This window comes from Meriones unguiculatus, chromosome 2 (genome assembly GCF_030254825.1).
Source record: "Meriones unguiculatus strain TT.TT164.6M chromosome 2, Bangor_MerUng_6.1, whole genome shotgun sequence".
Classification (NCBI taxonomy): domain Eukaryota; kingdom Metazoa; phylum Chordata; class Mammalia; order Rodentia; family Muridae; genus Meriones; species Meriones unguiculatus.
The window spans coordinates 6,699,088-6,771,176 of NC_083350.1; the positions used below are offsets into that span (position 1 = coordinate 6,699,088).

The 72,089-nt window shown below is 46.5% G+C and overlaps 1 long non-coding RNA gene across 1 annotated transcript; it reads right to left on the minus strand.

Moving 5' to 3' along the window:
* Window positions 1–14,402: 14,402 nt before the first annotated feature.
* Window positions 14,403–32,820, minus strand: LOC132652262 (uncharacterized). The gene is made up of 3 exons (XR_009589732.1): window positions 32,712–32,820; window positions 28,641–29,301; window positions 14,403–14,993 (listed from the first exon to the last, which is right to left on the minus strand). It is a non-coding gene; the product is annotated as an uncharacterized LOC132652262 (long non-coding RNA).
* Window positions 32,821–72,089: the final 39,269 nt, after the last annotated feature.

Here is a 72,089-nt window from a genome sequence, read left to right on the forward strand (position 1 = left end):
GCACACTCAAGAACAGAAGGTATTACTTCCCTCAGTAACACACTAAATGGTGGTCTGTGGCATCTGTATCTCGAAGGAAGAACATTTAGGGATGAGTGGGCAATGCCTGATGCTATTTGTTCCAATTTAATGTTGTCTCGCAGAGAAAAACATAAAGTATGTTATTTGTTGCCTTCCCAAAATAAAGCTAAAAAATAATTCACGATTCTCATTAACAAGTTCAAACACATCTTATTGCGTGAACTTATCTTACTATGCTATATCATCGAAGGAATAGGAAAATATTGCCAATTTACTGCAATAAGGTAATTACTATAATAAGATAAATGTTAACTTTTTTAATGAAAACCACTGCACTTGAGTAATTACCCTTCCGAGGACCGCTCCACATATGATTTCTTTGCAATTATTAAGATTAATTCACTTTTTTTAAGTTGGAAGAGACCAAAATACCAAGCCAAATGATCATTTTATAAGCACATTTTCAAATGTCCTAGAACTTCAAAAGTGAGAGAGACAGAAATGGATTGAAGTGTTGTTTCCAAATCCAGCCTAAGAAGGCCCAGGCTGTCAAGCTCCTGGGTCCAGTTGAATACAAATAAAAGCAACAAAGACTCCATCAAAATAGACGGGATTAAAGATAGGCGTCCACTGACCATCAGCTACCCCACAGCCCAAAGTGAAAATGGGAACCTTCCTTTTTCACAGACTCAGTAGCTTTCTATAAATAGCATGTAGATGTGTGACATCACTGTACCTTCAGCATTCCTGGGGCTCCCGAACGCCTCCAGAAAGCTATTTCCAGGGTGCACAGCTGCCATTAGAAGGCAGTTGCCTAAGGAAACCGAGCATGAGTCGGAGAGCCTCTGTTCTGCTTCCCATGTTTTACGTTCACTTTTGGTTTTACTTTGGGGTTTTCTGTGCCTGATATCCCACCTCTGAGCACCCTGAGCACCCACCTAGCCCAGGCCTCTGCCCCTTCCTGGCTCCCAGGTATCACCCCTATCTCTAACCAGCAGAGGAGCCCGGGAGAAAACTCTCGGTGCTGATCCTTTAGCTCTGGCAAGAATTTTGGGAAGCACCACGGTGCCCTGTGAGAGCTAGCTCCCTTTGGACTTGTTGTGGGTCTAAGGGACTCTAGAAAACGCAGCACCTAAGGGGAACACTCTATGAAGAGGCTCATGGTCCTTAGACTCATCTTCATTATTTAGAGAGACTCAGCAAGGCAGAAGAGAACAGGATTTGTGGGCCTCCTCTGTCTCTGTCTCTTTGCCTCACATTTCTTACAGCTGTACGTTTCGAAGTGTCCTTGTGTTTCAAAAGGGGAGGAAGAGGAAGCATCCCTCACCTGTGGGGTGTGTTACAGTTGTCATTTTCTGCCTTGCATGAAGCAGTGTGCTCATTCCTCAGCCTCATCCAGACAGAAACTGGGCTTGAGAGAGCACTGCTTAGATCTGCAAGCTCGCCCAACGTTTGGAGAGTGACACACCTTGTCATCTACAAAGTACACACCCAGGAACACAATTAAGTTCCCCCAAATTACCCAAGGATGTGTGTTCTAACTAAGTTTAAGATTTTGTGGTAGGCCATAGTTACAGCTATTATGGGACACAGCGGGGTGTGGCCCATAGGCTGGGCACTTCAGGCATAGGAAGATTCTGGGAGTCTCCTGGAGTTGGCACTCAGGGCACTCAGGGTCAGGCCTGGAGCACAGTGAAGGGAAATAGGTGAAGTGGGATGGGAGATACTGAATCCAGACGGCTTCGCTGCTCATTGGAGTAAGAGAGTGGACCTTGCTGTGCCTCAATTTCCCCAGGAGTCAAATGAAAAAAATTATGATCACTTTCAAGAGTTCTATGAATAGTGCTTGATGTATGATTATTATTATTATTATATTTTTATTTAAAGCCCAAATGCAGCATTGCTAGCACATGTGGCAGTCAATAGTCTAAAAATATCCTCAAGCACGGAGTACTACTGAAAAGGCTGGCAGCGTGGGTGATCTGGAGATGAGCCCCAGCCTTGCTCCCTGAGTGCTTCTTGCCAGCTGGTTGCAGAGCACAGGGGCAAGACGGAACCGACACACAGTGCCAGCTTAAAGTGGAGGGTGTCTGCAGCCATATCAGCCTGAGCATACCCGGCTGCTTCTGAAGACGCAGGAGACCAAAAGAGATGCCAGTGGTCCCCAGGAGCAGTGAGAAGCTGTGAGAATTAAGGAGAGAGGACACTGGGTGACAGCTGAGCCTCACCCACTATCCTGCTGCTTCCACCTCCAGAAAGCATCTTCCTCAAAGCCCCACAGACCAGCCTAGGAAAGCCACGGTGTAGCCTTGCCTGCCCATCCTGCCAGGGCCCCAGCCCAGATTCCATGAGTTCCAAGTCAAGTGTCCAAGGACATGGGAGGAGGGTTCACCCATCACCATGCTGGCTTGGATGACTTATCACTCATCAGCTATGACACACAGGTTGAAGTCCTGTGTCAAAGCATATGATACCCTCGACATTCTGACCACGAAACTCAAGATTAACTCTAGGAAATCACCTTGGTGACCTTAAAAGACTTCTTTCTTTTTCATTTTTTTCTATGAATCCCATTTGCTAAATCTAATTATTTCAGCATTGATTCTAGAAATAATAAGTGGTAATTTTTTCCATCAACCGGTCAGAAACCAATTTCATTCATCACCGGGAGACAAGGAAGAGTCTCCTCTCTCCCTCAACTCTATTTTGCTCATTTTCTGAGGAGTTGAGCGGCATTACATGCAAAGTGCCTATATTGGGAAATAATTCTGCGCGTGATGTCAGAGTCTGTTAGCGCTCGCAGGCTCAGGCAGGTCACACGGGTCAATTATTGGTCATTTCTGAGAACTCCCTGCTTCTGTGCTGCTGGAAGTGCCACCAGAGATTTACTGTTGTCATGGCGAGCCAGCGACCTGGTGTGGAGGGCTCTGCCTCTTAGAAGGGACATTAGAGTCAAGCTGTGGGCACTGGCGGGGGTCGAGGGTGCTGAGCTGGCTCGTCTGAATGATCCTAATGTCCTGGATAAATCCCAGTCATACTAACAGCCTTCATCATGCCTTCCTTAAAGCAATTAGGGATGCTCCCGTTTCCTTCTCTTCTAAGTAACCTCCTCATGGTTTAGGCAGCTGATCCCTGCTGCCCAGTGACCCGCAGCTGTCTAGAACTGCATGAACTTCCCTGCATGGGGATACACAGCACATGTTTCATTCTCTGAAGATCAAGACAAACATCATCACAACAACACAAACGTTTGCGTTCATGAAATTCAAAACAGCAATGATAATGGAGTAAAATGTTGTTGACCAACTAATAAAAAAAAGTAATTCTTTTTTAAAATTGTATTTATTCATTGATAATTTCATGCATGCATATAATGTATTTTAATTATAGTCATCCTCATTGCCCTCTGCTGGCCCTCTGCTCTCTCCCTGGCTCTGAACCTCCTTCTTTGTTCCAGCAAACCCCCACCTTCCTGTTTTTGTTTTGAACCACTGAGTTTAATTCCATGAACACAGGAGTAGGGTTGTTTACCGAAACATGAGCAACTCACAAAATATTTTTAAAAGCAGGACAGTATTAATATTCATATATATATTATATATATATATTTTTTTTCAGAACTGGCGCTTCCCATTGTTGAATCAGTCACACGTTCATCTGCAAAGCCATTCTTAGCTTGCAGGCTGTCCAGCAGGGTCAGGCTGTGTCTCAGGTTGAAGGATCCCCCTGGCTGTAGGGAGCCTTGGCTCTGCCTGTACCCAGGTGAGGACCAGGCTTCCTCCATGTCCTTGGATCGAGGGTGACATGACTCAAGCATGGTGTTCGGTGCGGTTGGGAGGCAAAGTTGGATCCTGAGGGAGACGTGGTGATTAGGCTAGAGAACGTCAGGAAAGCAGGTGCAGGACGCCGCAGCAGGGATCCACGTGTGTATCTGGGGATTGAGAGGAAGGTCCATCCCTGCTGTGGAGGCTCCATCCTAACTCCAAACGAGAAGACACAGAGAAGCCCAGTTTGTTCAATCTGCTTCTAAACCGGGAATCCGTATTAGTCATCCCCCATCACATGACAAAACACAGGACACTATGTAAAGGGAGGAAGTTTTTTAATGGTTTGCTTGGGTTCACATTTTCAGAATAGTCAGTTTATAGACCTTGGCTCTGCATATTTGGGGCCCATGGGGAGGCAGCTTATCATGGTGACAGGAAGAGGATGCTGCTGACCTCACATTAGACAGGAAGGAGAGAGGAAGAAAGCCTAGGAGCCCTGGAGTATTCTATATCCTCCAGAGCCACCTCCTTCCAGCCAGACCCCACTTTCCTCACTTTCACCACCTGATTCATAATCTCTCTATGGATTAAATCCCTCTATGGATTAAAGCACTCACTGTGTCAGAGCCCTGGTGACGTACCCACCCCTGGAAATGCTACCAGCATATACACAGACGTGTGCTTTACTACTCTTGTAGGAACTTCTCAACTTAATCAAGGGTCTGCAGTCAAGAACCTTCAGGCTATGCTCCTACTCTTTCCCTGATCATCAAAAAGTCCATGTCCTCTGGGATTTCAACACTAGGGCTGCAACCACCCTCTTCCAACTTGCTCCCTGAGCTCTCACACTGAACAGACTACTGTTGGCTTCCTGGTTCTGAGGTCTTCAACACCGCTACGTCTTCAGCTTGTGTGTAGCCTGTCCTAAGCCTTCCCAGCATCCATGTAAATTCCCTGATGGCCTTGTCTACCACCATCTACCTGTTTATTCACCATCCATCCAAATATCCGTCCTACCATTTATCCATCACCTATCAATCTACCATCTATCTACATAATTTACATCAATCAATTGATCTATCTGTCGGTCTATCACCATCATTATCTATCTATCACCATCTGTTTTTCAACCTATCTGGTAAATCAACCTAATCTAACTATCTATCATATATTGTTTACCTACTCTAGCAATTTCACACCTATTGTTCTGTCTCTTCACCTCCCTGTCTTGTTTATCTATCATCTATTTCACCCTTCTAATTTATCTCTCTCTCCTCCCTCTCTCTATCAACTAATCATATATTGCCTATTTAACCTATCAACCCATCTGTTTACCTCTAGTTCTGTGTGCCTCATCTATCTACGGGCATTAGTTACTTTTCTACTATTGTGATAATATATCATGACTAAGCTCACCTACAAAAGGGGAGGTGTATGTGAGCACGCAGTTCCAGAGCAATGACTCCATTCCCATTCTCACAGGGAAACATGGCAGCAGGCAGGCATAAGGGATACAGCACCAAACTGAGAGTTCGCTCACACCTTAAAGGACAATCGGGAAGCATAGAGGGAAACTCAAAATAGCTCTTAAACTCTCAGAGTATGTCACCTCTAGTGACGTACTTTCTCTAATAAAACCCCACTTCCTAACATTCCTTAAAAAACACCATTACCTGGAGACCAAGTATTCAAATGCCAAAGCCTACAGGGGGCATTTTCATGCAAACCACCTCTCTATCATCTGTCGATCTATCTATCTGTCGATCTATCTATCTATCTATCTATCTATCTATCTATCTATCTATCTCTCATCTATCTAGTATTTATCATCTATTTAGTATCCATCTATTATCTATCATCTATCTATCTTCTATCTATCATCCATCTATCTATTGCCTATCTATCTACCTATCATCTATCAATCTATCATCCATTTATCTGTCTGTCTACCTATTTTTCTACCTACCTATCTCTATTGTCTATTATCCATCTGTCTACCTATTATCTCTATATAATCCATCTATCACCTGCCTCATTGATTCTGTATTTCTGGAGAACTCTGACAAATATATACCCCTTCTGTACCTGGGTTCTCATGGCTGTGTGCTGCTTCCTTCCGGGAAGCCTTTTAGTTGTAGGGCACAGTGAGAGGGAAAGCAAGCTGCGTTCCACCAGGAGTGGGTGGCAACCATGCTCTGTCCTGCTGATAAGGACAACTGGCCCTTCATGCAGAACACTGCCTGGGCAATGGAGCCTAATCCTGGCTTCCTTTTACTTCAGGACCCACTGTCCCCTTTGTCCTCTTTCTCATTCTTCAATAGCTGGATCTGCCAGCTTTACCCTGAGTCTTTACACTTTGGTAACCTTTTATTTATTGAAGAAAAAGACTTTGGTAGATTAACAACAAACAATGTTCAAGGGTTATTTTTCAGGGTTTCACAGATGGCTAAAGATTAAATGAAACGGCTGATCTTACAGAGAACCTTGGTTCAGTTCCCAGCACCCACATGAGGGCTCAAAACCATCTATAATTTCAGGTCCATTGGATCTTATGCCTTCTGGTCACCATGGGCACCAAACACTCATGTACTATACATACATACATACATACATGCAAGTGAATACTCATATAATTAAAAGAAATACATCTCTGAAAAATTATTTTTCACTGGAATAGATCACTGGAAATTTGTATTTTATGAACTGATATTTATGTCTACTTGAAAGTAATAAGCATTTTCTAGCTGTATGTAGATAGAGTCTGGATCGTGTTTTGATTAACTCACTGTACCATGCTAACCCAATGATTCACACATGAGGCTGGATCAGGACAAAACTCATATTGGCCATACACAGAAGGGCAGCTTGGTCCATGGAAATCACCAGCCCATCCTTTTTTATAAGAATTTTAATATTTTATGTGTATGAATATTTTACCTGCATGTATCTGTATGTACCACATAGAAACGGTGACCATGGAGACCAGAAGAGGCATCAGACCCTCTGGAGCTGCAGTTACAGGTGGTGGTTAGTTGTCATGTGGGTGGGAGGAGCTAAGCCTGAGTCTTCCGCAAGAGCAGCAAGTGCTGCTCAGTGCTGTGCAGTTCCACCAATGCAGTTTCAAGGAAAGTGTCCAGGAAAGTTTTGTTTCTGTCAGGTCCAAAGGAAACTCCACTTCCCCAAGTTCCTAAAGGCAAAGGGCCGAATGGCCACCTGTAGGGCCTCCAGGCTTCCTCTGAACCACATGTACCTGTTATACATTTCAAAGTCCATGCTCACATCTTGGGTCCTCTCACCCCCTCTCCTACCCTAAGCTGCCTCCAGCTCCTGGGCTTTCCTCACCACAGATACGCGTTTTCCTTATATCCCTGCTATTTCAGCCATGCTCTCTCTCTCTCCCTCCCTCTATCTCTCTCTTTCTTTCTCTCATGTTGTCTCCTCTCTCTGTCTTCCTCTCCAGCAACCTTACTGTGCCATGCTCTCTCTCCCTGCCTCTCTGTCTCTGTCTCTCTCGTGGCCAGGTCTGGTCTGATGGCTATATAGTCAGTCTGCTTCCTTCTCCTTTTGCTCTGGACCCTTCCAGATGACCCTGGCTTCTCTCTCTTTTATACCCGCAGTAGAAACCTGTTCCTTAACCTCACCATTGAAGGGTGGTATCATCAGTTTATACTGCTTGGTTTCCAGCAATCCAGTCGTGTGCATTTTCCCTGTGTCATTTGGGCTCTGTTCTGTGATGGTGGGAGTCTGAACACAGTACACATTCACAGGTTGCGACTCTCTCCTGAGCCAAGACGCTTAAAATCAAGTGTTTGCACAGGGAAGCAGAGAAGAAATACAAACTTCGCTGTGTGACAAGAAAGCATGGTGTCACCCCCTTCTCATATAAAATTGGATTAATTTGAAATCTATGATAAACTGCTCACATGTAGAATTACCCTGTGCGTGTGATAGGTTATACCACGCAGTCACTTAATGTAAGAGATTTTCCATCAGTTTGCTGGGTTTTGGAACATTATCACACTGCAGTGTGGTAACTAGATGGACTCTAATCTCAGAGATGGATGGAAGCACTAGATGAGAAAGCCAGATTTTCGCACCGTCTCAGCACAGACTGGCGACAACCTATGCTGTCTCACCTGTGTTGGTGACAACAGAGATCTTACAGCCGCACTGTGTGTGCGGGAAGCCAGAGGCCTTGGAATTGGGTTCCAGAGGTCCTCCTGCTTTGCAGCACCTAGCAGCACACCTGGAGCTGTTCCAGCCCTCCCTGTGCCTGCAGGCAGTTGGCTACAGGTAGCTGGCTCCCGGGGCTTGCCTGGAGAAGACTGTTGGAAGTGGATGCAAATGAGATCTGTTTTCTCTGGAGTAGAAAGGAACCTTCAGGAAGCAGGCAGGAGGGCAGAGCTCTTGTAAGGGTGGTTCTCGGCCAGCCAGAGGGATGAGCATCCTCAGTGCGGCTTTCAGTCACTTACGGAAACTTTGATTTCTATTTTCTATTGTGTACCAACATGAAAAGCAGCCAGAACAACCGCTGTATGTGCTGGCTTGTAGCAGGTTTCAAACTCCCTAAGTAAAGGATCAGTTTGATAAGAGATATTAGACTGCTTGATATTTTTTAAGTTTAATTGTACAGAATAATCTGTGTGTGTGTGTGTGTGTGTGTGTGTGTGTGTGTGTGTGTGTGGCTCCATGTCTTTACAAATAAACGTCCAGTGATGCAAATGAGCACAATCAAACCAAGACCCTGGCAAGCAGAGTGGGGTTACATATATCTGCAATATCAGCGCTCAGGAGGCAGGAGAATTGCGGTGATATTGACACCATCTCGGGTTACATAGTAAGTTTGAGGCCAGTCTGGGCTGACCAGCAAGACTGTCTTCAAAGCAAGAATAATGTCAAACAAACAAACAAAGATGTTAGGGAACATTTCTGTGCCTTGGCCCCACCTGGTTCGTGGCGGCTCCCCCTGAGCCTGTCTCAGCGGCCACCGAGTGCTTCTCAGTCTTTTTAGCCCGTGTGTAGGACTTTGAGTGTGTGTGTCTGGCCTTCTCAGTCTGGCTTCTCTCAGTTCCTGTGTGCTTTACTTGCCATCTCTCCCTGCTCTTCCCTGTGTTCTTACTTCATTTTATCTCCAGGTAGCTTTCCTTTGTCTGACAGTGTCAGTTTGTTCTCTGTGCACTTGTTTAAAGACATCCGGATGTTTCTAGTTTAGTGTGATGATGAATACAGCAGCTATAAACATTTGAGTGCGCTTGTTTTGTGAGAACATAAATTTTCAATTCTCTTGGGTAAACACTCAGAGGAAGCTGTCATATCCTATGGTAAATGTATGTTTAATATTTGGAAAAAACACAGCTTATTGTCCCATTGATGAGGACTGAGGATATATCACCTTTTGTGTAAATGGGTAGAATAGGACTGGTTTTCTCTTCATGGAAATAGCACAGGAAACGCTAGCTCAGAACAGAACGATTAATTTGTCCCAAACTCTGAATTTTTCAGAATACAGAACCCGAGGCTGTGAGATTGGGTACATAGAAAATACATGGAAAGAGCAGTTGGTGGGGCCGGCGGGGGTGGGCCGGCGGGGGTCCCCGGCTTTACCGCCCTGGGCCTCCTCCCTGCGCAGTCTCCCATGCACTGGAGAACTGGGAGGAAAATCTATTTAAGGAAAGCCTGCCCTATATTTTAAGGAATAAGTATGGTGTAGGAAGGGTAGTATCCAGATAAATTATTTACATTAATCAAATTCATTGAGAAATGACTCAATTCTCCATTTCCTTTGGCCCAATTACATATATATCGAGACTTCTGTAGCCTAGTCCATCACTCCTTCCAGGGAACAGCTAAAGCGCACTAACATAATCATCATTAAATTCCTGCTAATAGAGGAAGACGCACGTGACTAACCAAGCTCTGTGTATGAGCCCCTACGCGGAGCAATCACCTCTTCTGAATACACGCCCTTGACTTTGTTCTGGGTCCATTTACTTGATCCAAGTTCCCCTCTTAGCCAAAGACAGTCAGCACCCAGAAATCTCCAACATGGGCCTGGGGCTGGAATGTTCTTGCTGACAGCAACATGATTTGTAGTTCCAGGATGTGTTCAGTGTTGATTTCTCAGCGAGAGGAGGAAATGGGGTGGGCACCCAACAGAAGATAGTCAGCAAAGAAAAGTGAGGTCTTCTAAGAGAATAGGAATCTTAATCCAATAATCCATGTCCAATTACCCACGTTACCCAAATCCGGGTGAGCATCCCCACCACAGATACCCAGTGCTCCCACGGAAAGCCATGGGGGTAATTGCTTTATAGCTGGGGCAGGGTAAGAATGTATCGTATTTTCTCTTGCCAAGGCTCGGGGAGAATATTTGTATGGTAGTGAGCGTTTGCTGCAATTGTACTTATTTGGTCTGCTGCCATCAGGAAGCCTTTCAGCCTGCCTGTGGCTAGGATTCTCTTCCCTAGCCCTGTCCACTGTCTGTGTGGTCTTGCTGCTGTTCCCTGGCTGCTGTGGCCTCTTGTTCCTTCCATGGTGCAAATGCCGAAGACTATGGGTATTTTTCTCTGTTACCCAGCACCACCCCTCACAGCAAAGAGAGCCCAGCCCTCTCTCCGTACTTGGCCTGCTATGGTCACTCTGTTGACCTCATATGCTTTCTTGTGTTCCAGAATATTCCACTCCAGTAGTCAGAAGTGAGGGTCAGACTCTTTGCTTGCCCCCTGGCCCAGGTGAGACAGGCTGGGCCGCCATGACAGCCTCTTTGCGCAGTACATGGTGAGAGCAAAGCAGCAAGCTTGGCAGTGGTGACTGACAGCTGGTCTGTCAGGCTTACTTCCTGGGCCAACCAGGATATTTTGTTTCAGGAGGCTTTGAAAAGGGTGAAAAGAGCGTGCTCTGGGGGACATTATGGAACATTTCGCTCTTGAACTGAAATACCTGTTTATTTCTCCTCGTTTGCGTTTGTGGTCTGTGAAACAAGAATCTCCCCCACACCTCCTTGTTCTCCATGGGTCCTGGGAACTCCTCATCCACATGAACGGGGCAGGGGGCGGGGAAGCCTGCCCTGTGAGCACAGCACAGTGGGTGACTGCCAGGCCAGCAGAGTGATGTCTGCCCTGTCCCTTGGGGGAGGGGTGCTGTGGATGAAGTCAGAAGGTGCCCTTTCTCCTGACCTTTGCAGCTTCAAGTTCCCTCCTGCAGGACTGGCACACAGCGGAGATGAACAAGCGCCAGGCACTCTGCCAACAGATATCCCCCGCCCCCGCTTAGTCACTGAAAGCTTTGGAAGTCGCTGGTGCGCATGGCAGGCAACTTTGTCAGCTTTTGTTTGTTGTGCAGCTTGTGCCAGCTGGTGTGCTGCCGCCACCGCGCCCCCTGTCCTTCTGGGCTCTGGAGTCTTCGCTCTCGTGTTCACACAAACAAAACACATCGCCCCCAAGGAGTACCCTCTCCCGTCCTGGTGGGTTCTCTTCTTAGGCTACACACAGAGATCTTTTGGGGGACAATTGGAGGGTATAGCTCCTCGCCATGGTGCTTGGGCCCTGGGCCTGCGCTCCTGGGGAAGAGATGACACTAGAGCTAGCATTCTCCAGGGCAGCACCATGCATTCAGGGAGAGCCTCCTTTCTCTGCCCCCAACTTCCTGACTTTGGCCTCTGTTTATTCCTGGTTTACAGGGACATTCAAAGGTCAATAGGAAGTCACAATGCCATGTGTGGTGGCAGTGATGGACAGAACCCAGTGCCAGAAAGGCAAGGAACTGTTCCCCCAGCTCCCAAGTTCAACATTCCATCACAAAGCCAGATCCTGCAGTCTGCAAGACTCAGACGGGGAGATGCATGCCAGGGTTCTTGGCGCTATCTTGACTTCTAGAACAATATGGGGCACCAATTCTCTTTGTAGTCACACACCAGTGCTCTTGCTGTTGAGAAGGGTCCCGGCAGCATGTCTCAGAATATACTATGGTTGTGCTTGTGTGTTCTTTGTGGTTGGGCTGAAAAGGAGTGGTTCCCAGCCCTGGCACATGTAACATTCTGATACCCATTGGCTCACATCTGATAATTCAAGCTTGATCACAACGAGCTACTTCCAAAGCGAAATAATGGAGCGGAACCCTCAGCCGGGGAACCTTCCCCTCCATCTGGCTCACAAGTTCCTTGGGATGTGTAATCCTACGGGGAGCACCATCTGCGGAGACTCCACACAGGTTCCGGATGCCCACTCCGTCCAGACTGCATTCTTCAGCAAGCGCGCTCAGACGGATGCCACAGTCTCCTCTGCACTCACTCATGCAAGGTGTGGCTGTGACCTTTGCGGGGCATCTTTTCAGGGCAGATTCCCCAAATTAGCAAATCCTCTGCCTCATCAAGGCCCTACTGCAAGCTTCATTATGTCTTATGTCATTTCTGGGTCTGAATAAGTTTTATAGGTAATCAGACACACTTATTTTCCCCACTGGAGCAGAGATCTCTGGAGCCAAGGCAGGTCTGTTCATTCAGGCCTCTGCAGTGATCTTCACCATACACAGACAATTGGCAAACCAGAGGAAACTTACAGAAATGGCATCCAGCACGAAGGAAAACTTTAGGATGGCAGAATTTGATATGGAGGCGATTTTTCAAGCATTTCTTAAGGGAGCTGCCTATTTGCGCTGAAAACTGGTCTGTAAGACTTGGCCCTAATAGCACCAACGGTCACTGCATGCCAGGAGCCAGCCACCTTCCGCCTGGAGGGCTTTATGCAGGCAGCGCCACCTGGCATCCCTCTACTGGCTCCTTGGTGACTAGACTGTGTGATTTCATGGTGTTGACAAGTTGTGTCCGTGAGCTCAGCTACAAGGGGGCCCAGCACAGCCAACATCTCCAAGTTTCTGCTACCGCTTTTCTTTCTTTACCCCCTTTGTTTCTAGACAGGGTTTCTCTGTGTAGCCTTGGCTGTCCTGGACTCACTTTGTAGACCAGGCCTGCCTCAAACTCACAGAGATCTGCCTCTCTCTGCCCCCTTTAGTGCTGGGGTTACAGGTGTGCACAGCCACACCCAGCTGAGGTTTCTGCTTCTAAAGAGGAGACGGTTTCCTTCAAGATCAAACCTTATGAACTGAGATTTGGATGTCAGACTGACACTGTTTCTGCTACACACATCATGTCGTTTGTGTTGTTATTTGCCTGTGTAAAGTGATGAGGAACATTTGTTTGATGGTGATTGGAATGTGTCTGTGAATGAAGACAGGACGCAGGACGCGCTGGGCAGCGTTGTTACCCAGTGTTGCCACAAAAACAGACCAGGAATATCAGAGGCAAAGTGGCAGCAATCTCACAAGTGACCCAAGCAAATGCCCTTGGAAAAGTTCTATACAAGTTAAGATATAATAGTAGTTGAGCAAACACATTGAAAGGAAGCGACAGTCTGCCTGTGGCTTATAAAGGAGCTACCAAACAGCTTGGCGATATCTGGGAAGCAGGAGTGAAGGGCCTTTGCGTGGGCGGCTGCCCACACAGCTCTCACTTCCCTGCCCACAGCTCTCATGTGAGATGCTCTGTAAGGTAAGACATGGACGCCAACTGTCCCCACTTCTTCTGGGCTTAAGCAACCCACAATCCCATCAGTCCATCAGTCCATCACTCGTGCATGCTCGACATTCTGCAGGAGCTCTTGTCCCCACCTTCCAGCAAAGGTCTGGCATCCCTGTGGTTGGTACCACACACTGGTTCGTGTGTGAGGAAGCCATGGAAGCCTAAAGCTGACCATGCCAACTCACTTTCCATTCGGATATTTTGGATACTTGAAGACAGGCTTTATTTTTAAGAAGGAGCAGGGAGGGAACAGGAAGTAATGGTGAAAAAAATAGCCAATAAAAGAAAACCATTGAAATGGCAGGTTCAAGGAGAGAATGCTATAGGCTTCAAAACTGTAAGAAGAAAGAGTACAGATGTTAGCATCTGTGGTGATTCAGTCCCCCGTTCAGCAGGAGTGAGTTTCCAGCTGCTTCCCTTAATGTCTCCTGGCTGTTCTGAAGGAGAGAAAATAGAGGAGTCATGGCAGTCAGTGGGAGAGGTCAGGGGGCCTAGGAGGGAAGTTGAGAAAGGACAGAGAACACCTACGGTCTACATCTACCTTGCAATAAAGGGCATGCTCCTCCTCTTTATGGGTAGTGTCATTTGATGTCTCTTGCCAACCTTCTTGACACTGGAATATTCTCCAAAACACAGACCAAGTAGCCTTCTACAAAGAGTCCTTCTGCATGGCATAGGAGTGCTGTCTGTGCCTAGGCACCTGCTCATGGGCCCTGGTTTCCTGCAAAGGAAACCCCACATGTCTGTTCTGTTGGATGAACAAGCTAAGCAGCAGTAATGGAGGTAGCAGGGCCAAAGTGATGCCCTTCTGCCAAGGACACACAGAGTACCATACAGATCAGCAAAAGAAAACTGAAGATGAAGAAAAACCAGTACTGCTGGGCCAAGCTCTGGTGCAGAGCTCTATGGAACACTGAAGCCCAAAAATATGAAATGGAAGAGTCCAGAAATCCTCATGTATTTCAAATAACTTTTATTACAGTAAATTATGTAAATTGCTTTATTTTGTTAAGCTATGGTCATTAACCTTTTGCTGTGCCTGACTGGTAAGTTAGACCGCGTGATAGCTGGGCTTGTGTGGTGGTACTCTTGCGGCAACCAAGTATTTGACACGAAGCAACTTCAGGGAAGAAGGCCTTTATCTGGCTCACAGTTGGAAAGGATACAGTGTGCTGTGGTGGGGAAGGCAGAGTGGCCTCCACACAAGTACTCCTACGTACATGCAATCATGCATGCATACCATACACACGGAAATGGGAAAAGAAGTAAAAATAGCAAATCGATACATATATGAGTATAGATGATATAGATATGCATTTGAGTGATATACATAGAGGTAGAGTTATAGATGCAGATGACGTATAATATATTCATATATGTTATATATGCACATACAGTACACATACATGTAGAGAGAGCCTAGAGCCTCAGTATCATCATAGGGGCTGCAGTTTGCTCTAGGGTCTTTGGCTGTACCTCGTGGATGCGGGAAAATGTTGTGTGCTTCTCATTTACTCCTATGAGGTATGAACACAGGAAGTCCTTCCCCAGATGAGGAAACCAGGAAGGACAAGTCTCACCAGGGTGCAGAGTCCTCCATGTTCCAGGGTAGCGACACACAAGCACGTGACCTGCGTACACACAATTTTGAGATGAGGTTTAAGGTAAGTTTAAATACTATCAGCACTTTGCAAAGCAATCTTAGAGATTACATCTGTGACACGGTTAAGTGAAGTCTGTGGAAATGCATCTTGGGAGTTCAAAGGAACAGGAAATGCAACCTGAGACTTCCCTGGGGGCTCCGGACCCAGAAGAACTTCCAGTGTGCCTTATCGTTTTGCCCCAGAAAAGGCATAAGACAAATTACTAGCCACATTGTTTCCTATTTAAGTCTGGAACTAAAAGAAAACTTTTCTAAGTTTTTCCTCAGTTGTAATTTCTACAACTGAATTAACAATAGAAAATGTCAATGTGTCTGTGTCCTGCTCTGGAAGAGAAATGTTTCCTCAGAAAAATCTCTTCTCCCCACCTCTGTCCTGAGCAACTTTTGTCACTGCGTGACTTAGAGCCACTGTGTCACTTCCACATCAGACAGAAAGGAGGCCAGAAGGAATTGTGCTCTGTCCCCCTCCTTTCACAGTGTCTGTTGAAGCAAAGAACTTCCCAAGCACCAAAACAAACGCTTGTACTGCCCTTGATGCTAGAATGGGGGCGCAGCACCCCTTCTCAGTGTGCAGCGAGGCTTGAGTGCAGTGCTGAGCATAACTGTGCTGATCCCTAGCCTTGGCACCTGGAAGGGTTCAGCGATAGGTGTGCATTAATTCACTCTATTTCCACTCAAATGCTCTCCATGCTTAACTGCCATTTCATAGTTCTTTCTACACATGGCATCATGCTATAGTTTCACTCAGAAACATTGTTGGTTTTACATGGAATAAGACTTAGAAGTCTCAGCCTAGGGCCAGCAAGATGGCCAGTTGGGGAAAGGTGCTGACACCAAACCTGAAGAACTGATCCAGGCCCCAGATCCCATGTGACAGAAGAAGAGCATGGACTCATACAGACTCTCACCTCAACATGTAGACTATGGCAGACATGAACATGTGCATGCGCCCACACACACACGCATACACACACACACACGCACGCACGCACTAAGTGACATGGAATTAAAAGTTAAAATAAATAAATGCAAATGAGAATCCACCCATCTAAAACTAGGACGTGGTTTCTTTGGCTTTCCTGTGTCCCACAGTCCAGCTAAGATGAGCAAACTGCTTTCCTCCAAACCCGACTTAGCTCCAGCCATCTGCCCCTTTGACCTTACTTTCTTACTACTCAACACGCTCAGCTTTGCGGTTTTCAAGCCCTAGCTTAAACGCAGCTCTGTATCATATTTATGTGATATACATCTTGTGTTTCCATTTCTCTGGGAGAGAAGAGCCATCTTCTTAAGTGTCCTGGGATGGGTGAGGCTGACAAATGCTTGAAGCATCATGGGATTTGACATCTCCCTTCAATATGAGCAAAGAATATTACATGCACTTATGAGCAACACTAAATGGACTAAAGTGTGTGTGTGTGTGTGTGTGTGTGTGTGTGTGTGTGTGTGTAGAGAGAGAAAGTGGGGGAGGGGAGGGAATAATATAGAAGATGCAAATTTGAGGAGTATGGGAGACATAGGAGGAGTTGGAGCAGGAGAGGCAGGGGAGAAAAGAGTGTAAATACAAGTGTATGAAATTCTCAAAAAATTAAATTAAAACAAGATTTCAAGGGTCACTTCCTAGATCAGCTCACGTTATTGATCTGCTTGGTTCTTGTCGAGGGCCTATTAGCATGAAGCTCTTGGGACCTACCCACACTGTGCTAGCCAGTCGTCTGTCAAGTTGACACAAATAACAGTTATCTGAGGAGAGCAGCCTCAGCTGGGAAATACCTCCATCACACTGGCTGATGGGCAAGCTTCTGGGGCTTTTTCTTGATTAATGGCTGACATGGGAGGGCCCAGGCCTCTGTGAGCGGTCCCATCCCTGGGTAGGTGGCCCTGGGGTGCACATGAATACAAACTGAGCAAGCTCCGAGGGACAGGCTAGGAAGCAGGGTTTCTCTGTGGCGGCTGTTTCGGCTCCTGACTCAAGCTTCTGCCCTGCCTTCCATCAGTGAGGGAGGACAACCTGAAATCAACCCTTCCCCCTCAAGTTGTTTTTGGTCGTGATATTTATCACAGCAATAAGACACACGCTTAATATGAGAAGAAATGCATTCTTTATCTATGTCTTTTGACTACAGATATGTTGAAACCACCGGGAAGTTCTTAGCATGAGCTGTTAAGGGAGCCAAGGTGCTGGTGTGAGCAGCCGCAGCCTCTGTGGCCACTGCAGCTGCCTCTGACCTGAATTTCATGTTCTCACAATATATACCTGACAGTCCACTCCAACAGAGCTCTGGTCCTTTCTAATTAGGTTTCCATCACTGAGATAAAGCACCACGACCCAAAGTGACTTGGCAGGAAAGGATTCACTTCGCCTTAAAACTCTCAAGACACACTCCGTTACTGAGTGAGGGCGGGGCTAGAACAGGAGCAGGAACTCAGAGGCAGGAACCAAAGGAGAGGCCCCGGGAGGAATTCTGTTTCCTGGCTTGTTCCCATGTCTTTCTCCATTCCCTCTTTTGTACAGCCCAGGGCCACCTGCCCAGGGGTGGCCCCTCCCACATCAATTATTAATTTCAAGGAATACCCACAGACCTGCTCATAGGCCAATCACATGGAAGCATTTTCTCAGCTGAGGGTCCCGCTTCCCAGATGACCTTAGCTTGTGTCAAGTTGACAAAAACTAATGAGTAGAGGCCCCTGTGCTAGAGTGGTTGAATACTGAGTATTCTCAGAGGTAGTAGAATATAGAACTAATAAAACATTTTACTTTATCTCACTACACTTCCTCTGGCCTCTGAATATTGATAATTTTTACTTCACTTAAACTTTACAAATCTTTAGAATCACTGCAGCTTCTCAGCATGACAGAACATTTACAATTTGTATGAAAGATTCAGCATTTAAATTCACAGAAGCGTTTTTACATGAAGATGCTGAACAAAAGTGATGAATTTAGATTTGGCATGTTGGCAACCTTGCAAAGTTCCCCGCCCCTTCTTCCTTTCCCCTCTTCCCACGATGCTTCATGTGTCTTCCTCCTAGTCCCATAAATTATTCAAAAGGATAGAGTCCAGAATTTATATAGAATGCATATATTGCTATGGATTTTTTTTTTTTTTTTGCCTTTGCAAAAGCTGCTTGAGGGCAAGGAGGTGTGCATTCAGAGAGACTAGGTGAGGCCCCTTGTCCTTCACAATTCTTTATCTTCTTCCCACTTGCCTGTGGTCCAGAGAGCATGCTCAGAGTCACTTGGAGACATTTTATGCCACCTGGTGGAATTTCTTCGAAAGAAAATGATCTGGGGTCTGAATTAGCAGGCAGCGGGGTCCACACCTGAGGCATTTTGTCGGTGCTTAATATTACCAGCCTAAGTGCAGGGTTTCCCACTGTGCCCAGCAATTTAACCGCACTAGGCCCATAATAAAGTTTTTTTTTTTTTTTAATGTGAAAATTAGTCTTTAGTGAAAGAGACCTATTTTGTTAGCTGCCGGGTAAATTCGGATAAAGCAGTGGCATCCACAGGTTGCTCATTCCCTCTCCTCTGGTTAATGCCTGCGGATCATAGCCCGGCCCTTCGGGAAGGCGGCGCGGGGGCATGTTAACACTCTTTCCCATTAGTTAAGAGACGAAAGCAGTTGTAATTAAGTCCTTTCCCGTCCCCTCACCCCCAGGAAGTACAGTCTGATAATGTCATATTTAGCAATTAGTGATGCAAGTGTTTGCTCAAGCAGAGATTTCAGCAAAAAGAAAAGCACATGGACTAAAATGGGCTAACTGATCTGCACCGCTGGTCCTTGCTGACGAACCCCAGCGAGAACCAGCTGTGCCAAAGCAAGGTGCCGCAGCTATGCGTCCCCGAAGGAGGCCACTGTGGGAGCCCTGGCCAGGTGTCCACACGGCTTGTCCAGTTTGTTAGCTGTGTTCCTCCCCAGGGAAACTATTAGCTGCCCGCTCCGCTTCCGTATGCAGGCAGCTCCACGCAGCACCCCGGCTCTTCTGAGTTCACAGTCTCCCACGTGTTATGAGAACTCCCACAAAGAAATGAGAGTTTTCCCTCAGGCACAGACTGGGCTGAGCAAAGGTCGGTGTTGATGTGCTATGGAAAAAAAGGGTCTGGGCAACAGGGCAACGTCACAATCCAGTCCTTGACTCCATCGTTGGGGGGACACTCTTTGGATTGCTGTGTGGAGGGTTGGCAATGCGGGGGTGTGTGTTATGCATCAGCTAAACAGTGAGTCTCTGAGGAGGGCAGTAAGTCCCATGCCCACTATAGTGCTTCTCAAGGTGGCTTCTTGCTGCTGCAGCTCAAGGTTGAGCTCTTCTGTTGCGGGGTGTGTGTGTGTGTGTGTGTGTGTGTGTGTGTGTGTGTGATTTCATGGATATGAACGCCTTGCCCACATGTGTGAATGCATCATGTGGATGCCTGGTGCCCACCAGTCAGAAGAGGCCGTCTGAGCCCCTGGGACTGGAGTCACACGTGGTTGTGAGCCACAGTGTGTGAGTCCACTCGACAGCTGGCTGTCTCCCTAGCCCCTAGCTGGTGGTGACTTTTCGATTCGTGCCTGTCAGCATCCTGTGCATGAAGAACCACCCAGTCCTGAATGTTCCGCGCCAGGCTGATCATAGCAACGCGAGAAGCTGCTCTCCGCAGCCCCAGGGAATGCTTCCACCCCTCGCTGTCTGTGGCTGTCCCCTTAAGCCGCATCATGCAGAGCTGCTTAGGTGTCCTCCTGCAATCTAATATCTACTTTCCGTAAATATCCATGGCAACCACATCACTTCGGTATTTGTGGATGGACTGCATTCCCTGGCTCAGCTTTGTGGATGTGAAAGAGTAGGGAAGGAGAGCCAAGGAGCTGAGGTCAGGATCAGCATGCTCCCTGCCTCTGCTGCTGCTGATCTACCTGAGGAGTCAGGTCTGATGGGGGAGGGAGCATGTGCAGACCCTGGCTTAAAAGAAAGTCCTCTGAGTGAGAAAGGCAGTGCTCTGAAGAGCAAAGAAGAGGAGAAGAGGAGGAAGGAATGAAGAAAGGGAGGGAAAGAAGGGAAAGGAGAGGGAGGGAAGGAGGTGGTCGGGAGAGAACAAAATCGCTGAACATCAGTGTTCCCACAGGGAAGAAAAGAATAAACTGACTGTACTGCCTGGTGGAAGGCTTGCAAGAGGCGGAGACAAGGTGTCCAGGAGAAGCGGCCCAAGGCCCAGCACAGCACAGAGGTTCAAAGTACATGCAGCAGGTGCCACTGTAGTTAAATAATTACAATATATTATAAACAGGAAGAGACACCCATAAGTCTTCCAAAACTGGAAATTATTTAAAAAATAAATTAAAAGGTTGCTGATAGGAACAAAAATGAAAGATAAAAGGAAGAGTAGAAGATATAAAGACATTGTAATGAAGCAAATGGTCCTTTGCTCTTCGCAAGATTATTTCAGAAAGGGCACAGGCAGACTGAGCTCATGATGTCAGGACTTTCCTGGGTCCCAGCCATCTTGCTTTGCCATTCTGTCACCATGGACAAAGAAAAGCTGCTCTTGTGCTCAGTTGGTTTCTCAAATAATAGGGCTTGCAATTTCCTGAAGCTTCCTGTGTCTGCACACAAAAGAGTGCCAGGAAGAGTGTAACTCTCTCTCTGGTTGCTTGTAAGAACACCTATCTATTTGAACCACTGAAGACGTTAATAGCTGTGTCAGAGCCACAGAATTCAAGCCTAAAAATGTGTCCTAGCTTATCCTACAGAAGGTTTGGTGGCTCCTTGGATAAATTAAAAATGAAATCAACTAAATCACAGTTTGCCCCTTCTTCCTGCCTGTGCAGAGCTGTTTCCTATTGGACTCGGTCTTTCTTGCTCATTCCTCTACAAAGTGTTGCTGGCCGATGTGAAGATTGTCAAGAGTGATCATGAGAAAATTAACTCCGAACCTAAAAGAGAGCTATAAGAAAAGAATGAGAGAATACATTCCAGAGAACCACATTTCAACAGTGTAAGGAATGGCTGAGAGTACTTAATGGGAATAAAATCTCAGATACTGATACTGATATTGACTCAGCAGCAGCATCTTAGATCAGCACTTCTCAACCTTCTGTTCATCACCGAGTTGAGGGGAGGGTGAATCACCCTTTCACAGGGGTCACCTAAGACTATAAGAAAGCACAGGTATTTATATTATATTCATAGCAGTAGCAAAATCACAGTTATGAAGTAGCAACAAAAATAATTTTATGGTTGGGGTCACCACAACATAAGGAACTGTATTAAAGGGTCGCAGCAGCAGGAAGGTTGAGAACATTTAGGAAAAGCATACTTGGGCAGGCAGTATGATTTGGTGGAAAAGGTCTCTGGCATCTAAGCCTGATGGTCTAAAATTTGATCCCTGAGGCCCCTGTAAAGGTGGAAGGTGATAATGCTTAATAAAAGTTGCCCTCTGACCTCCACATACACAAACTCATGTGTCTTCCAAATATTGAGGTTTGAAGAAAAACAGGTCGGTGGAGGTTTTCTCAGAAGTGGCCTTCAGTGGAGAGTGAAGACTCCCAATGACAGAACTGTAGATGAGCAAATCAAAGAAGTCCTTTTAATTAAAGGAGAACACCATTTTCATGGTCACACAGTGCAACAGAACTGAAAGACATCACACAACGAAGACTAGCTGTCGGAGAGCAGCAGAGGGAGGACGTTATGGCTTCTGTGCGGAAATATCCGACTGTGGCATCCTAGTGTGAACTCACAGGGACTGGCAGCACACACAGGGCCTGCACAGGTCCAAGCCGGATGGGTCCCAGTGCTGAGTGGACCTAAACAGGCAGCTATCTCCAATGCACAGCTACTCACAAAAGAAAAATTAGTTTCCCCATTGGAGTCTTGCTGGGCAAATAAATCACACTTAAGGCAGGTCCCATGCCCTGCAGTAGAAAGCTGGCACAAAATGAACTCAATGGCAGTTTTGAAGGATTTTTTTTTTGTTTTGGTTTCATAATGCTTTGTTTGTTTTTATAACCTTGTCTGCATTATGGTGTCCAATTTTGTACTTTTATGGGGTTTGTTTGTGTGTGTTTCTCCTACTTTTCATTGTTTGGGATTTTATTTATTAATGTATTGCCATTTTCTGAAAAGAAAGAGAAAGAAGGTGTGGAGTTGGAAAGGTGGGGAGGGCCCGGGGGGAGACGGAGACCGGGTGTGAGCTGGGGTCAGAGGCGGCATCAGGGACCATTCACACTGCCTGGAGTCCTTGAAGAGTTCTCTTTTCTGGACCACGTGCTCGGCAGTCCCTTCCACCCACTAGCTGTATCCCATCTCAGCCACTACCGATAGAGAGACGGTGGGAGGCCACAGGTGCGATGGAAGGTGGGGTGAGGCAGAGTTGAGAGAAGGGCACATGCAGCCTAAGGGCTGCCTAAGCGCACGACATATTGATCTTTCAGGGATTGATAATGTTTTAACACTCTTGTCTTGGTAACTTTCCTTTATGGCTTTACTAAGAAACTAGACTAGCGCAAAAGTGGACAGAAGCCCTAGAAACCCATGTCAACATATCTTGTTCATATCCAAGATTGCTAATGAAAAGTAATCACGTGACCTGTCACTGGCTGGGTCTCTCCTGATGACAGTGCCTGTGCCTGCCTGTTTAGAGCTCGGTGGCACAGGAGAAACCAAGATGCTCCGTGTCCCAGAGCCCCAGAGCCCTGACCTAGGAGGTGAACTTACCCTCCTCCAGAGTCCTGCTCTGAAATCCTAACCTCGCAGCACCAGGACGTGGAGAAAGCTCTATCTCCTTTTAAAAACCGAATACACTATTTATGAATGGATGAGTGCGTGTGATCAAGAGCATTCATGCGCACCACACCATGCCTGAGGTCAAAGGACAGCCTCATGAAGAAAGGCCTCTCCCTCCATGAGGATCCTGGGGACAGAGCCCAGGTCATCACACTCGGAGGCAAATTCCTTTACCCGCTGAGCCACCATGCCAGCCCTCCTTTATTATTGTTTTTGCGTATGTGCATATGTGTATGTATGTTCACACGTGTGGATGTGAGTTCATTTGCAAATGTCTGCATGTGAAGGCCCAAGGTTGGTATCTGCTGTCTTCCTGGATGCCTCTCTGTCTTCAAAGTCTCTCACTGAACGTGGGGTGCTGCTTTTTTGGAAAATCTGGCCAGCCAGCTTGCTCCAGGAGCTACAGGTCCCTGCCGACTGAGCTGTGGTCACAAGCACCTGTCTCACGCAGCCAGCATTTTATGCAGCCTCTAAGATTGTGAACTCTTGTCTTCATGCTTGCACAGAGAGCCATCTCCCCAGACCCTTCACGCTTTAATTTCCCCTTTGATTCCATCTGCCAGGAACCAGCAGCCTGAGGCTCAGAAGAGAACCTCAACTGGGCTGAGCATGACAGCAAATTGACTTTGAACTTCCAGCCTATGACTCAGGGAAGAAATTTTCTACAGTTCCTGAAGCAAAACAAGTGGGAATATACTTCAGAATCCCGAATTTACTGATATTCCCTGCCATAAGCTCATATGCTGAAGTTTGAAAAAATCAGAAGAAAAGTGAACACTGGGAGTTAATAGAAGCAGAAAATTTTCCAAGGAAGGAGAAGGAACTCATCGCTGAAAGTGTGAGTTATTAGGAAGGAATGGGGTGGGTGTGTTTTCTGGTCAGGTACACTCCTTAGCTGTGAGCCACACTTGGTTAGAATGGACCCTGACCCTGAGTGCCCTGTTTACCACTGTTTGAAGACATCTCCACACTCAGGCTAGGACCTTCGCTCACTATATACTTGAAGGCTAAAGGCAAGCCCCTCCTTTTGCATACTCCTGAGTGAAGAGCCAGCCTCAAGAACTGAAGGCGGGTATCAAGGTGGCCACACATGACTGGCTTTGTGTGTGACCCCCTGCTGTTTAGCTGTCTGGGCTCCTGGGCCAAAGTGAGCTGGCATGTAAAACGCCACAATTGCAGTCGCTAGCGTGCCCATACCCCGTGAGCATCTCATTCTCTGGTTATAAATATATTTGCTTCCCCAACAACGTTTGAAGTTCCCAGTGGGCTGGAAAATCTTACCTTTTACGTTTGATTGAGCTAACATATCTGAAATCCTATTTTCCCATTCTTTGCATTAATAATAGCATTCTTTGATATATAAATTTGGGTTCTATGTATTTGAAAATAATATTTCAGTTTTGTCAGTTATGATAATTTATTATGCAACTCATCCTGTGTTTTTAAAAATAACACACTTTTGTGCTTTAACAAAACATACATTTAAAAACAGAAGAGTGTGAAGAAAACAAACTGGGCGTAGGGTCTACGGAGCTCCCAGCTGCCTCCAGGAAGCCCCCCAGACAGTCCTCTCCTGCCTCTCCAGGAGACACTGTAAACGTTAACTCTGGCCATGGTGTTCCCACCTTTTCCTGTCACTGGGGCCCAGTAGATGAGAACAAGAAGAACTTCTCCAGTGGAGATCCTTGTAGAGGGTTCTAGGCAGTACAGACACATCAAAATGAGACATGATATTCAAGAGGCATTCCCTGTGGGACCAGGTGCAAGCTAGGCCTGCAGACAGCGGCAGGAAGAAAAGACCAGGGAGCCTGGACACCTCCAGACCCATGATGGTCAGAGGGGCAAGAGGCTGAGTATCCACGGTCCCAGTAAGAGGCCCCAGAGAAAAGAAAGGGCCATTGCACACCAGACTAGGAGAGAGAGTCAGGATTCATACTCAAAGGACCTGGCCAGAGAGTTTGGACAGAATCCAGGTGGATACCCAGTAAGCAGGGTCTGAATGAAGCTGGAGGGGGCATGGTATGGTGGGAGTGGCACTGACAGCTTGAGGACATCATCCCTGAGATTGTGGCTCTCGGGCTAGGAGACAGGTCCACTGAGACCTTATGAAGACCGGGAGTGATTTGACATGCCTTAAGCCACTTCCTTCCCATTCAAAAACAACAACAACAACAACAACAAAACCTGATATGCCAGTGAGGAACTGGGGGCTGCAGGGCCTGGCCACTACAGCAAGATTTCATCCTTGGGGAACTTTCTAGGCCTGGAAGGTCACACTGCCTCTCTTGAGGTTTGTCCAGAAGAGAGCTAGCCAGTGACGGTGATGGTGGTGGATTTGTGTTCTTGCTTCCTTCGCAAGCAATGGAAGATTAGTGTGTGTTTCTGGCCACCACACACACAAGCATACACCCACAAACACATAATTGCGAAGTCTAGGGATAGATGTAATATGCATAACTATGTCCATGGTGAAAAAATAATCTAGGGCATTATCAAATACTGAGAAATGAAATATCCCAAAATGAAATAACTCAGTACCTACAAAGAACTGGACATAATTGTTTTTCTTTACAACGACATATGTGAAAGAGCAGATAGCAATTTTCCTAAGTAACCTCGTAAAGCAGTTGATATTATCTACCTGCTCCTTTACTGCATCCCTCTACCTTTACTTAGCTGGCTCTCATAACTGGAGAACACTTGCTATTGTTCTACAAAAAAGCAAATGCGCAGGCTCCAGACAAGAGCTACACATATCCCTACATTACCCCTCCCAAGAGTTCGACTGCCACTGGATGGAAATGCAAACAAAGCTGCCTAGATGTAGGGCTATGGAGAATTTCTATTTTATTAATCATTTTGAATCAAGTAAAAATTCTCCGTCTGTAAAGGGAAATGTTAAGAATGGTATCTGTGAGCTGGCGTACAACCAAGATGGAACAAAATAGAAAGCAATTGCCATGTTTAAAGAAAAAGAAGGAAGAAACCTGCCGTGTTCCACAGTAGCCCACGTGGCATCTTAGCCTCAGTTTCCTTTGGGTCATGAAGAACACATGGGGCTCTTTCTGAAGCCATTACTCGGTGTGTCTGTGAATGGATAGGTGTTAACACTGTGGCTTTAAGGAGGAAGAGTGCCAGGAGTATGGCCTTCTGCTCTGTGGAAACCTTTCAGGGTACAGATGCCAGGCCCTTGCGGCTTGGGGTGGGGGCTCTCCCCAGGCCCTGTGTCCGGCACAAGCTGCAAAGGCCTGTGGTTCACCTCCCCTTTGGAAAGTCAAGCCAATGATGTGCTTTTCGAAGCAATGACAGTGCCTTACGCTCGGCGACAGGAACTTCTCATACATCACCCATGCAATAAGCATGTGCGGTGTGGCCCCGAGGGCTCCTGAGGTTTTCTGGGTGAATTTTGTTTCACAGCGTCCTTTGGTCAAACATATCAGGAAAGTCTTTTTAATAAAAGCTCTCAGGGTCTACCTCACACTCTGCAGTTGGGAGCCCACTGCCCAGCGAGACACTCCAAAAGGCCACATACACCAGTGTAAGGTCCAAGCAAGGGAAAATTTAAAAAGCAAAAACAGTGAATTTGTTGGGTCTTTTTGTTTTGTTTCGTTTTGGTTTTTGTTTTTATTTTTGTTTTGTTTTTACAGTTTCATTCCTATATTTTCATGGTTGTTGGTTACTCTTGCAGAGTGAAAGGAAGATAAAAAAATTAGCAGAGCTCCATCCTGCCTGTCTGCTCTGAGTGAAATGCTTCCAGCTGGATCAGACGCAAAGCCAACAGCTGGAGTCCCTGCCTCCGTTCACCCATGCTGCATTCTTATCCCCTGTGTCCAGCACCTCTGCGAGAAATTCATTACCATTATTTCTTGGTGAGTCCCGTGGCTGACCTCTCTCAAGTGTGGCTTGGGAGTGTCTTACAATTAGCTTAATGTAGCACAATTAATATCTTCTCTTTCGTCCCTTTTTTATTCAGCAGGAACCACCGGTGAGCGCAGAGCCATCTTTTAAAGGTAAACCTTGTCCAGTTACACACAGGGATGGAATCGCTAGAGAGCTATGATTTCTCGGAACAGAATATCTCCATTTGCATAAAATATTTTTCTTTGACAGGGTGCCAGGAAGAAGCACCCCATGGGGTTGCACACATGCTCTTCTGAAGGCGTTAAAAACAGGAGTAACTGACACAGTGGCCTCAAAACAATTACTCTCTCCCCTGGAACCCTTCTGCCCCTTCCTGACTCAGGAGACCATGACTCTTGGTCACCCAAGGGCCCAGGATAATGGACACAGGAGATCACCTACATGATGTAATTCCACATGAAAGAGACCAGGTCATTAGTAAGGCCAAAGACAGCGACCATGACCCTGAAGTTGGTTGGGAAATAATGGCTGGAGTCAAAATTTAAATAAAATTGAAATCTGAGCAAGTCAAGAGATCTACAAGCCTTAGAGACAAGTGGTCTAGCCAACCAATATCACACTTAAACACCAAGAAAAAAAATAGGCTCTACTCTCAAGGGTGTACTATCATATTAGACAGAATGCCAATGATTGAAAAACAAATACCTTTCTTTAAAATATCAAGCAGCAAAAGGAATCCACCTAAACATAGGATTCTGGAGTTGTGGGAAAATGGAAAATGGAAGGTTTTTGGTTAAAGATATTGTTTGTCAATACAGAGATGTGACAGTTACCTCTGGTTGCCCAGACTGGCCACAGTTCCTACACAGTCACAGAAACCTCTCTTTGTGGAGGTGGAGGCTGCTTCCTGAAGACATTAGCATCTGCCTGCTGGACTGAGTCCAACAGCGCATGCTCTCCATCCAGGGCGAATCTCATCCCAAGAGCTGAAACCCTGAACTGAACCAAAGGCCACTGAGAAGGGTGTTGGTTCTGACTGCCCTCCCATAGGAGCAGCAATGCGTTCCTGCCTTTGCGCGGGAGCTGAGCCACCAGCCCATCTCAGCCCGGAGCCTGGGAACTAAACTATCCTCCCTCTGGACCTCCCTCTCTCCCCCAGCTTTGAGTACATGCACATACCTAAGGCTCTGCCTGCACACGCACACATACGTGCACACGGTAGCAGTTCTGTCTCACTGCGGGATCCAGAGTGGACATTTGAGTCACGTTCTCACCCGCAGGAGTAGAACCGTATTGCACATGACAGTGTGATGTGAGAATCTTCCTCTTTGGAAAGGTCTGGGGTTCGGCACGTCTGAAGGACCTCAGAGCATTCACACGGTTTAACCAGCAGAGCCATTGGGCAACAAGCCACGGGATAGCGGCGAAGCTTAAATTCTCTTTTCGTTTCTGCTCCTCTAAACTGATTTGCTGACTTTTCCAGCTGCCGTTAACCTGCTGTGCTTGGCACGCCCTGCTCGAGGATGCTGGATGAGGTGCTGGCCGAACGGAGAGCCCCGTCTGACAGCTGCAGCTACAGGTGCCTGTAACCCCAGAGCCAGGGCAGGAACCTAGAAATGTGCCCGCTAGGTTCACAGGCAAATTTCAACAGCACTTGAGGATTTCACCTCCTCGTCTCGGGAGAGGTCGGAGCATTTGGGTTCTGGATAATTGTGTCAATCCAGGAGGAATTAACCCTGCCTCTGCTCGGTTCAGAGGCAGACCTTGTGTCAAGGCAGTGAGGAGAGAATTCCTGCTCTGGCCCGTATGGTGTGTACTCTGACAAAGAAATGCACACACATACGCCACATCTGCACACACAGACCTAGACACACACCTTAGATACTCCACTGTTACAGTTCTCTTTAGTTTCCTATGTGTCTACCAAGTAAATACCTTTATTTCTTTCCTCATCCCTCCTCATGTAACCCAGGTTATCTTGATTTCTTACCATATCTACGTGTTGGTCAGTTACACCGTGGTCCTTACACAGTGGCACATTAAACAAAAGAGTCCACAGCACTTGAGGATTTCACCTCCTCTTCTCGGGAGAGGTTGGAGCATTTGTACTGGGTTCTGGATAATTGTGTCAATCCAGGAGGAATTAACCCTGTGTTCCTGTGTCTATTCAGACTATGAGTATCATGTGAAAAACAGGCATGAGTGCCAAGGTTATCATAGACGTGTGACTGTTAATATTTCCATGTCACATGACCTAGCCATAGATGGCCAAACTCCTGGTTAAGCGCTGTTCCTGAGGAACGGCTGCAGAAGTGTTCTAGGGCAGAGGACTGAGGAAGGAGGATAATCCACACATCCTGGAGGGCCTCCTGAAACCCACGGACAGCCCAGAGAGCAGACGGCAGAAGGAAAGAGCACTCCTCCTCTCTGTGTCACACTGCATCAGCCATCTTCTCCACTCAGATCCCAACCTCATCATCAGTTCTCCAAGTCCTCCAGCATGCAGACAGACCTCCAACACTGCATGGACAACTCCAGGTGACTTCCCGTGATGTGTGTGTGCATGCAGATGTGTCCATGCATACACACATGTGCTTGTTGGTTTCGTTTCTCTGGAAGGTCCTACCACATCAACTGATAGCTTTAAAAAACTGAAAAAGAGAAAATCCAAGAGAAATAAAATGTGACGGCTTTTGGACTTTGTCTGTGGTTCCAGTAGATCTTACTTTAGAAAGAGGCAAGGAGGCCGGTGCCTGTCAGCGCAACTTATTTTAATTCCCGTTCTCCTTTATCCCTCCTCAGCTGTACGAGCTTAGACAGGGCACACCAGCTCACTAGACATAGGCTCTCCGCACATGCGACAACAACCCCATCAGCTTCCCAGGATGGCTGCACAAGCAGCAGAAAGGCGTCGCTCTCTGTCTGGAGGCCACAACTACAGTGTTCAGAACAAAGGCCTCAGTGAGGTCGGCCCACGTGAACAGCAGAAAAGGCTCCGCTGGGGTCCCTGGAGTAAATACTCCCAGTTGTCTCTCTGTCCTTGGGTGGTGGCCAGCTGGCTTTGGCAAGCCTTGGCTTGCAGAGGCTTCTTGTCTGCTTCTCTGTCTCTTCACGAACTACCACCTGGTTGCCTGTCCTGTGGCCCTCCATATGTGTGTCCTCCTCCCCCTCTTTATGAGGTGTTATGGTGAGCTTCATTCTATAGGGCCAACCACCTGCTGAGTCTCAAGCCACCTAGGTCACTTATTGCACAATCCCTTTGTGACAAAAAAAAAAAAAAAAGGCACCTCTCTCTCCTTCCCTGCTTCTCCTTTTCCTTTCCAGCCTGTAGGACTACCTGACCTGTTATATATTTGATGTCAATAATTTATGGCCTTTTCTCCCCAGGGCAACATACAAGGTTCGGGAGGCCAGAATGTCCTCAATGTTGTTCTCCTCCTTTTCCCACAGCTTCTTAGACTGTGGATCCAGACACCATATGGGACTACATAACTGAACACGGGGTTGTGAAAAATTGCCACCAGTAAAGATTTTTGGACACTCAAGGAAAAGCAGTTAATTCAAAATCAAATGTGTCGTGAACTGAGCTGTTCCCTTGAGCCCTCCTCACCGAGGCCTTGGTTCTGAGCACTTAGTACGTGCGTGCGTGCGTGCGTGCGTGCGTGTGGTATCACACATGCTGTCACACATGTTGGATCATGCAACGCTGGAGAACAGTGTTTGAAACCTCTCAGCTCAGATTTCAGACTACTCTGTGCTGCAAACCATAGTGTTTTCATGGCACGTACAAAGCGATCTGCACTTATAGAAACATAATAGTTTAATTACAGAAAACAGAGACTGTTCATATTTTCACACCATCATCCTCAGCATGTAAGCATCAAATTGGTGGATTTTTTGGATTGCATCGCATTAAGATGCTAGATTTTAAAATTTGCTGTTTGAGCTGCTCACTCAAGTTCCATAAAAAAAAAAATCATTACATGAATTTTGGCTTGGGGATTAAGACAGAATTTCAGCAATTTCTGCAATGGCCCAAAATATACTTCTGCCATTTTGTACTACGTGTTTATGCAAAATGCCGTCCTCAGCACTAGTGATTATAGAATCAAAACAACAACCAACTCTGAAAAACACTGAAGATGTTCTGCTTCCTGCAGCATCGAACACTCAGCCAAGAGTTAATTATTGATATAAAAATAAGCAAACGCATGCCTCTCAGTAGTACGCAGATGCACTTTTGTCTTTAATAAATGGTAAAGGTACACCTACCCACTTGTTTTATAATTTCCTTATGAGTCATTGTCAGAAAATGTTTGGCTGATACACCTAGTCTGTACATCTCTAGACGTGGAAATCACACACATACACAATTCCCCAGCCACAAGAGCTTATACTTGAGCAGGGGTTAGGAAGCCATGCTTCGTCCCCATGGCTTAGGACAGAATGGACAAAACAGGAAGGACCAGACTGGGAAACAGAGAAGCAAGAAATTATCTGAGTCATGAGTGATCTAAGACTGAAGCCACAACACAGTCCATCTGCAGTGAAGTCCAGCCTCAGAACGTGGGGACAGAGCAGGGTAGCCCAGACACAGAGCCTCAGCCTCAGCAGTTTCCTTGTTTGTATCCAAATGTACCCCAGATATCATGATAGATAAAAACCACTAATTCAGAAGACTAATATTTCCAGGTGGTCTGTAACAGGTGCTGTTCGTGCAAAAACTATGTGAAGCATCAAGCACTGGAAAATATGAGAGATGGTTTCGCCTCGAATCCTTGGGAGCCATCTGACTGCACCGTCCTTCCTCCCAGCCCACTGAAGCCCAGCTGCGAAGGTTGTATGTGTTTTTCTTTGTATTTTCTTTTATTGGAATCGCAGGCTGTTACATGGTGTCCCTTAAAAATTTTAAAAAGGTCGTGTGAACTGGGGAGCAGATCAGTTTACAGTTCTTTTGCATCCATAACAGTTATTAAAATAAAATGCTATTATTTCTAAATCATTAATTCTTCAAACTTTTTCCCCTCAGATAGCTCTAATTTCTTTATTGTTTTTCAGAGTTTGGAAATAAGGACTGTTTTCCTGGGCTTCTTGGCCAACTATTTTGCTTTGAAGATATGACAGCAGGAGGAAGTCTGCTTTTGCCAAAATAAAAAAAGAAGGGGGGGCTTCCATGGAGCTGGCGGTGCTGTGCACCAAGCACCTGACCTTCACCCACAGGCGTGGAGGTTGGGCCTACAGCTATTTGGCTTTTCCTGGACGATGGCTGGAGAATATCTCCTAAGAGGAATGTTGAGGTTACTCAGCAGTGTGTGCACGCGCGCGCGCGCGCGCGTGTGTGTGTGTGTGTGTGTGTGTGTGTGTGTGTGTGTGTGTCACAGTAGATATTTTGGGCTAATTTTTCCTCTTAAAAAGAGCATCCTGTGGTGTTTCTGAAGTAGAGAGCTGTAGGTGACCCAGCGTTTAACATCGCTGCATTCAGCAGCATCCTGTGCATAGGCGCCTGGAATGGAGAGAGGAGCACCTGCAGGCATTTGTTTCCCCTGGAGAGTGGTAGGGCACTCCTGGTGCCTGGCTCTCCATCAGGCCTGAGGTCCAGCTTGGTGCCTGGGAAGCAGAGAAAGGCCTATAAGGGGGAGGACTGAGGGCTGAGCTCACACTTCCTGCTTTCCCCTGGTAGCCCTCTAGAGGGGACACCCTCAATCTGGATGAGGGCCTGCCTGTCAGTTCATGCCTGGAAAGGCCTGTTAGACCACACTGCTTTGCCAGATTCGCTGTTAGTAACATTTAGATTCTATATTTACTGTCTGGTGCTCACAAACCCTGCCACCCCATTGAACGCTAAAAATTAGAGATGCCAACAGACGGGAGGGTGGGACAGTCCCTTTAAAAAACCTGGCCGCTTTGGCTACCAACGCCTGGCAAACCAAGAGGCTCCTGGAGCCAGGGCCCCGCGGGCCCGGCCTCCCGCCCACTGCGCTGCCTGCCAGGGACGCAGTGTACCTCCCCTCAGCCAAGAGCGGCCAGCCTGCCCAAAGCCTTTCAGCGGGAATTAAATTACCTGCTAACTGCCTAAACAGCTCCTGTGTGGCTAGGGGTCTTCGTTCATTTCATTTCCTCGGGCCAGGGGAGGACAAAGGTAGCAGAAAGGGGCACGCGAGGAAGTGAGGAAAGAGCACTGCGCATGGTGGCTTGCCTGGCTCCTGGCGGCTAGTCCTGGCAGCAGCTCCCGCGGGGCACGGCAGCTCTTGGGCGAGGCAACTTGGACCCGGTTACCGTGGCAACCTGTTTCCCTGGTTACCCAAGACAGGCAGTCCAGGAGGAGCCAGCTGATGGGTATGCTCTGGTGCTGGTGGCATCTGCGGGGAGGTGATGCCCGGCACAGGGGGAAGGCCTCCGGGGGTAACTAGAGGGCGCTGCGTTGTTCCCAGACAGAAACTTCACCCCACAGCCAAGGCCATCATGCTCGGCAAGGCCTGCAGGGATCCTCACAGGCCACTGGCACCGCCATCTGCATTCTGGAACTAATCCTAAATCTGTGTTCAAGGACTGTGAGAGGAGAGGGAGGACGAGCTCTAAAACTAAGTGCTGGGGGAGTAGCAGAATTGATGTGGCCTATGAACATGGGAGGAAAGTATTTAGGATTCTAGGGGGAGACGTGGAGACAGCAAGAAGGAACTTGGGGTGTGGGAGATAGCAGTAAGGGGGAGATGAAAAAATGCGTAATGACATACACACATGAAAACGTCACAATGAAGCCCGTCATTTTGTGTAGTAACTTACAGAAATGATTTGAAAAGTGAAAGGCAATCTTTTAAAGGCTATTTCCTTGGCACCGGGTCAGGTCTCAAAACACTGGGGCTAAGACTATGTTAGGGTGATTTGGAAAACTACAGGCCAGTGTGACATTTCAAACATGTCAGAAAAACCTTTCCCTAGGAGATAGGATAGGATCGGTACACTGAGGTAAGAAGATGGATTTGAGCTCCTCCAGGGATCCTGGTGTCTCCTGTTCCTGTAAACCAAATAACGCAGCATTTCCCCTTAGGTCTTGACCAGAGTCCTTCCACTACTGGAGAAAGCCAGGAAGACTTTAACACAGATGCTGTACCGACTTGCAAATTCTGCCAACTTATTTCCTCTTATAAAGACAAATCAAAAAATAAACAAAACAACAACAAGCACAGACCTGCATAGCACAGAAGCAAAACCCAGGGGGCTGCTTCCTGGCCAACAGCTTCCAGGCTCTGGCTGTCTGGATGGAAAAATATGTTTTGGGACCTAAATTCTCCTAAGTTCTCCCCCAACACCTGTGAGTCCCATGTTTTCTGGAGGAGGGTGCCTTCCTCGAACACATCTGGTGCTCAACCAGCTCTTCTGCAGGAAGAAGAGCCGCAGAAGCCCCCACGAGCGCTGGCCTTCTGCGTGCAGTGTCCCGTGGCAACCCCGCAGTTTGAACAGACCACCACAGATGTTTATAATGGCTTCCTTAACTACCTGAACACACAACTACAACTCAAGACTCCAGTGACCCATGTCTTTGAGGTCTCTGCAACGGCCACATAACCTCCAGGTAGGCGAGGGCAAGGTACGGAGTCAGAAGCCTAACCCCCATGGGTGCTGTGGGAGCCCTTCCCTGGGCAGGCTTTCCACACCTATAGAGCACGAGAGACATCATTTTAACCTTTGGGTTTTGTCCGAGACAGGCAAAGAACGTGGCAGGAGAAGAAAGCATGGGGAAACCAAGTCAGGCGGAGCCTGTAGCTCCACGCTCACAGCTGTCATCCGTGCCCTGGAGCAGGGGTGGATGTCCCCAGTAGGGTCATTCCTGTGGCCTAAACGATGAGAATGAAGCTGCTGTTGTGTTGACTGATGCCGCCTGTATGTCCCTCTCACAGAACTGGAATACAGGACAGTCAGTTTCCATTGGTAAAGGAGTCTGGGCGGAGAAACCATTGCCATACCTGCTAAATCCTAAGGATTTGGATAAAATCGCCATCATGAGATGAAGTACAAAACAGAAATACAATGGGTGCATGCCTAAAGGATCATGGTTTGCAAGGTAGACTTCTGCCACCACAGTGAAGGGCTCTGTAAATCCTGACCTTACACCAGGGTACTGAAAAATGACCACGCACAACTGAGTTTAGAAAGTCATTCAGGACCTCAAGTTGGCCAGAAATATTGAATTACACAGGATCAGATAGTATCCTGAAAGTTGGCTTAAATTTTCATTTTACATGTATTTGTTTATTATGTGTGTGTGAGTCTGTGCATCTCTGTGTCAGCACTTGCTATGACACATGGATTGATGTAGGGGTGATAAATTAAGTGTTTTGACAAAATCTACTGAAGGGTCATGTTGTTAAATACAAACAGCAGTGATTTTGAGAACTCTTGAAGTCTTCCAGCATTCTCACCAAAGGCGAATTACTCCTTAGGTCAGGTAAGCAGATATCTTTTCTTCTATTCTGCTGATAAAATACCGGAGGCCAGGGTTATTCACACCCTTGCTGGTGCTGCCATGTGTGTGTGCACCTCACACACTGAGCACCCTAAAGTCTCGTGTTCCTTAGGGAAAAACTTGAGCCAGCTGCAAAATAAACATTCAGAAAAAGAAAAGGGAGTTCTCTGGAAGCTCATCTGTGTAGGACAGAAAGATTGTTTTGTGGTTTTTTTTGAGGGGGTGAAGTGGGGGTTGTTTCAGTTTTGTTTTTGTTTTTTTTTTTTTAATTACAATTTAATTGCATTTCCACCCCAACCCTCCCCACTTTCCTTCACATTCACTAATGCATGCTTATATGTAGAAACTTATATATTCCAAAATATAACCTGTTAAATGTAGAGGAATGTTAATGTAGAACACAACTGTTCTGGCAAGAAATCACATCCAAAGACCTTCTAGGTCCATGTGATCCAGATAGAATACAAACACTCCTTTAATCCAGGAGACAGAGGCAAACAGATCTAAGTTCAAGGACAGCCTGGCATAGAGCAAGTTTCAGGTAAAGAAAAGCTTAGGTCCAATCATGGTGATGCACGCCTTTAATCCCAAACAATGAAGGTAAAGATAGTTTGTAGAAGGAAGCACCGTGTTTGACAGTGATGTCTAATTGAGTGGCAGAAATGGTGATGAATCAGAGGAGACTTGACAGAACAGGATGTGCCCAACTTGTGTGAGAAGAGAGAGGAAAGAGAAGCTACTTGAGGGGCAGTGCAGAGAGAGAGGAGGCAGTTTTACCAGGACAGTAATAGAAAGAGGCAGGTTGAGGAGAGAGAACTCAGGTAAAGACTGAATGAGCCAGAGAATGAGAAAGAGCTGGGAGATTAGAGCAGATTGCTGGTATTAGTTTGAGGCCAAGGAGAGCGATTCCGAGGCTGAGAGAAAAGCCATATTGAATAAGTCATCTGGAAGAGGAGTTTGATCCAGAACAGCTGAGTTGCACCAGCCAGCCCAGCTGGAACAAGAACAGCCCAAAAAGAACAAGAAAGGGTGAGCTTGCTCAGCAGTAAGTCTGAGGCTGAACACATTCTAGGCCTCGGTTAGCAGAAGGAGGCAGTAAGCCTCTGAGACAGCAACTGAAACAGACAAATAAAGTTCCTTTTGCAGTTAAGTCAGTCTTATGTTACTTGCATGTTTGACTTGTTTTCAGGCCTGACCATTTGGCACCACACCACCAGTGTGCCCTTCCCTGAGGAAGACCACCCCTCCTGGTGGTCTTTCCTCAGTTGTCCTGGGTCTTTGCATAGGGCTGAGGCCCGAAAGGCTTTTCCTCACCCAGCTTGGCGTGTCTGTTCACGTCGTCCTTCTTCAGCTCACATTTGAGCAGTCATGATGGTAAGACTATCTGGGCGTGGCTTCTGACATTCCAGGAGGATCATAGCAAACTCTGTGATCATCTGGCTTTTATAGCCTCCCCACTCCCTCTTCTACAATATTTTCCAAACCTTGTGTGCAGGAGTCGTTTGTAGATTTATTCATGGGGACTGGGCTCCACAACTCTGCGTTTTGATTGGTTGTGTTTTTCTGTAATGACGTCCATCTGTCTTGAATAGAAGCTTCCTTGATGAAAGGTGAGGACTGTGGGTAGAGGAGCAAATGCTTATAGACTGCTGTTAGGAATTATGGCAGTTCAGAAAATTAGTGGTTGTAGATACTTCTCCAGTAGCAATGATTTTACTAGCACTGAGTAGTTAGCAAGGTTTTCAGTACCACGCATGCTTTGTTGAGCCAGTCTTAAGTCCAAGTAGGGACCTCTTGGTTACTGCCAAGGTGTGCTTGCTACAATTGCTCCCTTGAGCTTGTCATGCCTTGCCGGTCATTGATACAGTCCATAGATGTCATAGTTACATAGGACTGTTGATTGCCTCCTTTCTTTGACAGCTTTCATGAACCTTCTGGTACCATGAAAGCTAGTTCTCAAGGAGGAAGCATTCAGGTCAGCTCCAGCTCAGACTTTCTGGACCCTGCTTCTGAAGTGCAACGGTGCCTTCAGCAATAGGAACTCTCTTCCACCTCTGGGGGCGGGGGCACACGGAGGACGGCAATAGCTGTATGTTTTGGAAATCTCAAGGACAGCCCTGGCCGTCACCTCAAAAGTTACCTACTTGGTTTTGATATTGGGATTTTTGTTACGAGGTCTTTGGCTCTTGGAGAGAAATGAGAAAAAGTTCATTAAAACTATTGGAGTGTATTTATATATACAAGTAACATTATACAGACTTACGCTATTTTCAGAAATACATGTGTGTACATATATATTTATAAGTACATATATGTATGCAAGAACAGTTGATAGAAAAAGAGGATATGAATTTGAAGGAGAGCAGAGGGTGCTACATACAAAAGTTTTGAGAAAGGAGAGAGGAAATGTGTTGTTATTAAAATACAATCTCAAAAATAAACCAAAAAATTAAGTAGATATATTTATATACAAAATCACGTGTGTTATAGTTTGTTTTTAAAGCTGGGTAGTTAGTAGTGTGATTCCTCTTGGCTTTTCCAGACATTTTTACTATGATTTTCCCCTCCCTCCTTCTCTGTGTTTGTCTCAGTCCTCCTCAGTAAGGAGTCTCCCCTCTTCACCTCTGCCTGCCCATTCCTATTCCCCCTATCAGATCACTTGGTTTCACATCTAACCACACATACTAACACAAAACTGGGAGCTCGCCTGTGAACACCTGTTAACATTACACCCGTGTGGAGCTGAGCCGCAAGTGTTTCTCTTCAGATGAGAGCAGGGAGAAGGCATCCTGTGGGCTTGGACTTCCAACCCTAGGAGACAACGGCATTCTCCTGGGGCTGGTGAGGGGGAGAATGGGTGCACACCCCAAGCCCATGTGTAGCAGGGGAAAGCAGGCATGGGAAAAAGTGATCCTTCGTCTTCTACGGCGGCCATTTGAAAAGCAGACCTATCTGCCAAGCACTCACAGGCCTAATTAAGACTATTTGAACCTGATCAAAACATTAATTACTTTGCACAAACTGAGCCAATGAATGTATAGATGTTAAAGCCCATGAATGTTTCTCTCAATTGCTTTCCTGGGCAGAAAGATAGAAACTAAAACAGCCAGTCTTTGGGTAGACCACGTGTCTCTCTTCTCCAGGCTCTCCTGGGTATGGATTCTCACTGACTGTTTTCCTTTATAGTCAACCTACAGGGGTGCTACAGAGCCAATTACTAGAAGCCCCTGAGCATCTATCCCTGTCAGTCTCTTTCTCCCCGGTCCTCTATTTAATCTGTCAAAGTAATGACAAGATGGTCTCTAGACTTTTCCTATTGTGTACATTTGCACTCAGAAGCTAAGAATTTGCTGAGTCGCTCGACAGTGGGAGACCTGGACCAAACCAAAGCCTACAGACTCTGAGGACCATTGACTCTCTTCTTCCTGCACATTTCCTGCTATTCTGGAACCTGCCCTGAACACAGCTGGATTAGGTCCCTGGCTGGCTTACCTGTGAGCTCAGAGCAGCTTCTGTCTGTCTCCGCTTAATTCAGCACTGCTGTTGTAAAGGAGAGTTCCTGCAAAGAAACCACAGCTTACAGTGACCCTTCTACAAGACGATTAACTGACTAGAACTTCTGGGACTGTGGATACAGATCTTAACCACCGTCTTTCTTGGGCTATCTTGAGCTACCTTAATGGCCACTCATTATCTACCTCTGTGTATGACCTGTGAGGCAAAAGCTTGTCCAGAGGGTATTAACAGTTCATTAGCTTCCCACAAACAAAAGGCTGAAAACGTTAGCAGAAAGTATCCGAAGCAAAGACTTCCCTGCTTAGCTGTGACCTGTCCACCTGGTGTTCCAGTGTATTTTAAAAATGTCTTGATTTGTGACTTCCTTTGTCCTGTTACTCCAAAACAGCACCAAACTGCTACCATGTTGGAACTAGGTATATGCAGAGATCTAAATCTATGTTTCCAGACCACAGCCAATCATGTGCAGCTCCCGAATAAGCTCTCCTATCCTCTTTGAAGTGAGAGTTGTGACATCATCTTTATTTCTTTCCTGTGGGTATTTACCCACAACCGTGGGCTGCAAAAGCATTGTGTGTGGTTCCACAGAGCCCTGGTGACATGCAGGAAGGTGTTTACTAGAATGGGTTCTGACTTCCTGGTCATGAGCATCAGTCCAGGACATTGGTTGGACGTGGTGTATGTGATGCTCTTGGCGTGGGCCACTCCACAGCCTGGGCAGGCCAGGAGCACTCAGCCACTGCAGGTGTGTAAATATTCTTCTTTCTCTTCCTAAGTGAGATTCTTTCCCAAGAAGCTTCTTGGGAAATGTAGGCTGTACACCGCTCCATTCTGTGTTTCTTTATTCAACACATGGCACAGGCTGAAAACCTGGAGAGTCCAGAGCTACACAAGCACAGGTACCGCAAACAGCACAGGCCAGCGTCCTGCACTGTGCTCACCAGGCTCTCCTTCAGAGCCCATCCGCTGCTCCCTACAGTCTAAACAAACTTCAGGATGCGATTCTCTTGCCCCAGTATGTGAAGAACAACAGTGAGGGGCTTGGACTTCCATTCATGCAAGGAACTGTGAGAAAGGAGCCTGAAAACACAAGGAGAGGCAGAAAATGTAAAAGGCTTTAACTACCATTCCAAAGGCAGCTGGGAAAACAGCAGGAGTCTCTCTGCTGCCCCCAGGGAGCAAGGCTCTGTGTGATCTGAGAACTAATGTCCCTAAGGAGGAGCCAGAGGCTGGCTATGGGTTAAAGTTGGCTCTCTAATCTTTCCAGAAGAGGAGAGTCCATGATAGTTTAGGGAAAAGAGTAAGAGCTTCAAAGCCATTTCCCCCAGAATGATGTCTGTGGCATTCAAAACTACTTGGGGGAAAATCCCTCATTACTTCATTTTTCTCAGGAAAAGAAGCCACTTTGAAATCCTTTTTCTTCTGACAGAAGGCAAGGACGGCAGAAACCCAGCCTCAGCAGCTTCTTCCAGCCTCGTTGGCTGCTCATCCTTGGTGGCACTCATTAGGAGAAGAAGCCATCTTCACAGACACTTCAGTCAGAGCTGCTGGCTCGGTTTAATGTGCTGCAGGCACTCCCAACCATCCGCATACATTATTTATGTGGCAAAAAAGATCACTTCCTCCTCACACGTAAATAACAAAAGAAACCATAAAGTCAGTATTTATGCCTAACAAAGCCTGGATCATTTATTCACAGTTACTCTTTGTCTAATAGTGACAAGGAAAATACCAACAGTTGCAGCTAGCAACTGTGCGCAGTGCACGCATCTTAGCTCAACCTGAGAAGGCCGAGACTCTTACCACTCCCATTTTACAGACAAGAGTGCTGTGGCTTGGCAGTCCGTGCAACTTGTCGAAAGTCACACATCTAGGGAGGGGTCTTGTTCCACAGCTGACAACAGTGAGAATTTTCCTGGAGACTTAAAGCCAGCAAAGAGCCATGGTAGACTGATTCCGTGTGTGGCCCAAGGTCTGCCTCACACAAGCAGTAGCCACTCTGTGGAGAGACAGTCTAGACCACATCAGTGAGGGCAATTTTTAGTGAGCACTGTCACAGGCATCATGACAGATATCAAGGACAAGGACATGGTCTGTGATGCAAGAAGCTGGCCACAAAGTACAGAGGCCAGAGAAATGCAGCAGAAAGAGACTCTTGACGTAGGAAGAGTGAAGATACAGGAACCAGCGAACCTCAGAAAAGGACACCTCAGGCAGCCGTCTCAGATGGGGGGAACGTGACATGAGGCAATCCAGGAGGAAAGGTTATCTTTGGGGTCAAGTGTGAGGGAAGACAAGAAACCCATCAGGAAAGGGGAATGGAGCCAGAATGTGCCTCACACCCATACAGAAAGCTTGGGTTTCATGCTTTCACCCAGGGTTCCTCAGTTTCTGCACTGTGAGCATTTGGGGACAGTAATTCCTCACTGGGGGACGGCAGCCATGAGCATGAGGCCTGCTCAGCTATGGTAGCAAGGACTCTTCCCCTAGTGATCCCTTGAGTGTGTAATGTTACTGAACTAGACATAAAGTATCCCCAGCCAGTGGTGCTATTTGAGAAATTGTGGGAGCCTTGGGAGGTGGGACCTAGCGAGTAGAACTCTACGAGCAAGCTCTTGAGACTTATAATCCAGTCCCACATCTCAGCCTGTCTGTCTCTGGTTCTTCCTCTTTTAAGATGCCACCAAGCAGCCTCAAAATCCTACTACCACAGCTGCGATATCACCATCACCTTCAATCTCCCATTAAGCTCTGAACGCGTAATGGATTGATCTACCGATGAAGTCAGAGTCTTCACAACCAGTTGCTTCCCGTGGGCTCTGCCCTGAAAACTGATGATTTGGGGGCTCAGCTGTTCACAAAAGAGCTTTTAGAGAACTTACAATTCACATTCTGACAATGTCCTCCATCCTTACAGAACCTCACTGAGGTTCTGGTTCTCTCACAGGTATCTCTCACGTTTCTGTGACTCTCCATCAATTCGTTCACTGCAGCCCATGTAGGCTAGGCAATGATTCTGGTATTAAACTCTACCCCTAGTGCCTAATTGTCGTGTAGAAGAGTAGGCATGCAGTTAATGTGATAATTACCTGACAATGTTAGTTGAGGAAATGAATGAAGGCCTGATAACATGTGTTATCATGAGAGCAGGAATCTGTAAACACTTAGACAAAGGGTCTGCTTTGGCTGAACTTGGACTGTACGAAGCCCAGAGAAATGGAGGGGCTGATCTGAATCTCTCTAGGTTAGGTCTAAAATGCAGACCCAATGCCATCTGTGATTTTGGGCTTCTTCATGACAAACACACACAGTCATCCATGAATTTGAATCAAGGCAGAGGCACCGAAGCTCATACTTCAATGGCCTTTCCTGTTGTGCTGAGAATCCTGTGATGTTTGAAAACTCTAGCCCCAGACCCCACTTAAGGTCATTCCCCTGGGAAGAACTTTGTGTATTTTCATAGCAAAGAGCTTTGAAAGTGACATTTAGTTGAAACTTGAAGAATTAAATAAGATATAAAAGATGAACAAATGCACTTGGCATTTATTATGTTGTTATTATTATAGATGTAATTATTATTACATATAATAATATATTATTATATTGCTAGCATACATGTAATAATAATTTTGTTACAGTTACAGCTTAAAATAATTTCTAGAATAAATAATTTTGGAAAGGTTTTTTTTTTTATAAAATTCTTTCATCTGATTTATAAGCCACTACAACAGGTTGAAGGCTCAGTTTTGCTTCATGAGCACAAGAATGGCCCTGCTTGCTGACACACTCATTAGCTCATCATTTTCCCCAAAGATCTCCCTAAGTTAATTATTAGTCACTGTGTTCAGTCCCCTTTTGCCCACTGTACCTCCATCCCCAAAGCCTCTCCCTGAGGTTAAAACAACTGTTCTCAGCCAGATAACCTTTCACAGACAGTACGCGATTTAAGTAATCCTCCAGTATCACTTCTATTGATTTCTCGATGTTCCATGTATTCTGCAATTTTGTAATGTTTCTTTAAGACTTAGGAGCATTTTCTTCCATTGTATGTCTAATCCTCCTTTAGCCAAGAGTGAAGCCCTGTTGACCCAATGGCAACCAAGCTGTAAGTGGTCGGGTCATTAGCGAGAGCTCCGTGCCTTGATATCTCGCTTCTGTTCCCCGTGTCTCTGGGCACAAGGGCAAGGGCCTCCTCTGTGTGCCATGGTGTGAGTCCTGTAAACTCTGTGTCCCTCTTCAGCCTCACTCTTTGTACCTTCTCTGTCTTTCCTCTTTCTCTGCTAGGAATGACTTTTTGCAGATACTGCTTCTTCTGTGAAGTCTAATCCAAAGTAGCTTTAGGTTCACTTCCTTGCTTTTACTTTTTCATTTGTGTTCTCCTTTCAACCTTTGAAAGACCAAATCAAACACAAATCTTAATGTGGTAAACAGGAGTTGCATTTGTTCATTCCCACAGATGACTCTCAACCCCTGTCTGATGCCTGATGCTCAAATAGAAAGAGTCTGGGCTGGAGATAGGGCTTGTGGATTCGGTATGTATACAGAGGATGAGAGTTTGGTTGCCAGGCCCCACATCAGGCAGCAGACAACTGCCCAGTACCCTCTTCTGGATTCTACAGATACCTGTGCTCATGTGCACATATCCATACACAGATGTAGACACACAGACAGACACACATACACATACGTGCATGTGTGCATGCACACACATACACACTTTAAAATGTTTCATAAAAGAAGAAATCTAGTTAGGCATTCTCCAGAAAGCACTACACTTACCTCTGTGTTTTGCCCAGTTCCAAACTGATAGAGTTTGTGCTTTCATGGGGTCACACACACACACACACACACACACACACACACACACCTCTACTGCTTCTGTTTAATTTAATCATAATTCACAGTCTTCCTCATGAGTATTCTCTTTAGGAAGTCTCTCTCTCTCTCTCTCTCTCTCTCTCTCTCTCTCTCTCTCTGTCTCCTCTAATGCCTGATTCCTCTAATGGCTCAGTTCACACGGGGCGGTGGGGGGTGGGAGCACTGGCTTAAAGCAAGAGTGGGGTTGAGGCATGGCCAAGTGCTCAAAATCTTGTCCTGATAATCAGTAGTAGTGGGACCGCCACCCTCCCCCTACTGCCCTCCCCCACCTCACCTGGTGCCTGCCTGTTCTGGCACCCGTAGCTCTGTGCTCCCTCCTTAGCCCCACCCTAGGAAGTCACAGAGCCTGGTAGCCAGGTTAAACTTCGTCTCCCCTTCTCAGGTCAAGTCTGGCAGCACCTGGAAATCCTCCTCATGCAAATAAGGCATCCCCAGCACCCTGGCCTGGCCAACAGTGTGTAATCACCCGGAAAACCCTACACTCCCCAAAGATTTAAATAGTCTTTCCTCCCCCCATTGAATGAGCTGCCTCGCTGAAGCTGTCTCCCAAGAGTCTGTTTCTCACACACTTACAGCATCCTGAGGTCTCTTTCTCCCCAGGCAGTTCCTGTTCTCCTCTCAGGAGCCCTGGTCTGGCCTTCGGGCCGATTGATTGCACTGTAACAGCTGGAGCAACAACCCCGAAAGGCTAATCATCTATGGCCTCCTTCGCTTCCTGTTTCTATAATTTAGAAGGTTGACCAACTTGGGGAGGAAAGGGTTTATTTCCTCTTGTGGGCTATAGTCCATCATCAAGGAAGAGCCACAGCAGGAGCTTGAACAAAACAATAGAGGACCAGTGCTGACTGGTTTACTCCCAGGCTCCTGTTCAGCTAGTTTTTATATAGCCCAGGTCCACCTGCCCAGGCATGATGAGCCCCACAGTGGGCTGGGACCGACCGCCTACATCATTTACCAATCAAGAAAATTCCCAGGCAAACACTCCCATAGGCCAGTGTGATGGGGACCATTCTTTAAGTAAGGTCTTTCTTCCTAGGTGTGGACAACCAAGATTAGCCATCACATTCTTAGAGCACTGAACAATGCATCGTTTAATCAACATCTCTTTCCTGCTCATTTAAAGCTTAGCTATTTATCCATAAAGTAGTGTATTTTAAATATGGGAGTGTACATTCATCAGGAGTGATCTGTCAATATGAAACTTTCCCTCCCCAAGTCTGGTATCTAACCAATAGCTACTTGACTTCAGTGACAAGTGAATCCACTCTCACATGCTGAGATTTGAGCCATGTAGTGGGTAGGGGTTTACCTTGAACCAAGTAGGTGCTAGGATCTTATTCTTTCAAAGCACTTAACCTTTGGTCCAAATTTTATTTCTTTTGTGTGAGAAAATGCCCTGACAAAAACTGACGTAGGGGAGAAAGGGTTTACTCTAGCTCACAATTCTAGGTGATAGTCCACTCTTTCGAGGAAGCCAAGGCGGGTGGGAGCTTGAAGGCAACATCACACCCACAATCCTGAGCAAGAGAAATGAACGCGTGAGTGCTGACATCTAACCACCTTTCCATTCCCACAGCCCGGTGCCTCAGACAAGGGACCTGCCCTTGTCTTCAGGACAGGTTTTCTCAGCTTAGTAAAGGTGACTAAGACAATCCCTCACAATCATGCCCACAGTCCAACCTGACCTAAACACTCTGTCACTGTGACTCTTTTCAGTTGAGTCTAGACTGTTAAGTCACAAATTGAAAGTATTTTCACACCGATTTGCGGGACTGTTTAAAGATCACTAAAATGTAGGTGACAGGCCGGACCCTCACTGTGGAGAAGTAAAGGCTAGGCCTGAGTTTCAGCATGGAGGTCGCAACTGGCCATTTGTTCTTGTTGTTAAAGGACAGAAAACTTGAGCAAAGCACTTCCCATCATGTGTGCCATTTCCAACGTGACTTCTTCAAGAATGAGACACTGTCCACATGTTAGCTGTAAGAGGCAGCTTGTATGTACTTCTGCTGCCGTGTGGCTGCCCCAGCATGATGAAGAATGGAGTCACCTTCCTGCCAGTGTCTGGGAACAAACGCAGAGCCTGGGGGTTCCAGTTGGTGAGCAAATTCAAGGTCGTTATATAATTTTCAGGAAGTTAAACAAATCCACAAGTGAGAAATTTGACCTTGTAAAAGAAGTGAGAAATTCTGCCTGCCAGGGGACTTGAGAGAAGGTAAGGAGATGTATGTCTGAGCTGATGTGCATCATCCCAGCGTGCTGGGGCCAAAGGCAATGTTGAAAAGGTCACACACCGGACTGATTCAAACACAGGATGAAATGTGAGGATGACGGCTGAAGAGCTAACCTCAGGCTTGAGACAGACGCTCACATTCTCAAGGAGAGCTTGAGTACAGGCAGAGTTTCTGTGCCAGGTGCTGAGAGCCAGGAGCAGAACCAGCATGGCTGACGTTTGCTCTGTCTTCCAGAGAGGACTGGATAAGCTCGTACTTTCTGAAGAGATGTAAAGTGAGAAAGGAGCCAGGAAGAGAGAGACCCCTCACTCCAGAGCTGGGCATCTAAGAAGAGCTGTATCCCCCCCCCCCAGGACCTTTGTAAACCAGCACATTTGCCGCTGCATGCCAGCTGTGTAAAGCATAGTGGCATGCTAAACATAAGAGACAACACCCCTTCTCCCACTCTGTAGCACATTTTCCCACACACACACTGCTAGTGTGTGCACATGAGTGTATGTGTGTGTCTGCCTGTCTGTGTGCATATGGACATTTGTGTGTGTATGAACATGTGTTCATGTGTTTGTAGAGATCAGTGTCTGGTTTCTTCCTCAGTTATTCTCCTCCTTCTTTAGGACAGGGCATTGCACGGATGCCCAGGCTCACCAACTCATCTCTACTGGCTGTCCTAGAGATCCTCCTGTCTCTGTCTCCCTGGCGTTGAGATCACAGATGCACAATCCCATGCCTGTTTGGTTGGTGGTGGTTTTGCTGGCTTTCTGTCTGTTTAACATGGGTGTTAGGTATCTGAACTCAGGTCTTTAGTCTTGCACAGTGAGTCCGAACCTAGCTGAGCCACTCCCAGCACTTCCTAGAGAAATAACCATTGGGCTTCTTTAATGCCCAGCTTGTGTCCAGTCACCGTTGTTTGCGTCATCCTTTGGCATGGAGGATGACACAGCTGGTGTTGCCCGTCTCTGAGAGGACGGGGTTATGGGAGAATTCCTGAAAGGGGCCTGTCTGAACTCCGCCTGCTGATGCTTCTCTACAGAACAGTGTCGTTTTCACCGTTCGGGGATGTGCCATGCTCGCTTTAGAGGGGTGTTGTCACTGTCTCTCAGCTCGCAGACATTCTTTCCACGGCAGGAGCTCCCACTGACTGCCGACGGCGAGCCAGCTTTCCACTGTAGCTAGGTCTCCTTGGCCCTCTTGTCAGAAGTTCATGATTGCCTCAGCAACCAGCAATGTTGGTGTTTTCCATGCTGACACTTACACTTGAACCTAGAGGTTTATTTTACTATCCACACTAAGGAAACATTTTAAAGAGCTTTTAAAAGAAAACGAATAGCGCTGAGGACAAAGGAGCAGAAAGAATCCCAATTTATCATGAGGCCAGGTTCAACAAATACTGCAGTGTGAACCAGCAGCCCCCAGTGAGGACAGCGAGAAATGCTAGATAAAGAGGCAATTATCATTAATTGGCTTCAAGAGCAATCCCACAGTTCCCTGACTATGGGCTGTAGCCCACTTATGGGGAACAGTGTGTATTGCCGACCACTGTGCGGGAAGAACTTCAGCAGGAAGAGTAAAAACACATCTTATCATGTGCAAAAGTGGCAAGAGATCCCACCCTGACATGGCCTTACATGCGTTCTAATTCAGAACAGGGCATCATCAAGAACCACACCACTGCACAGATGTAGCCAGTGTGTATTGAGGAATTTTGATAAATATGGAATGCATGGAGTATGTGGTGATCTGAATAAAAAATTACTAGATGTGGCCAAGAGGAAAGCATAAACTAGGAAACAGAAAAGCAACCATGTAATTTAGTGTGTTGCATACTTTCAAATAAACTGCTGTTAACACTATCAGGGCAGCAGCAAGGACCAAAGCATAGTGTTCGATTTATGATTTGCGAAGGATACCCTCATTATCCTGTGTTCAAATGACTACTTGAGGGACACAAGCCTGCACAAGAAAGAAAAGCATTTAAAATTTAAAATCCCGGCAAACCAGGGACCTGTGTGATATTCTGAATAAATAATTGCTATCCTATTGGGCTTAACTATGAATTATAGTACCAGGAACGGTGATATTAAAAGCTCTTTGTTTTATTTGTCTTCAAAAATGTAGCTGTGGTCATTTTAATACAGTAAATAATTCCTTGTTTGGAAATGTATTATAATACAGCTTAAATACACACAGAAATAATTTTATGAAGTTTAGACCCTACAGCTAGCCCTAGAAATCATTTTTGTTAATTATTGTATGTCTGAGGTTGCCTTAGATATTTGAGATTAGTTTTTGCTAGAGGTCAAATGAAAATTTGACTTATGTAGAAATGAAAACTATCACCCATTATAAATGGCTCAAGGCTCATAAAATGCAGAACTTTAACAAAATGAGTGGTTGGAGCTATTCATCAAGCCTGTTTTGGTTAAGGCAGCGTAGGGGGAATCATTATATTGTATTGTTATAATGAGTCATTTGATCAAAATTGGCAAAATTCACATATTTAAGTCGGTGAAGATTATGTAATATTTTAAATGGGCAACGACCTTGGTGGATCTAGAGGACAGAAACCTGTCAATGAAGCATTCAGCGTGTGCGTCGCTTGTAATCTCTCCTACCTGGCTTGTTGGTGCTGTTCATGGAGATAACTTGAAGTCTTTCATTTCAGGTGCTTGTGAGGGTTATAGATAGACAAGGAAAAGTGAGGCTTTATTTAAGGAAAACAAATGGGCTTATCTCCTCCATGTGGGAGCTGTATTATTATGGTTAGCATATAGATCTTCACAAATAGTCTGTTTATCCTCACACTAATAAAGGTGAGGTTCTTGGCATAAAGGAAAATGAAACCTCGGATTCCCCAAAGGTCCTTGCACAGACATCTGCTACCTCTGAGAACTCCATCTCCTTAAGAAGGCAGAGGTGATCTTCAGTTGAGCAGCCACTGTCCTACTGGGAGGAGGACACTTGCTTTCTCTGACATCTGCCCTGCTTTTCACAATTTATTTGGAAGAAACTACTCCTTGAAAGCACGGAAACACCTCCCTGGATGGGCTGACCAGAAAGCTCTGTAGCCTGGCAGCCACAGCAGACCGTGGGACCCTCCCTTCTCCAGCACAGGAAAGGACACACCCCAGCTATGCCGGGCGGAGCCTCATTTAGGTGCTTGCTCAACAAGCATCTCTTTACTTTTCACTGCATTGGCCTACTCTGAGCACAGCTGTCTTTCATGCAGAAGGACTGCCTCTCAGCTGTACCTACCAACTCCCGGGCCTGCAATTGGAGTAAGCTCTGTGCTAGCCACCTGTGAAGCCAGTTCTGGTTCCCCGATGGTACAAAACACAGTGAAGCTTAGGACATTTTACAATGGACTGCCTGGAAGCAGCCAGTGTGCAGATGGGAAATGAAATAATACAAATGAGAACCAGAACCATGACTAACCTTCACTGTAAAGACCAGCACATTTCCAGGGTGAGATAAGCAATGCAGGTAGCATATCAACTGTTGAAAATCATGTGAAATATCTACCTTAATCTCAGCTGGGCATCTGATATTTGAGTTTCTCACAGGAAATCTAAACAATCATTATAAAATCAAATCAACTATGTTATATTCACAACAGGCCCAGTAGCTATGAGCTTCTAAACTATGTCCAGCTTCCTGGGAAGACACACTTTTATTCTAATACATTAATATATTAATTACAACTAATAATATTAACATAATAATTAGTATGTTAATACCTTAAGAATGCCAACTTAGAGGGTTTTCACAAACAGAATGAACAGACTTGCTTAACAAAATCATTTTAACTTTAAACAGATACAGTTTAACTTTAGACAGGTACTCACTGCTTAACATTTGTAAGTGGATTCATTCTCTCAACTATTTCAGGACACTATTTTTAAAGTAAACCAGTTTTTCCGTGACTGATTTGACAGATCTTGTCTTCTATGCTTTTGAGTGGTCACTGTGCCCTGTTTTAAAAAGAAGAAATGAGGTTTAGAGCATGGGCTTAAAGGTTAAGAGATCTTCTCCCAGCATGGAGTTAGTGAGCACACACACACACACACACACATACACACACACACGCAGGCAAAACACAGGAATAAATTTAAAGAAGAAAAAGAATGAGAGGTTGGAATGATAGCTCCATCAATGAAGGGCTTGCCTACAGACATGAGGAGCTGGGTTCAGTTTCCTGTGCCCATGTAAAAGCCAGGAATGGCAGCACTTCATGGCTCGTACCTTAATCCTAGCATTGTGTAGGAAGAAACAGGTAGATCACTGGGACTTGGTGGTCAGCCAGTCTCTCCATCAGTGAGCTTTAGGACTGGTGAGAACCCCAGGTTCAAAAAATATGGTGGTGCGCATCTGAGGAAGGCACCTGACATCAATCAAGCGTACACACACACACACACACACACACACACACACACACACACACACCAAAATAAAAAAGTCAAAAACACTGAATTCCAAGCAGCCAGAAAGCTTAATAAACATCGTAAGTCTTTTTTATATTAAAGACACAGTGTTTCGCACATGTATGCTTACTGTAATTATAATTCACAAGAAAGATGGCCAGGGCTGTCAAGACGGAGCTACAGCTAAAGCACTTATGCAAACATGAGTTTGAACCCTGGAAGGTTCAAATGGATGGGTGGAAAAGGTGGAATTAGAGAACCAACTTGACAAAATTGTCCTCTGACAGCCACCTGTACCCCATGGTAGAGGTGCAACCCCACAATGTAAATAAATAAATAAACAAAAGGAAGGAGAGGAGGGAGGAAGGGAAAGAGGGAGGAAGGAAGCAAAGAAGGAAGGAAGGAAGGAAGGAAGGAAGGAAGGAAGGAAGGAAGGAAGTCTGTGCATTCTTAGAGCTTCCTGTCAGCTCCTGAGAATGAAAATGTCCTTACAAAAGATATTCACTGGCCTTGTGCTACATTTTCAGTGCTCTCCAAAATGCCACAACAGAAAAAAACAATAGACTCAGCGGGAAGGCCTTTGGAGGTATTCAGACCTCAGAGAGGGCATGACAGTGACACACAGTCGTTATGTCACACAACTGGACTCTCACAGAGGTTCTCTCCAGTCAGGTTGAGGTAGGATTTGGCACAGTGGCTATGATCCAGAACTGGTAGCAAACTTTCAGTAGAGGTGTGCACAGAAGTTGTCTTTCTTAGAAATGTGAACTTTTCACTTTCCAGTAATTAGAGATTTTCAGAAAAGCTATGAAGCCAGACAGGGAATGCCCTTCCGACTGTCCACACCCCTTTACCTTAGTGATGATGTGTTACGGTGGAAATGAGCAAAGTTCATGGATGCAGACACACAGCAGGACTCTCAGCTCTGTAGTCGCTTTGTGGACAACTCCTGCTCCAGGGCTCCATGAAGGATACCACACAGCTCTGCGGCTGAGACTCCTTGGGCTCCTGTGTCATGACGGTATCCCTGTATTTCCTATGAACATTATTGTTATCTGTGTCCTCAACTCCTCTTCCTCATTGTGTTTTCCATGACTTCAAATTCCTCATTTCCAAAAACAATCCAAGAACCATTTTTGTTTCCTCAAGAATATTTTTATTTTTTGCCAAAACTCTTGTTAAAGAAACTGTCTCTTCATGAAGTTTTATACTTTCTTCAGATAACTTTTATAGCTCATAGGGTCAGGCCTCGACCCAGATTAGTGTAACACTCGGCAGTGTTCACTGGAGGCCTACAGTGTGGTGAAATCCGCCACTACCCACCCTGCCTCACTCTGGAGCAAATGAACATCCAGACCACCCACAACATAAGCCAAAAAGCTACACCTGTGTGCATGGTGTGATGTTCATTTTTCTTGTTCCCATACCAGGATACCCTGCAGAAGCAACTTAATAGAGGAAAGATTTCTTTTGACTGATGGTTTCAGGGATGTGGGTTCACCATGGTGGGGAGGGCATGCAGCTGGAGCTGTGAGTTCATGCCAGCAGGAGTTTGTAGAGCAGCTTGTTCACAGCTTGGCAGGTTAGGGAGCAGAGAGCACCAGCCAGAACCCAAAGCAGATGTCACAGTCAAGGCCCACCTCCACCAACCCACCTCATCTAAGTAGGTCGCGGTGATTTTACCACCTCCTAGGACAATGCCACAGCCCGGACACCAAATCTTCAAACACGGGAGCCGTCGGGGACATTCCCTTCTCAGCCACTGACCTTGGAGATGTCTTTCCTGTGGCCAGAGTGTGACCTGTGAAGTATGTAATGTCCCCCTCCCCTGGCACTGAGCTCTGGGACATAGAGTGTTTGGGGAGAAAAGTGAAGATTCTCTTCTTCCCCTTGTCAGATGGCTGGCGATAGCTAACCTCCTTGTGGGTGGAGACAGACAAAACGAAGGTTTCCATTGGAAAACTTCTGTGCAGATTAAGTCATTCTGATTAATGATGGTAGACTAACTTGTTTCTCATGTACAAATGTCAATTGGCTGTCCAGGAACAGAGGGGAAAGTTCGCACAGCCTGGGCACAGGCAGAGCCACCCCGCAGAGGCCTCTCCTGACACTTTCTTTCACCAGTGGAGGCCATCTTGCTAAACCCTGATGCTATATGCAGGCCTCACACAAGCAGTGTGCTAAGGCTCGGCAAACGGCAGCTGTGTCCAAGGTTTTATTCCTTTTCTAAGATCTGACACTGTGTTCGTCTTACTTCTCTGTTTTCCTTTTTTTCTAAACTCATACTAAATCACTGTGTGGGGTTGTCCCTTACAGCACAAGGCCACCTAAGAAGCTTAGTGGGAAGCAGGGTGAGTTGAGAAACATGAAGTTTCCTTCTGAGGAACTGCCATCCAAATGTTGATTTTGCTTTGGAAAATGCACACATTGAGAAGCCAGTGTCTGAGAAGGCTGACCTAAGGCAAGCAAGCTTCCTCTGCTAGGAGCTGCTCTCCTGGCAAGTCTTGGGAAGTTCTGAAAATTGTTGCACATTTATATTTCAGTATCTCCAAGTAGAAAAGGCCCTCCACCCTGAGGCTCAGTTTCCATAGCCAGTTCCTGGGAGCCCCAGGCCAGCAGCTGGAGCAGGAAGAATGCAGTAGCTGGTGGGGTTGGGGCCAAGGTAGGCTGCCTCATCCACCAGACACCTTCTGACCAATGTGAAATCTCTCAACATGGAACCCTGCTTACTGAAAAAGGTTGGCGCATGGGCACAGCAAATCCTGCTGTGGATGGGAGACTGGTGACACAGAGTTGTCACCTTCTACAAGTGTAAGGCAGGGGAGGAGGAGAGCAGCAAGACAGCCACTGTTAACTCACGAGGAGGTGGTCTGGGGCCGGGATGGTAGCCTCATGGCACAGCTTCACATTGGCTGAGACTGGCAGCCCACCAGAAACTGCCATTCTCCTTGTGTGCTGGTTGTTAATTTGTTTGGATTTTTGAGACAGAGTTCACTCCACAGCTCATGTCAGCCTTAAATCGCTAGGTAACCAGGCTCACAGCAATCCTCCTGCCTCTGCCTCCTGAGTGCTGAGGTTGCACACATGAGCCACACTGTGGATACGAAGTATGTTCATTTGTGCTCTCTTTATTAATCTTAAAAATACGAGTTATAATCCTCGTTTGATGATAACCGAGGCAAAGAAGCAAAGCAGCTTTTTCAAATTGGCTCAATTCAAAGAGAGGTCAGTCATGAATGAAAATGGTAGGAGAGAGAGCTGTGGTGGCCTCATGAAGAGGATTATTTTTTGACTGATGCACAGAGAGCCATAGAAAACTCAGTGGTGTAAGGTGCCTTCTCTATCCTTCTGTGGGTTAGGAATGAGAGGACTGGGCATTCTGACCTGGGGTGCTTCGTGAGGGACAGTCACTAGAAGACACAGCAGCTGGGTTCCCCAGTGAGTAGTGCCAAAGAGAAACAAGCAGGTAGCAACCATCCCCTCTACGACACGGCCAGCGAGGCACGTAGCATCACTTAGCTCACGTTGTATTCATTGGAAGTGATTTGCCAAGTCCAGAGGGGAATTAGGCTCTACCTTTTGAAAGGAAGAATGTCAACAAATTTGCAGGTATATATTAAACATACTACAGGGACCAAGCATGAGCTAGGATGGAAGTCACCTTGAGAAGGCTGTGTGTGGCAGGGGTGGCTGGAGAGTGCAAGGGGAAATGGAAGTCATGGCTAGAAAGAGCGGCCACCGCAGGAGGCAAAGCTTGCACTCCAGCTGAACGCAGACTTGATGAGAATGTAACACGTTCCCACATAGATTTTTTAATATGGTAAATAATGCCACTGAGACATTACATGATAAAATAATCCAGTGGTTTTATCTGGCATGTGTTAGATCGGAGGATGTTCTCATAATTATTTCAGTAATACAGACTCCAGGCCAGTTTGGAAAAGGTTAGAGAAAGCTTTCCTTTGCTCTCTCTAATCCTGCTTTAACACAGTTCACTAGAGCAGCTATGGGCAAGCATTCTTTTGAGCCAGGTAACAGACGTGTTCAGCTTTGTGAGCCTTGGGGCTCTGTCTAAATGATCTGATCCCCACGTTGTTGAGATGCAGAACAAGTCATGGGAACTCTGTGGACTGCATTTGGGCCTACTGACCAGTTTGCCTAACCCTCCCTCCAACTTCTGCGTTGTAGAAGGGGAAGGTGCTCACTGACCACACAGTCAGGATGGCTCCTCATGGGGCCCAGGAGGAGGTAGCATAAACACAGGAGAAAGGGTCAACCAGAGGCTGCCACAGAGGTGTGCTGGCTTCTCAGGAGAGGCCCAGGGTCAGGACACCAGCCCTATGGCCCTGTGTTCACAGAACAGAGGCCTGGAGACTTACTGTATAGGAGAAGAAAAGTTATTGTTCATAAGATACGAAATGAAGGGTGGACAGAGGACACAGGTAAGGCTGCAAGGGAGACAATGGGAGGAGGACAAGTTCCCAGAGGTGGAACACTCGGTTGGAAAGTGAAAGGCCCTGGGGTGGAACATTAGAAACATACACACACATACAGACATATATACACGCATGCACACACACACATACACAAACACACAGGATGCTGGTAAACATGCCTGGGAGACATCAGCCACATACAAATGAGATGCCTGGCATTTCCCAGCTGTCATTTTAAGCATTTCATGATCCACTGCTGCTGTTTGTGTCAAAGTGGTAACTACATGAAATGTATAGGTCTTCACTCTAGGCGACCTGAGACACTGCAAAGGAATTTTAAATTTTTATTTATTTTTTACAATTTATTCACTTTGTTTGCCAGCTGTAGCCTCTTCCCTCATTTCCTCCCAATCCCACCCTCCCTCCCTCATCCCCTCCCATGACCCTCTCCCAGTCCACTGATACAGGAGGTCTCCCTCCCCTTCCATCTGACCCTAGCCTATCATGTCTCATCAGGACTGGCTGCATTGTCTTGCTCTGTGTCCTGGTAAGGCTGCTCCCACCTCAGGTTGAGGTGGTCAAAGAGCCAGCCCCTGAGTTCATGTCAGAGACAGTTCCCAAACCTACTTGGACACTGAGCTGCCATGGGCTACATCTGTGCAGGAGTTCTAGGTTATCTCCATGCATGATCCTTGATTGGAGCGTCAAGCTCTGCTGGGCCCCCTGGGCCCAGGTATTTTGGCTCTGTTGCTCACCTTGTGGAGCTTCGGTCCCTCCAGGTCTTTCTATCTCCCCCCTTCTTTCATAAGATTCCCTGCTCCCTGCCCAAAGTTTGGCTGTGAGTCTCAGCATCTGCTTTGATACCCTGCTGGGTAGAGTCTTTCAGAGACCCTCTATGGTAGGCTCCTGTCCTGTTCCCTGTCTTCTCCCTCTTCCAATGTCTATCATGTTTGTCCTTCTCAATGAGGATTGAGCATGCAAATCAAAACAACCCTGAGATTTCACCTTATACCCATCAGAATGGCTAAGAGCAAAAACTCAAATGACAACAAATGCTGGAGACAACGTGGAGAAAGGGGAACCCTCCTCCGCTGCTGGTGAGAATGTAAACTAGTACAACCACTTGGAAATCTGACACTTTCTCAGACAACTAGGAATAGCGCTACCTCAAGATCCAGCTATATCACTCCTAGGCATATATCCAAAATATGCTCAAGTACACAACAAGGACATTTGCTCAACCATGTTCGTAGCAGCTTTATTTGTAATAGCCAGAAACTGGAAACAACCAAGATGTCCCTCAATGGAGGGATAAATACAGAAACTGTGGTACATCTACACAGTGTAATACTACCCAGCTATTAAAAACAAGGAAATCATGAAATTTGCAGGCAAATCGATGGAACTAGGAAAGATCATCCTGCATGAGGTAAGAAAGCAGAAGCAGAAAGACACATGTGGCATATACTCACTTATAAGTGGATATTAGACATATAATATAGGATAAACATACTACAGTCTGTACACCTGAAGAAGCTAAACAAAGGGTCTTTTTAACTATGCTTTTCTCTATTTTCAAAAATATCCAAAATGAGCCAGGCATGGAGGCACTGGCCTATAATCCCAGTTAGGCAGAGACAGAAGGATCATGAGTTTGAGGCCAGCAGAGGATACAGAGTGAGTTCAAGGCCAGTGTAGGCAACTTAAAGAGATGTTGTCTCAAGACAAAAAGGCAGAAGAGGGTTGGGCATGTAGAGCCACGTTGGAGTACTTACCTGGCATCTGTAAGACCCTGGGTTCAGACTCCAGCTATGAAAAAAGCCTGGTGCAGAACTAAGAGCCTTGACAAGCATGTAATATTATAAACAATTTTAAAAGGACATGGAATGATTAAAATGTGTATGTATGTGCGTATTGATGACTATGTATGTGCCATGTTATAAATGTTGGCATATAGTTATGTGTGAGCAGATACATATATCTGACACTGAAAGCATATTTATTTAGAAGTTGTGTATATGTGTCAATGTGTAAAACTGTCACCGGAGTTACTGTGATTGAGGTAAAATGGCACACTAATCAGAAAATTTGAAATGCAGCAATTTTCAGTTCTAGGTCCGTAAGATTAAAATGTATTTGTAAATACATGTGAGAGCTTCCATGCAAGCTTAATAATAAAAAAAAATCCTAGAAAATAGATTCTGAGAGTTCAAATGTGCATTGTTTAATTTTTATTTTTAGCCCAATTTTTTTACTCTGGTTAGATATTTTCATGTTTTATCAACAAAAACTATTTTTGGAAGACAAATACAGATTTATGTTGTGATTCTGGAAGTGGGACTTTTCCTCGAGATTCAGCCGCACTGACAGACCTCTGTATCTGGGAGGATAACTCAGCGCCATGTGTGAGCAGTGACACACCTATCCCCACAGTCCAGGAGCAGCACAGGCCTGGCGTGCCCCTCCTGTCCTCACATGGAGCTTAGTTGGCCAGAAGCTGGGGCTGGCGAAGTCTGGTCGGCGTGACACTCGAGGTGGGAGGGGAAGAGGCCAGAGCTCAAAAGGAGGAGCTGCTGGCCCCACGCTCTGGGCTCGTGGGGCCCCTGTCAGCTCCATCCAGTTGGGGACTTGTACTGCACTCAGAAGCTGTTGCAAAGGCTGTCACGTCTGTCCATGTGCTAAACTCTCTCCATCATGAGATGAATACTTCCATCCCAAGCAATGATGAGAGGCCCAGGGGCCAAAAACACAATTGAAAATGGATTAAAAAAAAAAAAATCAGCATTCAAACTGGAAGGGTTGCTCGTGGTGAAGACACTCACGCTGCCGTCATGAGGAACTGAGTTTGGATCCCAGCACCCAAGTGAAGAGGCTGGGCATGGCCTTGCACACTCACTCATAACCCAAGTGCTGACGGTGCTGCTGGTGCTGTGAAAACAGAATGGCTGGAGCTTCCCGGCTGCCAGAGTGAGAGCTTCGAACTGAGGAAAGAAGGTGGAGAAAGAGCTGTGTCCACATGTGGGTGCACACTCACACACCACACACGTACGCACACTCCCTGCCCTGGCTTCAAGTGTGTTGCCATGGTAAGGATCCTGACATAGAACAGTTCAGGGGAGAGAGGTCTGACTCATAGCTTCAGCTTGTAGTCCATCAACACACGGAAGTCAAGGAGGCCGGCAATGAGAGAACTAGTCACCCTCAGGCGGGAGCAAAGGGAAACGGGTGGGGTGTGCCCCGGCTCACTATGCAGTCTTGACGAACTGAGTTCAGACCAGCACTCAGCTCACTTTCCCCACCCTTACACAGTCCAGGCCCCAACCCCATGGAACAGTCTAGACCACCCCACATCAACTGACATAATCAAGACCACCCCCAACAGGTATGCCATGTGCAAACCCAACATAGACACCCCAACACTGAAACACTCTTCCCAGATGAGACTAATGTGTGTCTAGCTGACAAGTGAAATCAATTTACCATCACACACACACACACAAATACACACTCCGCACACACATACACATACTCCACACACACAGACACACACACACAGACACACACACACAGACACACACACACACACACACACACACACACTCCACACACACAGACACCCTCCCACACACACACACAGACACGCACACACACACACTGAAGCAGAGCTGAGGGAGCTGAGGTGATTTCCTGCCTGGCTCTTTCTGAGCGAATGCTGCCTCTCCAGTGGGCAAGGGCCCTTGTGGGCAGACACTGAGTGCTGAGTAAAATCACCAACTCACACATTTTTAACTTCTAAGATACTTCTAAACTGAAGAGATTATAAAATGTTAGGACGTTTAGTTCTCCTGGCACTTACTCCCCTAAAACGTAAAGTACCATGAGAAGAGAGGATTGTTTGTCTCAGACTGAGAGATATTGATAACAGAATCATTATAAAAAAGTGCTCTTGCTCTTGGATTGTCAGGGGGCCAGTGCTGTTCTGTTTACATGGCTAATTCCCATGAGAACTTCTTGCCTTAGTAAAACATGTCACGCTGTGTCTTGGGTGTCAAAGGTCAACTGGGCACCTTGGTGTGCTAGCCAGGACTCCTGCAGAGCTACAAACAGGTGACCAGAAGCTTGGAGGAAAGGCTCAGACATCCAGTGATTTGATGCTAAGTGGCTTTGCATTGGAGAAATGCCCAAGGGTCATGTCTGACACAGCCTCGTGCTAAGGACTGATGGGAGATCAATAGGCAGAGTGGAGGAGCCGCTCTGTCACTAGGATGCTCATGTGCCATCAGCCTAGACGTGAACACAAAGCCCATGGCTTCCTTCCATCCTGGCTGGAGCAGGTGGCCAGACACTGCCTGCAAGGATAGGACCCCCACCCTCCCCCAACCACCCAGACCTGCCCGTCAGCCCCAGAGCCACAGAGCGGGGAGGGGTTCTCTCCTTTCCTCCTGTTTCATTGCTTGAGTTTCTTCACGTTTATAATACATTTTGATCAAATTCACCCCAACCCCTCTTCTTCGGTCCTTCCTTTATTTCCCTCTCACCACCTTCCCCTCCCATCTTCGTGTGTCACGTCCTTTTAAGCACACTGAGGCTTCTTAGTGGTGCCTGCATTGCCAGGGGAGAAGACCGTCTACAGAGCATGGATAGCCCCAAGGGCCTGTGTCCCTGCAGAAAACGGGCTCTATCTCCCCCAGTACCCACCCCTTGACAACAGCTCTCCAGGCAGGGTTGGGATTTGGTGAGCACCGTCCTCCCCAGTGCTGGCACTCACTTTGACTGCTCCGCCCAGGTCTCAAGCATACCATCACAAGTGCTGCAGGTCCATCGGAACAACTGCTCGGTGCACCCTGAAAGCCGTGTCCTTGCGATCACCCGCTGCCTATTCACCCAAGCTTTCTGACATCCCTCCCATGAAGACCCCTGTGCCCTGGAGGAGCGCTATGACGTAGATGTCATATTTAGGGCTGAGGGCTGAGCCCCTGGACCAGCTGTAAGTGCCTGTGTTAACCACCATCTGCTGCTTCTCTCAGAAGGGCTGCGTGACGTCCTAATCCGCGAGCGTAATAACGTCTTCAGGGGTCAGCTTAAATCTACAGATGGCAAAACGATAGTAGCAGGTTCTTCCCTAGGGCCTATAACCTCCCTGGCCACAGGTTCTTGGCCCTATTGATGGTGCCAGGTGTGAGTTCCATCTTGGGGAATGGGCCTTAATTCCAATCAAAAAATGAGTAGTTGATTCTGTAACATTCATACCACTATTGTAGCTGTGTATCACTGGGGAGACACAGTGTAGCGGCTGGTCTTGGTTGTCAGTTGGCACAGCTGGGAAGAGAAATCCTCGAGTGAAACATTGCCCCCAGCTGATGGGCCTGTGGTCACGTGTGAGGCATCTTCTCAACTGATGTAGGGGCTTCTCTGTGGACACCGCCATCCAGGCAGGCCCCGCATGTGCAGGAGAAGCAACTGAACAGAAACCGAGAAGCTAGCCAGGAAGCACCATTTCTCTATGATTTCTGCTTCAGTTTACGTCTTGAGTTCCTGCCCTGATTTTTAATTTTTTTTTTCAGTCAGTGATGAATTGTTATCTGGAAGTACAAGCTGAAATAAACCTTTTCTTCCCCAAGTTGCTTTTGTTTGCGGTATTTACCACAGTAACAGACACCTAACTAGGACAAGGAGAGACTGTAGATTTCAAAGGAAGTCTGAGAAAGTATCCCAGCCAGGAGGGGAACCCAAGGGACACTGAGGACCCAGCAGGCCAAGACACCCTGGGTGGGACCAGGAAAAACACCAAGGAAGGCTGGACAGGTCTGGGCTTGCTGGTATGAATGTGCCAGCACTGATTTCATGTATGGCCAGTACATTGTGGAACCATAGACACTGAAGTCAATGTATTTGTCAGCAGTGTTCTCTAAAGAAACAGAACTGATAGAATGACCACACACAAACAGAGAGAGAGAGACACACAGACACACACTCACAGAGACACAGATACACTCACAGAGACACAGAAACACACACAGTGACAAAGAGACACACACATACACTGGCTTACAGGCTCAGGTCCAGATAGTCCAACAATGGCTTTCTCATGTAGACAGGCATACAGAATGGGTAGCTAGGCAGTCCATGGGTTGAGGGTAGATGATTCTCAGCAGTCCTGGACTGTGCTGGAGTCCTGGAGAGCTGCTGATATTAAGACCATGGTGGAAGCCTAGAAAATCTGGTTCTAACAGCAAAGAGACACCTCAGCCATAGGTAGACAAACTTGGCAGGGAGAGTGGGGGCAAGCAGGCAAAAAGAAAAGTTCCTTCTCTGTGTTCTGTGTGGACTGCCACTAAAAGGTGGGCCCCCAATTTAGGGTGGGTCTCTCTTCTTAAAATAATCCAGTTAAGAAAATCCCCTGGGAATGCAAACTTGTACAACCACTTTGGAAATCAATCTGGTGCTTTCTCAATTAGGAATAGTGTTTCCTCAACATCCAGCTAAACCACTCCTAGGCATATATCCAAAATACGCTCAAGTACACAACAAGGACATTTGCTCAACCATGTTCTTAGAAGCTTTATTCGTAATAGCCAGAACCTGGAAAAAAATCCAGATGTCCCTCGATGGAGGGATAAATACAGAAACTGTGGTACATTTACACAGTGTAATACTACCCAGCTATTAACAACAAGGAAATCATGAAATTTGCAGGCAAATGGTGGGATCTGGAAAAGATCATCCTGAGCGAGGTATCCAGAAGCAGAAAGACACATAGGGTATATACTCACTTATAAGTGGATATTACCCATATAATATTGGATAAACATACTAAAATCTGTACACCTCAAGAAGCTAAACAAGTAGGAGGACCCTGGGTAAAAAGATAAATCCTCACTCAGAAAGACAAACGAGATGGACATTGGAAGAAGGAGAAAACAGGAAACAGGACAGGAGCCTACCACAGAGGGCCTCTGAAAGACTCTACCCAGCAGGGTATCAAAGCAGATGCTGATACTCATAACCAAACTTTGGGCAGAGTTCAGGGAATCTTAGGAAAGAAGGGGGAGATAGTAAGATCCGGAGATGACAGGAGCTCCACAAGGAGAACAACAGAACCAAAAAATCTGGGCACAAGGGTCTTTTCTGAGACTCATACTCCAACCAAGGACCATTCATGGAGATGACCTAGAACCATGGTTGTGTGCTGGGGCAGGCCATCTTGGTAGTCTGTGTGCATGCGTGTGTGTGTGCGTGCGTGTGTGTGTGTGTGTGTGTGACTGCTAGCCTCCTGTTAGACAAAACCAGGAAACAGGTGTTGCTGTCACATCCCCAGTGACCCTCTAAAGAAACTTCATCTCCTAAAACTTCCAGAACTTCTTACTCAGCTGCAGCTAGCTGAACATACAAGTATGGGGGAAGAATGTCGCACTGGAGCCGTAACAGCATCCCACGAATGATGAGCATTTGAATCCTAAGGGCTTCATTAAGGAGTTCTTAGAAGCGCACACTTTCTAGGCAAGGACCAAAGTGTCCTCTCTGATCCCTGGTTCGAAAAGCAACGTTTAACAAGGACGCTTCTGCCTGGGAGGCGCAGAGGGAAACTTATTCAGCTCCCATTTAGCCTGGTGGGTCTTTCAGGCATTAAGTAGTAACTGTGTGTGTGTGTATGTGTGTGTGTGTGTGTGTGTGTGTGTACAAGTGGTTATAAAAATTAAATATAGGAACCATATTTTGTGAGTACTTTTTTATTAAAAAAAAGAGGGAGTTGCCCAGCTCGGAATAAATACTGATGGAAAGGAAGGACTCTGCAGAAATCAATCTCCCACTTTTATACACTCCCAAATTATACTCATAAAGAAGGAGCCTGCAGCGGCTCTGTCAGTCATGATAAGGCGATCAGTCTGAGATTTATTACGAGTTTTCCTTTCATGTATTCAGTGGAAAGCATCCCACAGGTGTGTTTATATTACCAGAGATAGATGGAGATTCATTGTGTGTCCAGGCGCTGAAACACATTGACATCTTTTCTGAGATTTAAGTTGTGTTAGGTTTAATGATTTTTTTTTTTTAAAGACTGTCCAGAATACTCACACGGAGAAGAAATACAATATCCTCAGGGCCTGAAAAAAGAAGCAAGCACATTGGCTTTTACCTTTTGGAAACAGAAGTCAAGTCACCTTTCCCCCTTTCTGCTCCCCAGAAAGGCAGAATGCAAGTCCTAGAGGATGAGAACGTGGCCTGAGACCTCTTCACGTACCTCTTCACACCCCATATAATATCTCTGTTCCTACATGTTTCAGTAGGAGCCCAAGCCTGCTAACATTGAAACAACTTCAAGAAAGTTGGACAGAAACGCTTTCGTCTTTGCTCTCACTGCAGCGGGACCTATAGCCAGAGGACTAAGTTACACTTCCTTCACGCAGGTTCCTGTTTGATGCATCTAAATATTACAGACACGGATGACACGGTTAGTTTACATACTCCTAGATTTGTTTTCTAGGGAACTCTAAAAGTTTTTGCTCGTTTTTTGTTGTTTGTTTGCAGGGAGACTTGATTCAGAGAGAGACTTTGTAATTTGGAGGAATTCAGGCAACACTATTAGCGAAGTGTAGTGACTGCTTTTCTCATCTCCGTACCTAAAACACCTGAGAAGCAGCAACTGAAGGGAAGGCTGGGTTTGGCTCCCAGGCTGAGGGTAAAGCTCATGATGGTATGGACTGCATGGGAGCAGAGGGGCCACTGGCCTCTGCAGGGGGAGGGGGTCAGAAGGCAGAGCATGCTCAGCTGGCTTTCCCCTTTCCCTTTCTATTTGGTACAAGACCCACGTCTGTGGGCACAGTGTTGCCTGTGTTAACCGTATCCTGAGTTCCTTCCCTCATCAGCTAAACTTCATGAAATGCTCTCACAGACACTAAAAGTGTGTTTCCAAGGTGACTGAATCTAGTCAAGTTGATGATAAGATGAACAAGGAAGCAGAAAAGAAGATTGTGTGCTGGGGGAAGAGTTTTTTGTTTTGTTTTCTGTTGTTTTTGGGGTTTTTGTTGTTGTTGGTGGTGATGGTGGTGGTGATGGTTTTTGGTTTTTTTTTGAGACAGGGCTTCTCTGTGTAGCCTTGGTTGTCTTGGACTTGCTTTGTAGACAAGGCTGGTGAGTTCTGGGATTACAGGCCTGTGTCACCTGCTTGGGGGAGAAAGGTTGTATAGTCTTCAGCTATGGGTCAATGAACAACATTCTGAACTTTTGTTGTGTTCTGTGAGATTGCTTAGCTTTGGTTGGAGGTGGTGCTGGTCAAATGGGGAAGTCTCCTCTCAGGGCCAAGTATTAAGTCCTCAGAGAGCAGTATGTGTCGAAAGACCAGATTATCCAGGAGCCTTTCAGTTGTCACTGCACGTCATGGCTCCTTTTCTTTCATGAGTTGGTCCTGAACCTCATGTGGCTCACAGCAGTCCTGGGCACACTGCAGACTGCTGTGTCCAGTGACCCCGAAGCTCTGAGAAGAGGACACAAAGAGCAGGGCCTTTAACACTTGCCATCTGCCTCGTGCAAACAGGAAGGGGTCATGAGCTCTTTTCCTCCTTCTGTGCCGAACTCAGCCAATCAGATGGGGAAGATAAATTTCCATAACACCTGCCAGGTGACCGAGAGGGAAGACGCCAACTCCCTGTCTGTTCACGATGCCCACATGAATTTGGAGAGGAGGAACAGGACAGCAGTCATTTAGGAACGTAGGATGTCAACTCAAAGGGAAATACAGTAATGGTAAGCACGATCACAGGGCAGCGAGGCTGTGTTCAGATAGGGCTTGCCCAGGACCTTCATCCCTTTGACTTAGGCCGCCATTAAGGATGTCTGTCATCTTCAGCAAGCCCACGCTGCCTGATACAGTTTAATTTACAAAGAGAAAGCGCTGCTTATTTAAAAGTACAGATGGCTGTGTTTCCTCTAAAAGGAATTTGTGGTTTAAAATTATATCAAAAAGTGGTTTCTGCCTAAAAAGTAACATTATAGACATAGCTGCATAGTTTAAAAATTAGAAGCAGGGTTAGGTGAGTAAGACTGCTTACTGTGCAAACATGAGGACCTCAGGTAAGTGCCTCAGCTTCCATGTACAAGCCTGGGGTGGCTGCACATGCCTGCCATATAGCACAGGTGAGAGCAGGCACTGAGGGACAGAAGCAGAGACAGGTTCAGTGAAAAAACAAACAAACAAACAAACCTAATTCAGAGAATGACAGAGGAGGTCAGATAATGCCCAAAATTATCCTGTAAGCCCCATCTGTCCAAGAACGAGGTAACTTCCTGGAATGCTGGGAATTGTAATTCTTGGAAAATAACATCTCATGGAAAGGTATGGTGGCCTATAGATGTGCCCTTTTAAGCCCCTGAACCATGTGGCTGGGGCCATGGTAAGCTGGGAAACTCCAGAGAACAGTCCTGACCAAAGCCCATCCCTTGGTCAGTATTAAATATTTAATAAAGCTTGCTTTAAACTTGCCCCCAAATGGTGGAGTTGGTTTTTTTGGTGACTCTCGGGATTAATAGACACTGGGAGTCCTCTCCTGTCCTCCAGAAGAAGCAGTCTCCGAAGCAGTCTCAAGGCCCGTCCTCCTCTTGTGGAACCCGTAAAAAAGACATGGAAGGTCAATAGTCCAGCTTCACAAAGTAGTTTTGTAAGTTTCAGAACCATGGCTGGAAGAGTGATGTGTGTCTGTGTTTCTCCCCTTTAGAAGTGATTTCTTCATGCATACGGAGTGTTTGCTTCTGAACCTCATTTACCACAGCTGTGGACTCTGATGCTGTGCGTACAGTGGACTTACGGGGACCTGAGCCACTCTCTCATAAAGCCCCAGTTTGAATCAAACACGGGTCTTTCCACACTGCGTTGTAATTATAGTGTCAGTCTGTCAGCACGCAGGTAAGAATGACAAACTAGTGTTTCAGCTCATATTTTAAGATATTTTTTAACTGTTTTACTATAACACATGATTTATTGTTGGTTTTTATATCAAGCAGACACTCAAAATGTTATCTGGGAGGAGGGGCCCCCACTGCACCTTTTTGGAATTTCTGTGGCTTGCTTATTAAGGAAATGCATGACACATGTGTTTGCAATTAATCCTCATGCCCCTCCTACCTTTCCCAGCAGAGGATGAAACCTGTGGAAATCCCTTCTCTCCCAACTTGTCACCCTGGCATTCTCTTCCCCTAATTATTTTCATTAATTAATACATTTTGCTTCTGTTGTTATAAAAATATTTGCCATCCTCCCCCCAGCCCAGTCCCGCTCCGCCGGGGCAATGGGTAGTTGGTGGTGGTGTTGTTCTCCTATCAGTCAGGGGCAGAGCACACTTCAGCTGTTTGTTCATCCCAGCTTGATGCCTGGCTTGGTGGCCAAAGCTGTTTCATGCCCAGGACTCCTAAAAGTCAAATCAAGTCCAGGCAGCCCAGGGCAGGAGGAGGAAGACAGACAGGGACCTCACACCATCATGCACCCACACACTGCCCTCCAGCGCCTGGCACAGGCAGGCCACAGACACCTGCTTGCTACCACACCACGCAGCACGAACGGAGAATGTCGCCCAGAGGCCCACCGGGAGCATGGCCAGCCTGCAGCGGGAGCCACCACAATGAGGATGTGGTGGTCAGACGGAGAGAAAGCAAAATGGAGCAGCTTGCTCAGCAGGAAGAGACTGAACTGGAGACTCCAAGGTGGAGGCCAGTGACCTGTTCTGAGTGGCCAGCCCCGCCTCCTGGGGCCATGGTGAGGTCCTAGCCAGAGCTGTCACTGAGGCCATGTCTGAGTTCATAGCTACCCAGCGGCAGGGTCGGTGTAGCTGTCCCCAGGGGCTCACATTACCACTGGAGAACATGGGAATGTCCCTGGTGGGGGCAGCCTGGAGGGACCACTTGGATGTCGAGGGACTGTGAATAACTGGCCCCGCCCCTCCCTGGGTGTGGCACTCTGGAGAGCTGGCCCCATTTCTCACTGCTGGCAGCACTCTCCCAGGCAGCACTCTCCCAGGCAGCACAGTGAGCTGGTCCTAGCAGTGAGTTGTGGGCGAGCTAGCCCTGAGGGTGCAAGTGTAGGAGAGCTGTCCTTGCCACTCCTCTGCTGTGGGGTGGCATGGGCATAGAGGTGATGGCCCCTGTCCCCCACCACCTCCAGCAATCGGGAAAGCAGCAGAGCTGACTCTGGTTGCAGGGTGCAGGGTGGTCCAGGTGAGCCAGCCCTCCCAAGGGCGAGAGTATGGAGAGTTAGCTCCACCACCTGTCTTCTGTGAGGTAGCGTGGGTGCAGGGGTGGTGCCTTGTTCCCCTCGCTCCTCACCAACTGTGGTAATCCAGAGTGGGTCAGCTGGCCCTGCCTCTTGCCAGCTGCAGCTGGGAGAACAGGCCCTGCACCTCAACTGGGAACCACGGTAGGGCTGGCCTTGGTCCTGCTTTGTGAGGTGGAGGTTCCAGAATGACACCCTCCCTCCCCTCACCCTCACCTCCTGCAGCAGTAGGAGAACTCATATTGGAGTCACAAGATTTCTCCCTGGTGGTTCAAATAAATGAGAGAGAGTGGTCTGACCAGTTCAGCTACCACACAGGCCCAGATCCAGGGCCCTGAATTAGCCCACCCCAAAATTTATCAGCAGTAAATGGTTGGGACTCTTGAAAGGGCCAGTCCTTCTGTTCTAGACATATGGGATCGCCATGATACTGGGCCACAACAGGCTAACCAGGAGGAGTTCTGGTGAGGAGGATTCAATATTGATGGTGTCACAGAAGCCAGAGAACACGAAGCACACCAATGACTGATTGCGATGAATGTTTGCAGTGAAGATGTGTGGACAGAGGGATAAACTGTGGGACACACTGTGACACACTGCAGCTTCCTGATGAATGTTCTCTGTGCTTTGGTTTTGGTTGTTGTTGGTGGTGGTGGTGGTGGTGGTGGTGGTGTGTGTGTGTGTGTGTGTGTGTGTGTGTGTGTTTTATTTTGGGGGAGAACATCACAAGGGTGAAGGTCAGATATGAGGGGGATGGGAGATGAGTAGGGCTGAGGTGCATGATGTGAAACTCACAAAGAATAAAAAAATTAAAAATTTTGACATCTTTTTCAACTGACAAAGTTGAAACTGTAGCAAATAAGTGACCAATTAATATCTATATTAAATTATCACTCCAAGTTTCTATGCCATCACAATAACAGGAACCAAGTTCTAAGACCTCGTTTTAGACGCTGACTAGAAACATCCCATTATTCCTTATACTCTCCTTCCTCCCAAAGAAGAACGAGTTCACCTGAACAGATGCACAGACAAGCAGATACCTCCAAGTTAAGGCAGGTTCTAAGGTTTGATAATGCCTTCGGCTGCCCCAAGCCACGTGAACTGTAATGGAGTAGGCATAGGGTGGTAAGCCTTAGGCCTCACACACACACACACACACACACACACACACACACACACACACGTGCAAATCTTTTCTCTTAGTGATCCTGAGACTTCAGGTCTTACTTAGGGGATAAAAAGAAACAGGAAGCCTCTGGGCTTGGAGGAGACCCCTTGCTGGGCCAGGCAAAGACACAGAAGGGGCTTCCAGCCCTGAACCAATGGGCAGAAGGTAGTTGCCAGGGCCAGCCCAGGTCCTCCGTGGTAGAACAGAGGGAGGTGCCCTGGCTCTCAGGAGCCCACACACCTCTAGAGTGGTCACTGCAGAAGGTCTCTGGGGACCACGCCATGCTCTGCCCCCCACTGCAGCTCCCGACCGTGCTCGCTCCTCTTAGCCACTCCAGGCCTAGAGGTCATAAGAGCTCTTAATCTTTCAATATTCTGTTAGCACTCAGGCCCACCATTTAGGGACAAGCTAGAAACTTCAGAAACCTATTTCTCCTTTCTCATTTATTTCTTCCACAGGAAATAGTTACATTTTAAATGACAGTAGTAGAAGGGATGATTTAGCAAATAACAAGTCAGGCCAGGACAAATGTTTTCTACCTCCGTGTTGGCCAAATTTCAGTGTGTAAAACTGGACCGAGTCTTCAGTGTTCTGGAGTTCTCTCAGTTCTGGTCTTCTTGAAGGAAAGGATTCAGTTGAGTGACACAGAAGCTCACGCAGTTTATTTAGCAAAGCAAAGCATTCCAAAGAGAGATTGGAATGGTCTGTCCTCAACAGGCCACCGTTTCTGCCTTGTGGGGTTACACGTTTTATGAGGTGGTGGTCTATTTGTGGAGCAAGGTGATCCCTTTCAGTCTCTGAAAATGGAGAATGTGGTGGACCAGCTCTCCCTTTCTCGCATTTTTTTCCATGATGCTCTAAGAAAAGCTGTTAAGGGAGGTAGCCGAACTATAATGCAAATGAAGCTATGATAAAGATGACATGTCTTGAAGACACAAATCCTTTCTCAGCTCACATGTGGGAATGTGTTCCTCAGCTTCTGATATGAGGGAACCAACCTGTCTTCCCTGTTAACCACAGGGGCATTCTGACCCTCAGGAGACAGCCCAGGTTTCCTCACAGCTGGCTCAAGTCCCTGTGACTGCCATCAGAGCTATGTCAGTTAATGCATTTCATTATTTTCTTTTAATTGAGGCTTTACATTGAAAGCTGGGGCCAGACACCATTTGTACAATTCCCGGACAGATCCCTGCACTGGCGGGAATAGAAGGAGCAAGGTCTCACAGCCCCTTCTCCTAACACTGCTCATCATGCCTGTCTTCTCCCTAACTATAGGGATAAGCAGAAAATTGTGCAGCTAAAGAAGTGAGTCCTGCTCTTCCAAACTCCTGAGGCTCCACAGAAGCTCTCTCTGCCAAAGGGTCAGGCTGAAAGAAAAAAAGGGGAGGGGGAGAAAGGGGACCAGGGAATGGCATCCCTAGTTTTATTGGTGCAAGATAATGAACGCATCAATGGGAAGGAGCCGGTGACCTTGCAAGTCCAGCAAGCTGACCTCTAGCACACACTGGCCTTGTGAAGTCTGCGTCCAGCAGGATCTACATTGTGTCGAATAAGGCGATAGGGCTGATCTTGTAACAAAGAATTAACTCACACCACTGGTGACTGCTGACTGCCTGACACACTTCCTGTGTTCTTGAAAGGACTTCTTCATCAAAGCAGGCAATCAGAAAGGCCTCATAAAAAGGCTCTCGGTGCCCCCCAGCAAACCAGCCCCATTTGCAGTCAGCTCAATTATTAAAGAGGAAGTAAGTCGCCTCTTCCTCGAATTGACCTTTCCACCAGGAACCCTGTTTAATTTTTTAATTGTCTTTCAAATTACTGTAATTTTACAAAATGAGCTGTGATTTCCGGATAAAAACTCTGAGCCAGGTCTATAGCAAAATAAGAACTTTAAATATTTACTCGCTTGTCACTGAACGGTTACCCTCTATTTTGATTTGTTTTCCTCCACTATCTCTTAAGCCGCCAGGTGAGGCATCTGGGTTCTCTGATCTGCAGCAAGCAAACCCAAGAGTGGACGGGGCATCCAGGCCTGCGGACAGAGCGCCTGACCTCTGAGTTTGGAGGAAGAAAGGACGGGGCAGACCTACCCCACAGGGCTGGTGGAAGATTAGTTAATCGATAATTGTTGAGCACTTTAAACACGGAAGGTGCTGAGGTCCTGCCGAGCAGTGACTAATGCTTCACCAGAAATTAGAGCTAGCAATGATAATCACCTTTGATCCAAGAACACAGAGAATAATCTAGAAAGACTCCTCTGTTAGAGTCATTTAAATCATAAAAGAGAATGTGCTTTGATCCTATTGTAGGATCCAACAATAGGGACTTTCCATTTTAGTTCAGGGAAGATGAACTCATAGAAACCCCTAGAACGAAAGAGAAAGAATATTATTTGAGGATGTTTTTCAAGTCTGATATGGCCTGGGGGAGACTCTGGACAAAGCCACATGCCTTTCCTTGGATTGGCCAAATACTGCATGCACAAAAAAGTGGTCTTTCCATGAAAACAATATAAAATCACTGTTGATTTTACCTTTTTGGATATTCTGAAGCTGTTTCAGAAATAATTGCCTGACCAGCTGTACTCCTGTTCTAAATATTTGGCCAAGCATTCCTCCTTATAATATATAAAAAGAACGCTCAACTTTGAAAGCACACAGACACAGCAAGACAAAGATAAATTTATCGACAGCCAGATTCTAAGCCTAATTGTAGCCGACGGCACTCACAGTAGCATTTGTCTAATCAATTCACATCCTACAAAGCACTTTGAGATTTTTTTTTTCATTTAATTAAACATCATATTCATCTGAGCCTCTTAGCGTTGTGGGTGGGAAAAATCAGTTTACACAGGCTTGCCTAAAAATAATGAAGCGAACAACTTTTGGAATAATCTCTGAAAGGATATACAAGTTGGTCCTTATGCTAATTGACTTTGGAAAACATCTAAATTTCTTCTCTAATTAGTATTCTATAAGATATATGAAACTGTCCTCAAGTGGGAGTTCACCGCAACACTTCTGACTACACAGAGCTCCTGTCTCTGAATCCTCATTCACTGCCCACATGTCAAAAACGCGATCCTGAGGAATTCGAACCGTGCTGAGAGGCAACGCCAGAAGTTCACAATCTAGAGCACGTGTGGCTCATTTCAGCCGATCCAGCGGGAAGGCTTTGCAGTGAGAAACTTAAAATTCAGGTGTGAACACTGAAGAGAACGCTGGCTATGACAGACAAGAAGAAACCTCAGGAACGGACTTCAGCTTCTCATGACCCTTTGCCAGCTGGGTGAGGGTCAGCAGGGGAAACCAACCGTTGTCAGTCTCAGCACAACCAGGGCAGCAGGAATTGTCTGTCTTGATCATAGCAGGAGCTGGATGCAGAGATACTGGCCGGGTTTTATGAATGAGAAACTCCAGATGTGGACAGCCTACATGTGGCTGCCATGGAGCCCCCTTCTCCCTGCCACACTTCCTGTCCCTCCCCAGGCTGCTTCCCATGTGGTGATGCCATTTATTTTTCTTTAAATTATATCATCGTCACTAGAGTCAAAGACCAATACAGCAGTCTTTCTTCTTTGCCATTTTATTTACCTGAGTTTTACCTCTGAATATGTTAAATGGAATATTATAGAAATAAATAATCCATACATCTAAGTGATTCTTATCATAGTATATCTTACAATGGTTATATTTTATTATTTATTGCTCGTGTCTTACCGTATCTGGCTGATATGATGAACTGAGCTTTCCATCACGGGAATGCATACATTAGGAAAACACAGTGCACACACGATTAGAAGCTCTTGTTTTTTATGCGATCCCTGGTGAGGGAAAGGGTTTGGAACATGTCCCCTGTGAATACAGGGACCTGCCACATTGTCTCCATCGATATGGCACTATTCAGTCACTTCAGCCTGCCCCAACAAGATGCTTTCTTTCATTTTAGTGTCAATTCCTTGTTTGCCAAATGAGAAAGTCTTCAGACAGTCAGCTCCAGCTGTGACATTGCCCTCACAGACTGGCAGAGTCTTAGGCTCAACTACATTCGTGGCATCGGAGAGCAG